Below are 72,089 nucleotides of genomic sequence, written 5' to 3' on the forward strand. Positions count from 1 at the left end.
GGTTATTACAAATATTACTTCCAGTAATCTATTCATGTTTAGGAAAAGAACACAAAAATAAACTTCACGTTAAATATAGTATACAAAATTATGTTGTTCATTATTTCAATTTTATCACATATAAATACCACAAAGCGCGTTGCAAATCGCATAATTTAAGTGACAGTAATTCGAAATCAGTGCAGTGGACTAGATTGATGGGCTGAATTCAGCGTTTGACATTATCATTGTACAACATGCCCGAATTATATCTTACATAATGCAGCTAACTTTAATCCAATTAATGAAAATGATTACCATTTGAATGACATTCATGGCAACTCTAAGACTTAACGCCGTTAGTCTTAAGTGAACATTGCTTTCACGTCAGTAAAATTAATATTTAAAGGTTAAATTAAACCAAGATTTAACAGTGGTAGATGCCAGCAATAATATCTGTAGCACGAATGGGTGGGCTCGCCCGATGAAATAACACGGCTCCACTGAAGACAGGCGTGAAGTGGAAGCAATTCCGTATTTCGGCTGATTAATGTGTGGACCTAGGGTTAATTTTAGTCCCCCTTTCCCTTCATATCATTTTCATATAAGGAATGTAAGGGAAGGGGAAGATGTGATGGAGGGTGTAGGACGCTTAGGAAGGGGAAAATATACTTATCTGTGTGTTCCTTCCTACGTCGATTAAAGGTAGGTAACGCATCTGGAATTCCGGATGTTTATGAGCAGCGGTCGATTCGCTATTTCGGCTTATTTAGGTTAAAGTTTAATAGAAGTTGATAAAAAATGACTTTGAACTAATATTACTAGTTATAATTTAATTAAGCTTTGAAAACATTAACCTATTATTGCATCAAGACTTAAACCAAATTTTTCAAAAAAAACTAGAAAAATCGCAATAACAAACTAATTATTGTAAAAAGGAATTACATAAGACGACATTAAAAAGCGCAGTTCATTAGATAAAATGATTAAGCTGAAGACAAAAACTACAATCAAAGCAGCCGACATCAAATCACCTTGTGCTCCGGACAATCGCCTCGGCTACACTATTTTTACGCTAATCTTGGACGGCTGCCACGAAGCTTGCCCTCGTGCCCGTACATTAGAATTAACTTCAGCCGGGAAACGGTTATTTTATCGCCAAATATCTTTTATATACCGATAACTAAACAACACGTTAGTTTTAATACAAAACCAATGGAGTACAAATATCTGAATGAGATATGTTCAGATCGTGTGACACAAATACATTTCTCAGCGCGTAGCTGAAAAACGTATCAGTCGAATCTATGATGGCGCCGTGAGCGTCTCGCGTCGGCCATGGTACGACTCAGATGGACGTTTACTCTAATTATAATACCTATTATACTATTCGCGACAGTGATAACCGCATTTCGCATCCGTGATCTCCAAAAAAGTTCCCACGAAAGTGTTTCGGAGTTCAAAAAGAAACCAAAATGTGAAGAATGTGAAGTGAATAAACTTGACCTTGATCGAAAACTACATATTTACAAAACTGAAAGTGTAAAACGTCATAATGACGATATTAATAAGCCTATTCAAGAAAAGAAAAAAACTACCGAGGAAAAGACGTATGATAAAATTAAATCAGTGTTTGAAGAAATAGAAGATGAAAGTGATGAAGATGAAGATGATGAAAATTTAGTTTATCTACGAAATTTGGCTTCTAAATGGGAAGAGAAACAGAAATCTTCAAACGTAATAAGTGAAAAAGAAACTATAAAAATAATCAACACGAAGAAAGAAACTGTTGTTAAAAATAATAAAATTAAAAATAATATTAAGTTAGATAGCAAAAAAGATAGTGACAACGAATACGAAAATGATGACGATGATGATGATGATGTCGACGATGACGACGATGGTTTTAGTGATAAAGCTTCCGTACAAAAGGCGACTGCGGAAGTTGTAGAGAAAAGTACCAGTTTCAGTAAAGATTTTAATAATGATGATGACGATGACGACGATGACGACAATGATAGTGATGACGAAGATAATGATATTGACGACAGTGATTTTAACACTAAAGAGAAACTTACTAAAGTTGGTTTAAGCTCTCGAGAAGTTGAAAAGCCTTTAAATCACATGAAAATACGCAAGTCAGGTGTGAAAGACAACGCATTGCCAAAGAAAGTAAAGACTACAGATACATTTATGACATCCGAAATTAAAAAAGAAGACCGTAGTAATATTGGAGAAAAGAAAACAAAAGGAAAGGTGGTTCTAATAGACAACAATGAAGAGGATGATAAAACTGTAGGCGTAGAAAAGGTTCTTAAAGATGTTAAAATCAAGAAAACAAGCCCAGAAAAAGTTGTTGATAAAGAAAGTGTACGTAAAATACAGAGACAGGAACCTTCTCAAAGCGAAAAAATCAAGACTCATAAGGTAATTAAAGAAGTATCGAAAGACACGATACCAAAGATTGATGTCAAAAATAAACAAATTAAAGATCAAGTAAAAACTGAACCTATATCAAAACACTTGAACGATTGCAAAAATGAGAGTCAAGAAGATAGTCGACTAAGGCATGTCACAGATGCTCTATACAGACGAAATTTACTTAAAAGTGAATTTGAAGATTTCTATGCGTTTCTGCCGACTTTTGCGCCAAATTTTACACGCGTTCAAAATCCTGAGTGTAGGCGTCATGGACAGATACTTCTTAGACAGTTACGTGGAGCAAAGTTGTGGGCATTGAGCAGTAAGTGAATTCTTACTTTTTCTGTATTAAAAAATGAAAGACTTTATCTGATTTACTTTCCTTTACCATCAATTATAAGTCTACCATCAGTAGTAGACGAAATAAATGAAAAAAATTGCTAGTACAATTATTTTGAGAAATTAATTTTTTCATTTATTTGTGATGGATAAGGGTAAATGTAAAACTATTAACAAAACATAACGAAGAACATTTTTACTAAAATCGTATTTTTTTACTTTGTGTTTTTAATTATGAGTGCCGACATTTTTTATAATATAAAAAAAAACGAAAATATGAATGTTATAATAAAATGTAATAGAAAAGTAAATAAGCTAACCAAGTCTCAATGAAGCATTCTAAAACAACATTACCTTTGTTAATAATTAATCAGAGAATACTTAATTAGTCTCGAAGGACCATTAGCTACATTCAAAGGTGTATATTTTCAGTGCTCGACGCCACTGCAAAGGTTCCCTCGGGAATACTCCACGGCAATGGTATTCAACTGGGTAGCTTCGACCAGTGCTTGGGGAGTCGTGCACGGGTTCAACTCGACACTGGGAGCATAGTAAAAGTTCATGGAAAGTACTGCTTGGCTCGTGTTGACCTGAAATCTGAACATCACGAAATGGAAATTCCAGTTCATTTGGCGCAATCTAAGAATTTGATCAAGAGTCGGATTGATGATGTGAGTATGATTTTTATACCAAATACCATTTTGAAAAAAATAGAAAAGTAAATCTTAATTCTTATAATGAATTGTTCAGCCAGGTCACTTCGTACCGCGATTCTCAACGTTGAGTTGGGGCGTGTGCGTTCCCGCGCCCTGTAGCTCAGAAGACGTCGAAAATATAATAAGGGATGCTATCAAACACTACCAATATACTAGTGGAATATCTATCAAAGTTAGAGTCGATGAACAGGATTGTCATGTACAAAAGAAACAAGCATGGTGGGAAGAATGGCTTGGGATACCAACCCTTGTCACATTGTAAGTTACGCTTTCATTCTGACCTTGAAATAAACGATTAATAAATTGTCATCACCTCATGTATTGAAGTGTTTTGTGCGATAGGGATATTTTGTAATGAAGTGAACATTCTGTTATCAGATTTTTGTACGGCGTAGTCATGTTACTGGTCCTAATTGCTACGGCACAAGACTTTGCTGCTAGAAAGGAAACCAATGACGAAGCGGAGGATGAAGGCGACCAAAAAGGGGTGAAAGATAAGCGGCCTGAAGGTAAGTCCTATCCTGGTTAAAAAAAAGGAAACATAAGAGTCTCAAAGTTTTTTTTAATATGGATATGATAATACTTAGATGTTATAATTTTCTTTTATTAAAATCCACACTGATTTCGTCATACATACTTTTAACCAAGTCTGTTGGATACATAATTTTTAAATAAAATACATGCACCGATGATGCTTAGTATTATGTAATAACTAGCTGTCGCCCTCGACTCCATCCGTGCGGAATTAAAAAAAAACTTAATAAGTAGCCTATGTGTTCTTTCAGACTATGTTCTACATCTTTGCCATATTTTATCAAGATCCGTTGTGCCGTTACGGAGATACCTTCAAACAAACATCTATCTATCCATCCATCCAAACTTTCGGTAGTTAACATAATATTAGTAAGAAGTAAGATACAATTTAGTCTATGGTTCTGGTTCAAGATGGATTGTGAGTCATCCTGAGCTAATGATAGAACTCACACATGGCGAAATTATGAATTCGTGTAAATAGTTTTGTTACATTGTATTTAAACTGATATACTTATGTCGTTGAGCTTAACTTTTTCACATAATCTAATAGCCTATATTTTATTCATTAACACGTCTAGACATAAAAAGGCAATCCATTCATGAAATATTTAGATAGGTCTTGGATGATTCTTGGTAAGTAGCTCATAGATTATTGTATGTTGTTCAAAGTCGAATTTAATGTGTCATTAATAGTAACTAATGCGTGAAACGTGATCGTTTCAATGAACCCAACATTGTTTATTGTTTCTTAATTACATCAATCCGTTCGGCTTCGGCCAGTAAATCAAATGATCACGGGTCACGAACGCCGTATCGAAAATTATGTCGCATGTCCATTGATTTTGAACGATTAGTGTACGTGACCGAGCCCGGTGCAATATTGCCTGGAGCAGACTTGTATACGTAATATATGTTAATTAACGTTTCATCGGTATTCGGAGTCGATTTGAATCGCAAACCGGGCCCGAGCACCGCGACTCGTTGCCGAAACAAAGTGGGTTAAGGTCGAACGGATGTTTGGGGTTCAGCGATAATTTATGAAAATAACTTGATTCATTAACAAAAATGACTCTTAGCAAACAATATACAAATTGAAATTAAATTAATATTAAATGCAATCAAATTGATGGATACGACTTATATCTATATTAATTGACGAAGCAATGCATGAGATATGACGCCCATTATGAGTCTATTTTTTTTTTATAAATATGCTAATTATGTAGGTTAAAAAATATGGAAAGTTTAATATTTGAAGTCTAATTGAAACTTAAGAGCGAATGAACTGATAAGGAAGCATATTATTTAACAAGATTTCTTTCGCTGATTTTTTAGAAGTTTATGAAGTCTTAAAAACTAAACTTGAAGCTGGAAAGCTAAGTTTAATTTATGTTGTCATTAATTTCAGCAGACATACTAAGGTGAACTGTGAATGAACTTTCAGTCACGTGGAAATGCACTAAATTTTTATCGATAAATATTTATAAAATAATACGCCTAATAACGTTCCCGCCTGTCAATCTTTGAATAACAAATAAAAACAAAAATATAATTCATTTCACACTCGTGTTTGTGTTAGGAAGTTTGTTTTCATAAACAAATTTGGTCGTTAGAAAACGACTAAGTTTCGAAGTCGATTTCTTTTCTAAATCAACGAGCGACGTAATTTGTTATGCAAATTGCCTCCGTCGACACTTCTGCCTCACGTCAAATTTAAGCATGACTTATTTCTTGATTTATTCTTGTTTATTTATGAGCTTTTTTCATCCGAAGCTTTTGAATCGAGTTCTTTTGAATTCTATATAATGGAATAACAAGAGCCGATTCTGCCCACAGTTTGCCTAAAGAAAAAGATAAATATTTAAATTCAACCATTATGTTGATGTGGTTTATCCGCCTTTTAATTCGTCGTTCGTTATTCTTTGTGGGTACTGAGAACAATTGACCAAATTTAAATTTTTTCATTAAAAAAAACACTAGCAAAAGCTGTAGTTATAACAAATGTTTAATTGTTATTATATAAATCAAAAGTTCAAAAGTAAAGGAACATTTCATTTGTTTTAGGTGAGAGCGTTATCAGTGTGTTTTCGTTGTACCGCACTGTACGCAAGCTGATGGCCCCGGCGACGTCAGATGAGATCTCCTGCATTCATGGCGTACGGGCCATAGCTACCATCGCTCTACTCATCGCTCACAAGTTCCTACCCGTCGCTTCTACGCCTTACACGAACAGGCTGATGATAACTGAGGTTTGTGAAAAAGAAGACGATGTGTTAATACTGAGTACTAGTCTGCAAAAAAGTGTCCGTGGCAATTAAACTATTTTTCGTAAATGTTATGTTGAAGTAGTAAATCATGTTCATCAATTCATTCATTTTAATATTGTTAAGACATTTTTTTTAAAATACGCAACAGTGAAAAAGTATTTCAAAAATTGTTAAACGGTAATTTGATATTTAAATATGACAGGGGCTGAAATTAAGACAAATACGACACGTATGTGATTTTTATTTTTTGCTCATTAAATTACAGCCATACCGGGATTTGAACGAAACTAGTTTGTAATTGTTTCGGAAAGGTTTAGAGGTCCTGGTAGTATACGTGCCGCTCATACTAAATTGACTAATTGCTGTTCAGCTTAAACAGTAGGTTCGTTTTAGAATAAATGTACACCTGAATTCATAAATGAATCATTCATTCATTTAAATTCACCGCACAAATGAGTAAAGTTATTTTTGAAAACTTCGCATTTTGACAAAATTAAAATGCTCTTTTTAAAGTACAAATGTGGGAGATTCTAAAAATTCAAATTTTTCCTGTTATAAATATTCTCAACTTAGTTGCGTACAAACCAAAAAATATAAGCATGTAGCGGCCAGCCTTACATTTTTAAGGTGTTATTTTGTACCATTCTGATAAAATATCGATTTCCATCATCTCATCCTGTACCTCAAGTTCTGGATCTATCGCCTCATCATATCGTCCTTATGGTCAGCGAACAACAACACATAACTTGAAGTATATCAAGAGACCAATGCCTCATAAATAAGATTAAACCGTTGGATTATAACGAAAGACATCGCGCTTAAGCTCTGAAACCTTGGATCGTCGCCAGATTGTTATTTGCCGTATCTGGCCCGTGCAACAAAATTGTGTTTGGCAATGCGAAAACTTTGTTTATCTGCGAAACTTCTAGTTTTTTGTTTATGTTAAACTGAACGGGCGAAAGCGAAAAAGTTTTGATTCTACTCTTTAATCTGACATCTGTAAGTATCGTAAAATACGTCGAGGGATCTCAGTCGTCTGCCATCAAATCCTGTCGTAACAATGAAGCTCGGCGATCATCGCTCGATACAGATAAAACATTTATACTTAATCTGGATTTAGACAACAGACAGTAAACTCTTTATTGGCATTTATACGACTACTTTTAGATCTTTACCTTGATTCATTCTCTCATCATATTCTTTATTCTAAAATAATAAGCTTTTCTGATATTATTTGACTGGAAGGGGAATAATAATGATTGATGTGGTTTATAAATATCCATTGAGTATAACTTGTGGATCGGATTAACAGATTTGTGGGGTCTGAGGACCTTAAAAGTTATGTATTAGACCAGACTTTATGGACAATCTTTATGAACTTTAGGTGTCATCAAGGTATGGAGGTTATAAACCCGCAGAAATATAGTTGATACACCCCTTGAATTATACGCATAAATCCCATACTAAAAACAATCGACTACAACATTTTCATGTTCAAAAACCAACCAGCCTTACTCATGCTAGTTTTATTCTATAATCAAAACACTAACCCGATTTACGGAATAATTTTATTAACTTAATGGCCTGTAATTCCGATGCGAGTATGGTTGGTAATTGCATGGCTTGTAATAACTTTCTTATTCCTTAGTAGTAGAGAATTAGCATGTGCAAATATACTGTAACACGATATGTTACAATTTTTAACATTTAAAAAGTAAAAATAAATGACTTTTATCATATAGTCGTAAATTGTCCACTTGCCAAGTTAATTTTTTTTATATACCTAACATTTATGTCTGAAGATTTGAAGTACAGATAATATTCTTCTCCCTTGTCATCAATTCTTACGTATTTCTTACAACTTTAGAAAACACGTACAACTTGTTATCGTTACAAACATCTAGTGGTCACTTAATAGGTCACTTGAATGTTCATGTTTCTTCTTTTTAAAATACCATATTCTTTTGAAGATAGTTGATCACTAGGAAGATCAGCGTCCTACCAGCTAAATTAAACTATAATTTTTTTCTGTGTTTTATTTTTATCTGGTTCTTTTTGTCTAGGTGGTAAGCTCTCCCCTGTGGTCGTGGTGCCGCGCTGGCTGGATGTACACTGACTGCTTCCTGTTGCTGAGTGGGACGCTCACAGCGCATCGTATAGCCAATGATAGCGAATCTGGAGCATTTAAAAGAATTCTTTTCAGATATTTGAGGTACTATATTAATAATTGTAATCACATTTTCATTGTTCTATTACCTGTTCTTAGCACTAGTGCAAATTTGATATTGAAACAAATTGCTATTAATTTCTCACAGGCGCTTAAAATAAACGCTCTGCTAAAACATATCATTCACGTAACTGATTAAAATTGACAAGTTGTTCACGATCGATTATGAAGTCGGTAATTGCTGGTTGGTCGCAGATGACGTTAACTGCGTACGATAAATTGCCGTTCTGGATGCGACGGAAGATTCTGTTGTAGTATAATGAGTTCTGATACAAATGTACGCAACATGAAATAAGCCGTTTCAAGAAATATTAAGATCAAATACAATTACAAAATCTTAAAACAATTACAACAACTTACTAAAATGATTTGACGGGTATTAATTAAAAACATGTGATTAAATAATTAAAATCATTACTGGCCCCTATTTTATATAAAATATTATCACTGAACCCTACTTCATATGAAATATTATATAATATAACTATATACTTTAGAAATTACGTTACGCATACAAGGTACCTTAAATTAGTTCCTACATAATACGCATTTGAGTTTTTTCCTGAACCGCTAGATGTTTTATTTATTTCATCAAAGATAAATGTGTGCGCTTGAAACAGTGTTCCACTGTTAGAACACGTTTATGAAAGATGTATTCCTTCTCATATTTAAAAAAAAAATGTTTTCATACAGATGTTTCGGCAGTGGAAATCCACACATTAAATAAATGTTGATAGTTGATACCATATTTATTAGTAATTAAAACACACATGTGAATTGATTGAATGAAAAACGAGTTGTGAGGCAAATTAAGTATATTTTATAAAAAAGTATTGTGTCTTTTGTTTTGTTTGATACTTATTAGTAATGGATGATATTAAGTGATGTGCTTCGTAATGTTTGACATTTTAGCACTTAATTTTAAAGGACTGACAGAACTATCAAATAACTAATCGATTAAGTTTAAAGGTCTGTTATTTAGGTACTAAATATTTGATAATGTAACCGTAAAATTCCATCGCTGTGATACTTGTTTTAACACATATTGTAGTTCTTTTTTTTGTCAAAGGGTATTAATATTTCAGTTTTTTTTTATAATAAATATTTGCGCCGAAACTTTTAGATATTAAGTTAAATATTTTGATATGTTATTCAGCATTTTACTTTTCTCTTATATCTTAAATGTCCACGATTTTCTAATGTCAATTAAAATAGATTTTTTAATATTTTATTTTTGTTGCAGACTGACTCCTGCGTTATTAGCCGTGATACTATTCTACGCGTACGTTTGGGACAACATCTCCATAGGGCCCATGTGGGGCTCACTCATCACCAAGAACGCGGAGGTCTGTCAACAAGGCTGGTGGTGGAATGTCTTATACCTGCAGAACTATTTTGGATTCGAGGATATGGTTAGTGTTTTTCAATATTAACTGACTGACGAGGTGAGATGTTAATTGTTTTTTTTAGTTAGTTGATTTTTTTTGTTGAAAACTTGTTAATTTAATAATATTAATATAATTTAGGACGTCAGAAATTATTGTTTTTTTATTCAGATAATTCTTTTTTTGTAAACTTTTGTCAATTCTATTTCTTCTTTGTTATCTTTTAAAATTGATAATTATTATTTTTCAACTAAGACCTTGAAATTATGTGTATAAATTTATAGAAAAGGATAACATTTTTAAATTTTTTATTTCACTTGCTACAATTGATTTTAATTTATTCTAATTTTAACTCGCGATAAGAATTTTAATCTCAATAATTTTATTTTTAAATTGTTTTTGTTGGCAGTTGATGGTCATACATTGTGTGTTGTGTTGGAATACATTAGGCAATTTCCTAAATAAACTACAGTAGAAAAAAATATGTATATCGTCTTGAGTAATGACGCCGTTTGCATTCTTGTAATGATCGCTACAGAACTGGCGCAAGCTAGTTGAACGGATTATTCCGATGACGCTCTCAGAATAATGAAATCATTACTCAATATAATTATAGTGCATAAGCTACTAGATTTATGAAAAACCTCAACTTAACACATTTATTTAAAACATGCGGTGGCCCACGACTTCGTCAGCGCAAAAAATTGTAGCCTATAATATGCCTGCGTGCATCAGCTACCTTCCCGTCAAAACGGACCTGCTGTTTTGGATAGTGTTTGGAACAAACGCGGAGTTGCGGACAGACAGATAAAAATTTAAAAAATTAGTTTTTCGTTATTAGCAAAGCATGTATGAAATATATCACCATCTCAAAGGCCGGCAACGCATCTGCGATTCCTCTGGTATTGCAGATGACCATGGGCGTCGATGAACACCTTGGTGTTCCCGCTGCTCGTTTGCCTTTAAATATGTTTTTTTTTCGATATTACATACAGACACTCGTTCATTATTTGTATAGATATTTACGGAATAATGTCGCAGAAAGACATTCAATTATTATACACAAGTGAAATATATAAGGCATAGTCTGCTGCACCTAAACTTAAGCCGTCTAAACCGAAGGAAAACAATCTAAATAATATTATTTAATTGTAACAACGTCCAGTACGAGTCCAGTACAAATTTGTCAGTGTATTCGACATTGACAAATTGCTACAATTCGACACATCAATTTCTAAATAAATTCGTTCAATATGCAATTTGGCGAGTCTTTACAATTGGCGGACATATTCATTAAATAAAAAATATAGAAGCTTCAGAAGTTTGTAAACCTATTAGGTTTTTAAATCCTTACGTGTAGAAACAATTTTATTTCTGTTCTATTTAAATTCATTTCGAATTTACCAATTTTGAGTTGTAATAAAATAAAACGTCCAGGTCTTCCAGTAACATAAGTAATCACAAAACGATCGGATATTCATTAGGAAAATGTCCGACTGTCAAACATGTAGGCGTTGATATATGAATGTATCAGGAACGTAAAAACCGGAAGTCCCTAGTTTTCTTCAACCTTTCTATATAATGAGCATGAATGTGATTTCGAAGCTTTTAAATATTAAATCTATTTTTAGAAGTAAAACGTTGATACAAATTTACAAATTACAATATTCACTAGACTTCGGTAAAACCATTACAAGACAAAAGGACTTGGAATGAAAAAGGAACATCTATATTTAAGTTTAATTAAGATTAATTAAGACCACCTTCTTTTTTTTAGGATCTTTTTAGGAAAGGACATTTATATCACTCTCGTATTAAAATGGTGCTTTCCCGGATAAGCAACTTGCTGCTTCCATCTATTCCTCTTATGCTCCTTTTAAATTAAACATGTTCTAAATGTGTAATAATAAGTACTGTTGTTTTAGTGCGCCCCACAAACTCACCAGCTGGCATTAGACATGCAGCTGTCGGTCCTGGGCGGCGTGGTAGTGTGGGCAATGCAGTCTGAATTGCCGGTACTGCGCGCTCTGTTACCCACGCTTCACGTGTGGACCGCCTTCTCCAGGTACCGGATAACGAAGGAACACCGCCTCACACTACTGGCTTATCACGGCGTCAGGTATGTTGACTGAAAATATAATAAGAATTTTGCTCTGCTAACTACTCTGTACCCCTTTGCTCTGATTCCATCAAATGTAGGGTCAGCAATAAATACAAATTTACTTATCAATTGGATCTATTAACCGTCACAACATCAGCGCAATCCATCTAGAATTTCTCTGAACTATACTTGTTTACTATCTTAATTTTTAGGATACATTAATTTGTTCTAAGTTTACTACGCATCTCTTTCATGTGCAAAATACCATACATGTCACGTGTCATTCTAACCTCTCTTGGTCGCTGCTATTCGGTAAAAATAATAAATATATCTAAAGGATAAATTATTAGCAATATATTATGTAAAAATATTGTTGAACTAGCATAGCACTTAGAACATAAATTGGTAAGTGTTAAAAAAGTCTGTGACAAATTAAAGCAAAAAAAAAACCTCTTAACTTCAAATGAAAATAAACTTAAATACGCAGTTCTTTTTTAACATCATATCACGTAATTTATAATAATAAAAATCAATAAAGAAATCATCCATCCGTCTATCCATCCATCTAAACTTTTGCATTTATAATATTAGTAAGATTATTATTAAATCCTACTGAGCTATGTGATTCTAAGATTTATTATTGTAAAGTTTATTAGCTATTCTTTTAATATTAGGTCCTAACATATGAAATTGGCGTTTTTCGTACTGGCCACTTTAATCACGAATTTCTCCTCTTTGGTAAGGAATTCCAAATTCAAATTTGTACAGCTATAGACTCATGTATTTGTGGTTCGATGACCGTCATTCATTTGTTTTTTTTCTTCTGTTTTTTTCTGTTTGCGTCACTCATTTTACAAAATGGAAAACTTAAAATATCGCATTATTTACGAGTACGAGTTCCGCCGTGGCACTAGTGCTGCGGAAACGACTCGAAGGGTGAATGATGTGTATGGCGGTCGTGTTGCAAAAGAAAACACAGTTCGTTTTTGGTTCCAACGTTTTCGTTCTGGAAATTTCGATCTGCAGAACAAGCCCCGTGGACGGCCTGAGACTCAAGTTGATAATGAAGAGTTGAAGGCTATTGTGGAAGCGGATCCATCGCAAACCACGTCCGAGTTAGCTGCAGGCTGCGATGTTAGTGATAAAACTGTTTTAATTCACTTGAAGCAAATTGGGAAGATTAAAAAGCTTGAAAGGTGAGTACCTCACGAATTGACTGAAGCAAACCGGCAAACGCGCGTCGACTGTTGCGTTACATTACTAAACCGGCACAATAATGAAGGTATTTTAAACCGAATCATTACCTGTGATGAAAAATGGGTTCTTTACGATAATCGGAAGCGCTCAGCGTAATGGTTGGATCCTGGCCAGCCAGCCAAATCCTGCCCCAAGCGAAAATTAACCCCAAAAAAGTTACTTGTAAGCGTTTGGTGGACTAGTGCCGGTATTGTTCATTACAGTTTTCTCAAATCTGGCCAGACTATTACGGCTGATGTCTATTGTCAGCAATTGCAAACCATGATGGAAAAGCTAGCGGCTAAACAACCTAGGCTGGTCAATCGCTCCACGCCACTGCTGCTTCACGACAACGCTAGACCACACACTGCGCAACAGACGGCTACTAAATTAGAAGAGCTTCAATTGGAAAGTCTAAGACATCCTCCGTACTCCACGGACCTTGCTCCAACAGATTACCATTTTTTTCGAAATTTGGATAACTTCTTGCAAGGGAAAAAATTCAACTCCGATGGGGCAGTCCAAATCGCCTTCAAAGATTTTATTGATTCCCGTCCGACTGGTTTTTTTAGTAAAGGGATCAATGAACTACCTATGAGATGGCAAAAGTGCATAGAAAATAATGGTTCATACTTTGATTAATTAAATATATTATATTAAAAAATATTCGACTTTTTGTTCCTCCCATACAAAACGCCAATTTCATATGTAAGGACCTAATATATTCACGGCAGTACTCTAAAATTATTTATTTTATGCTAAATCATTTGTTCAGCACTAGTAGTGTAAAATTATTGGTCGGTCAGTTGTTTTGACATGAAATTTTCATGTATTTTATTTTGAGTATTTGTATATAAGGTAACATGTTACCATAAGTTTGATCAAAGCGAATGTTATAGATTGATTTATATTCAAAGTGTATGGCGAACGCGAACCTTGCCGGTGGCTACCGGAAGCTGTTGGATCGAAAAACAAAAACGCATTTAGACTTACACTTTTATTAATCAACATACAAAAATGTGTTCGACAATTACAGCGTGGGAAGACATGACAGTTAGTGAGCAAAGATTAATTAAGAATTCACTGGCATTGGGTACTTGCTATTTGAGCCTACAAATCTCCCCCTCACAATGCTAGTGTTAATATATTCCCATAGCTCTTCGAAGTTCTTGATGTCTGTTACCAGTCAGACCTTTAGTAAGAATATCGGCCAGCATCTTTTGTGTTTCCATGTACTGGACTTCTATTTCTCCTTTACTAATATGTTCTTTTAAGAAGTGGACTCTGAGGTCTATATGTTTGGTTCTGCTGCTGATAATTGCATTCTGGCAAAGTTTCAATGCAGCTTGGTTGTCATTGTAAATCTTTATTTTTCTTTGTTTCTGAGAAGTAATGTCTTTCAATAGCAATTTTAGATGTAAGGCTTCTTTCACTGCATCTGATAACGCCATATATTCTGCCTCTGCTGTAGACATGGCAGTGGATCTCTGTTTCCTAGACTCCCAGCTTACTATACCTTTTTCCATTTTGAAGCAATATCCTGTGTAGGATTTTCTGTCTATGTTACAGGAAGCCCAGTCAGCATCAGCATATCCATACAGTTCCTTTTCTTTGTCTTTTTCATATGTTATACCCATCTCCTTTGTTCCTTTTAAATATCTCAATACTCTCTTTGTTGCTTTGTAATGTTCTGGTCCAAAACAATTGTTGAATTGGGATAAATAGCTTACTGCATAAGCAATATCTGGTCTGGTTGCTACTGCCAGAAACATTAAAGATCCTATTAGCATTTGATAAGGTAAGTTCTCATCACATGTATCTTTCTTCTCTAGTTTTAAGTAAGCTTCTATAGGGGTGTTCACCGGTTTGCAGTCTTCCATTCTGAACTTTGTAAGTAATTTTTCAATATATTTCTTCTGTTTTATTTTTATTTTTCCTTCATTCTCTTCTATCTCTATTCCAATAAATTCTTTTGCATTTCCAATATCTTTCATATCAAATATTGTTTTTAATTTTTCCTTTATTAATTCAAATTTTCTTTTGCAGGAATAGGCCATCAGGATGTCATCAACATATAGACCAAGAATTATTTTTGCTCCTTCCTCTTCTAATATGTAAATACAAGGGTCTGCAACTGATGGAACAAAACCAAGATGTTGAAGTTCTAAATCCAATTTCTTGTACCATTGGCGACCTGACTGTTTCAGTCCATATAAAGCTTTTTGTAGTTCACATACTTGTTCCCCTTTTATTGTTGTAATGTCTTGTAACATTTCCCGTGCTTTAAGATAGATTGTCAAGTCTTCATTTGAACTTTCCTCGAGTAAAATTTCTGTTATATAATCTTCAAGTCTATCTGGTTTTTTTAAAAATAATTTTTCCTCCAAATCTCCATTTAGGTATGCGGTTGTCACATCAAGTTGATGTAACTTCAAGTCTTCTTTAACTGCAGTTGCTAACAGCAATCTGACGGAGCTTAACTTTGCTACGGGGGCCCAAGTCTCTTTATAGTCTAAACCAGGTGTTTGAGTGTAACCTCGGGCTACTAATCTTGCTTTCTTTGTTTCATTTTCTGGACCTACTTTCTTCTTTAGTATCATTTTATAGTCTACAACTTTCATATAATTTTTCTTCTCTACAATCTTCCAAGTATCATTTTTGATATGTGCTCTTATTTCTGTTTTGATTGCATCCTTCCAGTCCTCATGTATCATCTCATCTTCACATTTGAATGTTGCTTCTTCTGTATCTAATTCATGATATTCATCTGATGATTCTAGATCAAGTTCATAATCTTTATGCCATGCAGGGGCTTGCCTTCTTCTATGAGATCTTGTAGCTACATGTTCACTACTGTTTTGATTTGAGTTTTGTTCAACTTCATCTTCTATTTCAGGTTCATTTCTTTCTATTTCAGATTCATTTCTTTCTATTTCCGGTTCATTTCCTTCTATTTCAGGTTCATTTCTTACTCTTTCAGAAATATCTTTGTTGGCTGCTTCAATTGTAACATCTACAACAGGTACTATTTTTATATTTCTGTTGCTCACATTTTCATGTTTTTTATTTGTTTTAATAACAGTTTTTTCTTTTTCAGCTTGCAGCTCATTCAGGTCATAGAAGATTCCATCATAGTTTGTATTTGGATTTTTGTTGTAATACTTCTTGTCAATTACTTTCACATCTCTGCTGATTATAACACCACTTCTTTCTGGGATATAAATCCTGTATCCTTTTGCATTTTGGGCGTAGCCCACAAATACACCCTCAATAGCTTTAGGTTTAAATTTTCCTTTTCTGTTTTTGTCAAGGACAAAAGCTTTACTTCCAAACACTTTGAGATGCCTTCCTGACGGTGCACGACCGGTCCATTTTTGATAAGGAGTTGTATTCAGTGCTTTTGTGGGGCTTCTGTTCAATAGGTAGTTTGCTGTGTACAAAGCTTCTGCCCACAATTGTTCAGGTATTGCACTCTCAATCATTAAACATCTCGCTTTATCTAACAATGATCGGTTTTTGCGTTCGGCTTGTCCGTTTTGTTGAGGTGTGTAAGGTGATGTTAGTCTCCTGTTGATTCCGTTTTCCTTTAGATATTCATCAAACTCATGGTTACAATATTCAGTTCCATTGTCTGTTTGTAAGTTTTTTATGTGTTTATTGTGAAATTTTTCAACTTTGTTCTTATATTCTTTAAATTTTTCAAAGACTTCATTTTTGTATGTAATGAAGTAAATGCAACAATATTTTGTATAATCATCAATAAAAGTCACAAAATATTTGGCTCCTGCCAATGTTTCAGGCTGTATTGGTCCACATACATCGCTGTGAATTAATTCCAATGGTTGGTGCGACTGTGGGCCTTCTACTGATTGAAATGGTAATCGGGTCATTTTTCCTTTTATACATGTTTCACAAACCGGTAAGGTTTCATTTTTTATTTCAAGACCTTTTATCATGTTGTTGTTTGCTGCTAGCTTCAGATCATTTTCATTTAGATGACCCATTTTTCTATGCCAATTTTCAATATTTGTGTTATTATTTGCAGCATAACTTATGTATTCCTCTCCAGTTATGTAATATAGTCCATTTATCTTAGTAGCTGTTAATGTAGTTTGCCCATTTTCATCCTTGATATAAGCCTTTTCTTTTGTAAAGATTACTTCATTTCCTTTTTCTGTGATTTTTGCCACAGATAGCAGATTTGTTGATAAAGAAGGCACGTACAAGGTGTCATGCAGGTTATATGTTTCTCCATGTATCTTTAGTTGTATAACACCCTTTCCTTCAACCTTTGCTTGAGTATTATTTGATGCCAACTTTAGCGACCCATTTTCAGGATTTATCGATTTAAACAAATCTTCATTTGCACTCATGTGAGAAGTACAGCCACTATCTAAGCACCATGTATTCGGTTTTACTGCAAAACAGGTAGGTGTGATGTAAAAATTTTTCTCTTGTTTCCGTTCTTTATTAATTTTATTTTTATGGAAGCAATAATCTACACTATGCCCCTTCTTTTTGCAGTATACACAAAACTTGGTTTTCTTTTTGGAAAAGAATGCACCTTCAACAGTCTTTGTATTTTTTCTTGCTTCATTTTCCTCCAATATTTTTATTTTTAAATCTTCTGGGTTTGGCAATGAATCTCTCGACTCAATTGCAATTCTGAAATTGTCAAAACTAGATGGAAGGCTGTAAAGCATCATAATACTTAGAAGCTCTGGATGGATTTTAACGTCCATGTCTGCCAGCTTATCAACAATATCAAGGAAGTTGTTTAAGTGGTCTCTCACTTCTTCATTTGGCAATATTTTCTTTAACACTAGTTGTTTGAGTAATGTCGCTTTTCTTGCTGGTCCAGTACTTTGATAAATTGATTTTAGCTTGTCCCATACTTGTTTAGATGTAGTACACCCTTTTATTTGTTTTAGTTCGGATGGTGATATCAGCAGGAACAGCTCTGACCTGGCCATCAAGTCCTGTTTTGCGAACTCCACTTTCTCCTCAGGGGACGCTCTGCTTGAGAGGATTTTGGCTCCATTTACGTATTCCCACAAATCATTTTTTATTAATACGGCTTGGGCTTGCAGACACCACGTATCATAGTTATTTTTGTTCAAGGCATCTACACGGTATGATGACGTTGACGAAGTCATTTTTCTTTGCGTTTTGTAGCAAACCACGCTCTGCTACCATTTGTTGGATCGAAAAACAAAAACGCATTTAGACTTACACTTTTATTAATCAACATACAAAAATGTGTTCGACAATTACAGCGTGGGAAGACATGACAGTTAGTGAGCAAAGATTAATTAAGAATTCACTGGCATTGGGTACTTGCTATTTGAGCCTACAGAAGCTGCGGCGAACGACTCGAAATCACTCTGAGAGCCTTAGTCATATCACGGACATACGCATTACTCCTTTGAAAAACATAATACATAAGAAAAAACAATAACATTAACACGTATAAAATAACGTAAACTCCAATATCTGATTGTTATAATACGGAATTACATGTATAAACTGCTCCAGGGGAAGATGCAAGGAAATAAACCAACTGAAAATCGCACATCTTGAAAATATTAAATCATGTTAAAACTTAATTATATAATCACGTCTTCGCTTATAATGTTAGAATCGCAAATAACAAAAAAATAAAAATGGCAACGCTGTTTTTACGTAGCAGTTATACAAAATTGAATGTTGTTCCCATCTATTTATAATTTGTGCAATAACATTTAAACAAACGATGTTGTGTGCAATGTGAAATGAAATGTGAACTAAATCTCAACTATATAAAAACTTATACGATTGCAATCCTTTTGCTGTATCATTGGAAATAATTTCCGGTTGAAATACTATTTGAAATACAATACAATAGCTTTATTATTTTTCTTTTCGTTTTCAGCGTAAGCCAACTGTACAGGACGGCACGGCTGAGCTACACCTCTGTGATCCACCGCGCCTCTCCCTACTTGCTCGGGCTTAGCCTCGGGCTCGCTCTCAAGAACAATACACGTCATAGCAAAGTACGTTCGGCTTCACTCGAACTATTATAGAATCAACGATATTTACAGTTCGCTAAACAAACACTTCGATGAACCTCGATAGTTTCTTTGAAATGTTGAAGCGAAGTATACTTTGAACTTTATTATATTTATAACGGAGATTACTTCATAACTTATTAAAGTATTTCATCTCTGCTCTTATAGAACAAGAGTTAAGTATCTTTTATGTTATACTAGCTTTTACCCGCGACTCCGTCCGCGCGGAATAAAAAATAGAAAACGGGGTAAAAATTATGTCCGTTTCCTGGTTCTAAGCTACCTGCCCACCAATTTTCAGTCAAATCGATTCAGCCGTTCTTTAGTTATAAATTATGTAACTAACACGACTTTCTATTATATATATAAAGATTTACCAGTTTTTAATATAACATTGAACGATCTAATAGTCTACGGGTTAAAGGTGAGGTTACGAAAAATCTGAATTTTGTTAAATTCAGACATTAGACATTAGAGGTTTCAATTTGTAAATCTTTGTTGATTATTTTAAGTTTACTGCTAATGAATGCAGGAAGTATAAAACAAAATATAATTTCTGACATATCTCGGTATCACTGACCACTAAGCTGTGGGTCGTTAGAGACAGACATTAGGTGGCATGCGGCTTCAGTATCTTAATCTCTTACGTGTTGAGTTAAATGACGTATGCACTAATGTATTTCTCCGAAAACCACAAGCTTCGAGATTGTAGGCAAGCCGCCAGCGGTGAAATATTGTTGTGATACTGGCTTGGGGGCGGCTCCCCTGAGTTGAGATTGCAAAAGCAAGACATTGCATTTGTACATAAGTGGTTTTATTTGATTTTGATCTATCACCGTACTAAGTGCCAAGTAATACTTTGCAAGATATTACACGTTAATGAGAAAAATGATGATTTTGCAGATATCGATAGATTTTCTATTATTTAGGGATAAGTACAGAACAATACCTACTCCTTTGTAAAAACATGAAAACGACAATCGATATAACACATTTGAGGTCGAGATTTAAAATTGAAATACCACTTCTATATTAATATACAAAACTGTTTTTTTTTTCAGATATTACTGGCATTTGGATGGTTAATCAGCGGTATACTATGGTGCTCTGTATGGTGGGCGGGTTTCGATTCTGGCTCGACTCAGTACCGATACAGCGCAACATTCGCGGCACAGTACGCCGCGTTGGCACCCATCGCCTCCGCTTTGGCAATCGCCTGGCTCATATACGCAGTCCACGGCGGTCATTGTGGTCAGTGTTACAACAGAATGAAACTAAATCTGGTTAGAAAACGAGGAAACCATTTGCAACGAAAATAAACATCGGTTTCCATTAAATCGTGTTCCCAATATTTAGCTAATTTAATTACTTGGCATGATCTTGTTAGAAAATAAATTAGAATTTAATGTTTTTTTAAAGGTTTTACATTAATATGTGAATTATCAAGATTCAATTCAGTAACATTAATAAAAGAAAGTCACCATGGCTATGTAGGCACTGTGACGTATGTAAGCTAAAATAATATTTTTTGAGTATTTGAATATTTTTTATAAGATAATGTAAATGTTAGTATTTATTTGACTATTATCGTATACAAAAACAGAGAACGTGATAGTCAAAATACCTTTTCGTGAAACATACACGTGCTTACTTCTACGTATTATTCACTAAATATCTATTTTACAAAATACATTCATAAACTAGATATTTGATCCATATTTATTTGATTATATTTCCACTATGAGAAATTCCATAACATTGAAATATGACATGAAATACGAAATCAAAGAAAGATGGCTTTTGAAAACAAGTGTATTCAATCGTAAATGTAACAAATGAAGGAATATTAGTAATATATATCGAAAAATTTGGCTAAGAATAGTTTTAATAAAAGTTGTTTAATTCCGTCTAACTGGGATAATTAGACGACTTAGGAATTTTATAGATTGGTTAGTTTTTAATTCTGAATTCTTAAAGAATAAGAAATAAAATTACTATAATTAATATTTCGTATATTACTAACTTGCAATGTAAATTCCGAGATTGTGATTGCATTTTCTTATTTACAGATTTCCTGCACAACTTACTCTGCAGTCGTCCATTAACCCTTATCAGTCGTCTTTCGTATGCTCTCTATCTCTGTCAGTTCGTTGTGTTTCTGACTAATGCGGCTACAGTGAGGACTGCTACCGAATTTTCCTTAATGTCTCTGGTGAGTGCGAGCGAAATAATGTATTGCAATTTATTTCTTCAACATTGCTATTTCAACAGAAATATCATCTAAAATAATATCATTAACATTTTTATTGAGCTAAAGGAATATAAGAATAATAATAAATCCTTTTTTTTCAGATTGATGTCCAAGAAATATCTTTAATATTTTTATCATCAATTTTGTTGACGTTAACATTTGTAATTCCAATGCAGTCATTGCCAAAGATTCTTTTCTTAGTGTCGAAAACAAATGAAACTAAAAAGGAAAAGTTAGATCCCACAGAATCAGAAAAGATCCAATCACAAACAGGAAGTCCAAGAAAGAATGAAAAGGTTATAGAACCGCCTTTGATTAGAAATAGGCAAACTCTTATCGCTCATCGAGAAGTGTTAGAAGAAATCCCAGAAGTTGAAATGGAACATGAACATCAGAGAATAACGAATGATGGTTTAGAGGAAATTTTAGAAGAGGAAGAAAATGAGGAAGGTTTAGATGAAGAAAATGAACGTATAAACGAAGAAGAGCTAGAAGTAATAGAAGAAGAACAAGGTGACGATGAGGACTTCTGGACAAATAGAGATGAGAACAATCAAAGGAGACCATTGTCTAGAAATAGTGATGATAGGGATCTCGACGACTGGGAAGTAACAGGCAATGGCAATGGACATAGTGGAGCTCAACATTATCGATACTCGAGATAATGATGAAAATGTAATTAAATTTTATGCGAACTGAATGTTAAATTCATTTTATTCATAGTTTGTACACACAATTGAAAGGACAGCGGTGTCAATTTTTGCTGTTCGTCCTCCTATTTAGTTGCTGAGGTTGATTTTTTGAAATGCTAACATAACGGAATGTTGTCTTATCAAGTCTTTCATAACTTGACGACATGCTTGTGTAACATGAATTATGACTTACTAATAGTATGGTTTAAGTTAGTTACTTGATAACATTACAGCAACGTCCTCTACCCGTATCATTATAGGTGTAATTTAAATATTAATAGTTAAACGTGAAACACGATATCATTTATAGTAAAACGTGATAAATAAAACAAATCTATAAAATAATTCTGAGTAATCTAGAAATATTCAAGCAATTTAAAAATAAATAAATAACGTATAAAAAATTATGACGTAAAAAATTGCCATCCTGAGAATGAAGTTCCCTCCTACATTTCCATACTTTTAACTTTTACAGGTACAAAATTGATTGTTATCACCTTATTTACTGGGACCATGATAATTCAAAACATAAAACAGTTTTTTCTCGTCATTTTCAAATGTAAGCCTTAAATAACTAAATATATAAGAACATGACAGCGCAGCGTTTATATTTAACATAATTCTTAAAAGCTCAGAACATATCTATATTATTTGTATCTAAACTGTAGCATTGTAATAACGAAAGTGATTGTTTAAAGCAAGTTATGTATTTAGTCATACATTACTCGACGGAGCTCAACCAAGAACAGACAATGAAGCAATTTTAATAGCGAAATGGCCCGTGTTATGCAGACAACGTATCGAGGCTCTGTTTCATTGATCGTTCCTCGAAGGCTTACGCTCGCCTCAGTCGTAGTTAGGTACCGGCGCCGGCGCACGCGCACGTCACGCACCGCGATGCTCTCCGCAGCAATACTGCTCACGATCGTGTGCGCGATCTCAGGACAAAATGTGAACGAAACTAGACTTACGGAGAAAATACTAAAACGAATCACCCCTTTAGCTGACACAGCTACAAAGGCTCTAGAACTAATTAGTCCGTTGGGTGTAGATAAAGAACTAGTCGAAAAGATTACGACTACCGCGAAAACTGCAGCAAAGCTTGCTGATGACTTTTCGTATATAGCCAATGTGGATGGTGCAGGAGGTGGAGAGAATCCTGTATTGAAATCGATCGAAGAGTCTCCGGATTACGCGTCGTCTGTTGTACTTGCAAGTGATTTGCTGTCACTAACTACAGCTGTTGCAAATGTTAAGGAAAGAGCGTGCAGGGAACAGGGATACAAATTTCTGGATGGTTTGCTTCAGAACAAAAGATGGGCGCTCAAAAGTAAGTATTTAAAATTTCGAATCAACTTCTAATATAACAAACAACCTATAATATTATTTTAATTTAACTTAAATCAAATTATTCGAAGCGATTAAGTTTTTGCACTTAATTACGCTGATCAAGTATAATGTTGATGAAAAAAAAAGTCATACAAATTTTGAATATAACCGTATATCGTTTTCTAAGTAGAAATGGTAAAATCTATTATTAAAATTAAATTATTCAATGACACCAAGACATAATTCTTTAACAATCAACATCTGTAAGTTGTAAATGAAGGAAGTTATTAATTCATTATGTTATTAAACTTATTCGTTACAAGTTATTTAAGTTTTCAATGACCTAGTTTCATTGAATGGTTCAATTTTACTTATATAAAACTAAATGATTATATAAAATAATAACATAAATGTTACTGTTAGTTTCTACTCCCGTAAACTTTTATTTGAATAAATACAGATATCAGTACGTATGTTTATAGCCTAACCAAGAATATAAAAATTCTGTCTTGAAGGCGCTAAAATCAGCTTTTTTATTACATCAAGTTCTTCTTCATTATATTTTTCCGCATTATAGCGTTGTGACAGTGATGATTGTCAAATGGAATGTTGAATATATAAAAAAAAAACAAACTTTGCACTCCGCTAACGCAGCTTGTTGTCAACACATAAAGCTTTTTGGTAGCGCCAACCGGTAACACTCGTCGTCGTCACTCCGACATAGGATACCACAGGAATATAAGATGTTTCGAAGAATTACTTTTTTTTTATATTACAAGGTGGCAAACGAGCAAGCGGCCACATGAATTCGCCGAATACGAAGCGACCGCTGCCCATAGACATTCGCAATTGCAGATGCGTTGCCTACCCTCAATCGACGAAGGAGGAGACGCACAAAAAGAGAATATTTAATCTTCCTATGCATCTCCTCCTCCATCAAATCCACCTCCCCTTCCCATCCTTTCCTTATAAGAAAAGGGGGTGGGAAGGGAAAGAGGACTAAAATAAGGCCTCCGGCACCACACTCATCAGACGAAATGCGGATTTACTTCCACTTCACGTCTGTCTTCTGTGTGTTCGTGGTATTTCACCGGGCGAGGCCAAATCGGGCAACTGATGTTGTTGTTGCTGACGTCTACCACTTCTTATAGTGCAAACGAACAAGTGGCTACCTGATCTGGCTGAAATATCTGTGTGACTGCTGCCTATAAGACACAAAGAGGACATTACTCCTTCCATTACATCCCCACCCCCGTCAAATCCACTTGCCATTCCCAACGTTTCCTTTGTAGAAAAGGGTGGGAAGGAGACGTGGACAATAATTTGGCTCCGTTACAAACAAACTTACAATAAACTACACAATACAAAAAATACTTACAATATCTACGATCTATTAAAAAAAACAGAAGACGATGATATCAGTGTCCTTTACGTAACCTTAAGAAGATATTTAGAAATGTTTAGTTAAAAATGTGCAATTGATTTGAAACATTATAATTACTTGCATAACTAACTCGAATTTAAATAACACATCGGAAAACGTTGTATGTTAAAAATATGTATAAAATGAATAATAAAACAGTTTTTTTCGATAGTCATTAATTTCAATCTCAGCAAAATAAGAAAAATGAAAAGATAACATTAGTGGTGTTTATCAATTTTACATATTTTTACTGTTTTTTTTTACCTAATGGATTTTGCCGTGACAGTGTGTCGATTATTTAAAATAATTTATTAAATTTATCATCATAATAACTTTACATTAACTTAAAAAAGAATATTAACGTTATTTACGTCTAACGTATGAGAGTAGAGTCATTTGTCATAGCACTACTAAATTGTTCATACATTATTTTCTATAAGTTTTTATTGTTTCATATTTATATTAAAGTTTTAATTTTAAATCATAATCTTCTATCTGAGGTTCAAGGAACTTTTAAAGGCCAGAGGTATTGAAAAAATTGGAGACTTTATCTTTTGGTCGTCGACAAAGAACTGAGAGCAAACAATTTTGTCGTACACGGTTGTCCAGGTACTGCAACTTGAGGGGTCGCGAATTAATTGTACATCCAAAAAATTCTGAAAAACTCATTTAAACTAAGCACTTCAACAAATTATATATACATACTAGTTGTCGCCCGCGACTCCGTCCACGCGCAGTTAAAAAATGGGGGGGGGGGTATGAAAAATAGATGTTGGCCGATTCTCAGACCTACTGAATATGCTCACAAAATTTCATGAGAATCGGTCAAGCCGTTTCGGAGGAGTACGGGAACGAAAACTGTGACACGAGAATTTTATATATTAGATTAAATGAGAAAGTTATAACTACACTAGTATTAATACAGTAAAGACCAATTGTCGTAAAAAATACAAAAAGCAACCACATATTATTTTTTAAACACACTTTTGCATAACTGGCTGGTTTTGAAAATTGGTTCGTCGTTATATTTAAAAGCAGTTTTATTTCAGTCATTCATTTGTTTGATCCATGCTTTTATAAATACATTGTATTTTAAATTATAATTAATTATACGTGACTATAATACAAACATCTGATTCGCAAGAGGAAGCGTGTGTGGGATTTTGCTATGGTCATATATTTACTTCGTCGCCATGCTGACATTGACGTAATGTTATACATTTAAACCAACAAAGAAATGCTGTTCTGCTAAAACATATCTGTATATATCTTAGTTTTCTTTTATAAAGGTAAGCAACTGTATTCTTAGGTTTTAAGAGCATACTTAATATTGTTTTAAAGAGTTTCATTATCAGCTCACTGTACGCCCCACTGAGGGGCTCTGAGCCTGCCCCAAGTTATGGGTGACTACGCCATAGTCAACCACGCTGGCCCAATTTGGGTTGATTGACTTCACACATATTTTTGAATTCCTTCTCAGATATGTGCAGGTAGCATCACGATGTTTTCCTTCACCGTAAGAATGTTGGATAAATGTACATATTTAAATCGAAAACACATTGGTACATGGCGAGATTCGAACCCAGAACCTGCAGATTGCAAAGAGTTTAGTCGTGACTAAACTTACAATATTATGGAAAAATTCTGATATAAAAATGTATTACGCAACTCCATTCAGATTGACAACGCAGACAAAACACATTAAATAAATTCTATTTAATAGTTGAATTAATGCTCAAAATTATTTTCATTTCTAACATTAAAATTGAAATATCGTACCCAAATATCAGTACAATCGTACTTGGATAGACGAGAACTGGATAATCGAAAAAACAATCACGGTCTCTTGGATTCTCGTTTACCCAAGTTCAATTGTATTTCGTCTTCTCATTCTAGTCTCCTCCCAAGTAGGGTTGGCGAAAGGCAGGAGGCCGGCCGTAAAAACTTAAACCAAAACTTTAAGGTTAAAACCTTGTGTGCCGACCCCACGTGATTGGGAAAAGGCCAGGGAGATGATGATGATGATGATTCTAGTTTCTAAAAGTTACAATGGAATGGACATCTTCATACTTATAAACCTATAAACATCCTTCAATACACTAACGTCTGTAGAGGAACAATGAGCTAAAGTAGGTGTTTTAATTGTTTAAAAGCTTTAAATTCAATTATTAACATGCGCTGCGTGTGAAATTAAACGTATGTAAAGATAGTTTGATCGGTAGTTTATCACTAAAGTTAGTGGATTTATTAAATAATTGCGAAAACAAGCGTGAAACGTTTAATTATGTATCAATACTATAATTGTTATTCGTGGAAATTTATATATATTGTTCTTCTCTCACCTTATGCAGGTGAGAGAAGTTAATGTGTACTCATATTAAATACATTTCGAAAGAAAAAACTTTCTAATTAGTTCTATGTTTGATTTACAGTCAATAATTTATGATTAGCAAATAGCTTATAGTAGGGGAGCCCACGAGGCTAAATGGGGATTTACTCGAGCATCGTAGAGACCTATTGGGATGCAAAGCTTAGATGATAAGAAGAAAAAAATGTTATATGATATATACCTTTACATCAGTGGGGGAAGCGGCTATAGAATTTTAAAAATGTAAAAAAAAAATGTTATCGAGCGCGTCAGATTTTCTAAGGGAGTGTTAAATGAACCAAAAAAAGCTCTCATTCACTAATCTGACGATTTCGATGGGACGCAAACTCGCGGTCATTTTTATAATGTGCAAAAAAATTCGCCATTTTGAAATACTCAAGCGCGTCAGATTAAGATATATATGGTTTATCTTTATGTTCTAAACGTACTGTCTCATAATCTGACGATTATGTAGAGGGATTCGCCTGATTTGACAAAAAAAAATTAGAAAAACGGTTCGGCCTTATACATGGGCCCCATGTTTTGTGGAGGTACTTAACCGGGTACAAGGTATCCCCCTGTATATTAATCTGCCGTGCTTTAGGAAATCCCGAAATCCCCGCTTGGGCTCCCCTACTATTATTGGTTAAGGGTATGGATTATCGATCTAGCGGTCGTGGGTCGTCGGAATCCCACTATTCGGCTAGTATCGTGAATCATATCCTAGTAAAAGCTTCGATATCATTTGTAATGATTACAAGGAATGTAAGGTAATAAATTTTCAAACATTTATAAAACTAAAAAAAAAAAAATTAAGTGACTCTTAGAATAACTTTTTAACCAAACAATAATTTTCAAATGGTACTGTATCGTATAGTATCTTCTTGTTACATTGATTGATCTTGAATAAATTTGAATAAAGTTAAAAGATACACAAGTTTATTATCTTTGACGTCTTGATGAAAGAACAAAATTTTAAATATAGATAGCTCCACAATATACGAGTAAATACGTAGTATTAAGTTAAACAGAAATGTTTGAAAAGGAAATTTACATTGGATTAGAGAGTAAAGTTGTTTGCGTTCGCGAACGTTTCGCTTAATCTGTTTTAACGTCGAATGCTTTTAGCACAATATACTTAATGTTATACTTTATTATCACTAACTTTGACAGAGTTAATTAAATTTGTTTATTCCTAATTTTTTTAACTATTCCTAGAAAAAAATTTGAATATCTACAAACTAATTAAAAAAAGTAGTTTATAATTTTAAATTTAGTAAAGTTGTTGGTGTGGATAGATGCTTGCTTAGAACTTTGGTTAGTAAGGACAAATTTGACATACAGTACAAATTTGGATATTTAAGCTAGAATTTTTATTATTTAATCTAATAATTCTAGTATTCTTATCGTAAATTTAATTTCTATCATAAATGTGTTTATTGTAAAACATATACGGATTCATCATTTGTCTTCGAATCAAAGATAAGTTTAAAAGCTTAACGGAATTTTTGGTGATATTAATACCATTGCTCGCAAAGTATAAAAAGTATATATAATCACATCGATTAAGACAAACACAGGGGCCTATGGAAGTGAAACGACCGGTTTTGTCCAGCTGCAAATTGCACACGTCACCCAGTATTGAGTGCATTGACCTAAAATTTCTGTATGAATCCAGTGCAGTTTTATTATTTAAATATTAACTAACGTACAAAATAAGTCAATAAATGTTAAACCAAATATTCATTTTAAGAAATACTGGTGATAAAAACCCATTTGTTTTTTATTCGCCAAACAAAAATTCTCAAATCTATATTCATTGTCATTGAGTCATTGTGCTGGTCGCACTCTTAAGGCATCCATGGGTCAAAATCGTGGCTCTTATGGGTCTCAACATAAATGCAAAATATATGTTAAACGAAAACATTACAAAGGTTAGGTGTAGGTCCGATCATGGGGAGTATTAGTATATTTTATGTAAATAAATTTGATATATTTTATGATGGAATACCGTTACCAATATCATATTACGCTTTATTCATATTGACGGTACCATTGTTTTTGGCATGTTTGAAATTTAATCTTCGGTGTTTATTAATTTAGAAGGTTTTTACCTTTAAGTAGATAATTTAACTTCAACTTAAAATACGATGTCCATTACGCTATATAGTAATCCAACATTAAATGATGATCATGAGGATGAAAGTAAATATTCTCTTAGTTACCATTAAAGACTGAATATTTGGAGTTGGATTCAGTCATCTTAAGTATTTTTTAAATTCTACCCTTTGTTATATATGGAACTTGTAATTTAATTGCATTAAACTATGCACAAATTATAAACGTTTTGTTGAACTTGACGTATAACTTACATATATTTGCTTGGTTATATTTACGTTTGTTTTAACGACGTATCCAAGGCATCATATAATTCGATATTAGTCGTGACTTTGATGTAATGGGGTAAGTGATTAAGGCACATTCACAGTGAAACCACTTGTGTGGCTCATCTTGAGTTTTCGAGAGTTTAACACGTTTACTGCCAACCGAGTTTAGTACCTAAATCGTATTGGCATTGAAAGTGTTTAGGTCGAAAATATTTTTATTGTTAACTCAAAGCGTCGGCTTTATTGTAGAGAATTATTTATTTTAAAATCACGCAGCTTATGACGTTTCCATTGTAAACGTCTGAATTACGTAGTGTCAAAGCTAAACACGTTTATATTTTACTAGCTGTCGCCCGCGACTCCGTCCGTATGGATATAAAAAAACTTAATTAATAGCCTATGTGTTCTTCCAAACTATGTTCTACATCTATGCCAAATATCGGCAAATTCCGTTGAGCCGTTCTCGAGATACGTTTAAACATCCATCCATCCATTCATGTAAACATTCGCATCTATAATATTAGTAATATATAGCTTATACATTATTTTTAAATGAATTTATTCTATAAAGAAAGAAACTATTTCGTAAATAATAAATTAATGTTGGTTTTACATTTTATTTTCGTTATAAGCCAATCGTCCCCAGTGTGAATGCAATCTAAAGACAATAAATATAAACAGAGTATTTATGTATGTTGTTGTTAGCGCAAAGTTGTTATCTTCATATAAAACCTCATTTGTTTAACGAGATTAATGAATGATCAATATTTTTTCCTTGTTTTATTTTAATCTGTTTTCGATCTTATTTGTTATGCAAATAAATAAAGTTTCCTAAATAATGCGTTAGAAGCAAAAAAATATTTAAAGCAATAAAAAAATAAGTGAGGCAAGTTTCCTGAGAAAGGGCCTTCGACAGATTTGAAATTAGTACTTACACTGAATACAAAACATAGTTTAGCCATCATGAAACATTACGAAAATAATTTTTAAGCAATATGAACAAAAATGAAGTTGTCTTCGTTGAAATAGCTATTGCATATCTATGATATTGTTCCTGTACAAAATACGGAACATTTTGAATGTACTTACAAAATCTAAGCGACCCTTGTTATATCTTGACATGTTTTATAAATATTGCTCGGGCGGCACTATAATAAGGGTTGAGGCGTCGCCGCTGTGAGCATGATTTAGACCCACGATAACGTTATAACTGACGCATGTTTATACGGAAGTTGCTGAAGTGACGTTTTATCTTTGCTTGTGAAACTTCAAAACGCCTCTGAAGACCTCAAGTTACTGTCCCAATTGAGATATGAATCTCGGTAGCGCGCCATTGTACGGTAAACTTTAATAATGGTAGCATCGGCTATTGAACATTTGTATGAAAATGGTTGAAAAATTCAGTTCGAATCAATTTAGGTACCTAGGATTAAATGCCCGATTCTAAAAAAATTTATTCTGCACGGGCAAAGTCGCGGGAAGAAGCCAGTCGCACATAAAATGTATACTTGTTACAATGTTTTATTGCAAAACATTTTGCTTTTGTAGCGGAACATGTTTCCACATCACTAAACAAGGCGTAGCGTAATATGTTTGTAAAGGCTAAGAACTTATATGAAAAGGGCTCAAACCACTCATCTTTTTAAAATATTTCGTAAATTCAGAGCAAAGAGGTTTAACAACATTGCAATACTTTGTTGTTAAAAAAATATTAATTTTAATACATAATTAGGGATTGGGAACCTTATGGGTAATTTCTATCTTAATATATATAAATCTCGTGTCACAATGTTTGTCCTCAATGGACTCCTAAACCACTTAACCGATTATAATAAAATTCGCACACCATGTGCAGTTCGATCCAACTTGAGAGATAGGATAGTTTAAATCTCAAATTATAGTCGCAATTTTAACTGCGCGCGGACGGAGTCGCGGGCGACAGCTAGTACATTAATAAAATATCTTTAAGGTAAACTGGTACAAGTTAAAAATAACATTATTTTATATTATTTATGTTATATGGTGGCAAACGAGCATGTGGTCACCTGAATTCGTTGAATAGAGAAGCGAACACTGCGCCTCGATATCTACCGATGTTTTGCCTGACTAATCAATGGAGGAAGGGAACAGAAAGAGAACATTTCCCCTTCATATGCATCCCCTTCTATGCCAAATCCACTTCCCCTTATCATCTTTTCCTTATAAGAAAAGGATTGGTAGGGAAAGAGGATTAAAATTAGGCTTCAGTACGCGCAATCATCAGACGAAACGCGGAATTGCCTCCACTTCACGCCTGTCTTCTGATACGAAGAAACTTAAAATTTCTTTTAGCAATTAAATTATATTAAAGTTTGGTCCCAATCTACAAGGAAACCGTTACTAATATATGCATCTAGTCAAAAAGAAAAGTAAAACTTGATATCGTAATAATTTCAACATGGCAACCTCGCATTCGAATTACGTAGACTGGCAGTTGGCACATTAAATCTATATTTATAGAATTCCTATTACTGTTTTAGGTGCGGAGAAATGTAACAGGTTTTATTCTTGCAATGTATAAAGCAATCGGTTAATTGGATCACGTAATAATTGAGTCTAAGAAGTCGTCAAGCATTACTTCATTTAAAAAAAGAATTATCTCATTAAAGTTGAAATGTCTTTTGTTTCACATTGCATTTCAACGTAAGCTCTTAAGAGTGCTACCGTGATGTTAAATAGACATCTACTACAAGTTTTTAGAACATAACTACAGTTCTTAAACTTGGTGTCAAAAATATGAGTAATTACAAATTTTAGCGAAACCCATCCCGCAGTTCTAGAGTTCTAACAAACATCCATCCATACATTCAAACATTCTTATTTATAATATTAGTAAGATTATTTCAGTAAAAATTAACTACATTACGAATTACATAAGCAGGAAAGCAACTCTTGTTAATTAAATAAAATGCTTTGTAGTATATCAACTTACCAAGACTATTTTATCCAAGTGATTGTTAACGATTTCTGTCTTGCGAGGGTTGGCAACGGTTATCATTAAAAATGTTCATAAGTATCAATTGCGTATTTCTTCGTATTTCGTGTTAGACAACTTGATTTTTTTACAACCATATACGGTAATGCGTATAAGTCAAATAAAACCTTAATCTCAGAATCCGCCTTCAAAAATAATTCCCGTAAAATTTTACCTTTTTCTTGTTCATTAAAGCATGATTTTATTCGATTGCTTAAATTATTCCATATCTTGTCATTTCTCTCATGCTCATGGATAAAAAGAGATAACAATATGTTGTATGTGTAACCCATGGTACAACTATAAAAGTCATATTACCAATGCATCAATTTATTTTTTTACATCTGAGAAGTGTTCGCCTTCCTCAAACTCGTTCAAGTAACAAAGGCGCACTAAAAACAAGTATACAAATACGGCTACTAACTCGTTCTGCGTACTAGTGAATGCGCCATTGACTTAGTAGCGAGTTACAGTTCAGTTAGCTTTTTTATCTATGTCATAAGGTGGCCTATGAATATGTCTAGAGAAGACCCGTAAACATCCTCAATTGAAGATGCGTTGCCTACCTTTAATCGACAGAGGAGGGGACGCACAGAAAGAGGATATATTCCCTTCCTATGCGTCCCCTCGAACGTCATAACTATCCAATTCCCTTTCCCATCCCTTCCTTATAAAAAAAGGGTGAAACATGACTAAAAACAGAAAATGAAAAAATCCCAAGTTGAGTGAACTAAGTTTTTTAATCTGTCATCTATGTGAGACGTCTCGCATATTTATATAATTTCGTATATATACATTTATGTATGCAAAAGCATTAAAAGCGAGTGACTGCAAAACAACATTCTGAATCTATTGCTTCTATTATGTCAGATATTTATAGCAACATGTTATTCATATTTAATATTATAGTATAATTATTTCAATTATAAAAATATATTATGTAGCGGTTGTAAAATGATACTAACATGATTTACTTTGATTACTTGGCAATAACTTAGTACAACTTATAGTTCAGATATTTGTCATAAATAAACTTTGTCTGCCATAACTACGAGCGGGCCGATTATTTAATAATGCAATTTTTGTTTTAAATTTAACTATTACTTAGTTTTTTTACACATTTCCTGACAAAATATGTACAGTCTTTTCTCCGCATCGGAGCAATATTCTTTTCCCCCAGGTGAATCTTGCAAACAGAGTGCAAATTAACATTGAATCCATTAACCATCTCTCAGCGCTGCACTTCGCTAGATGGATTACACCAAGAAAACAGACTGCTTTTAACGGATTGTTAATAATTGCTTTTCTATTTAAGATAAAAAGTAAAGGAATCGTGCTGTAAAAGGCGTATCTCTAGTGAAGTTATACACTATATTTCAAATGACAATAAGACAATGGCCCTTTGTAATTGAAACAGTGGTCTGACAGTTTTTTCTTTGCTTTAGTTTTTCTTTTATATTGAAACTTTAGAGCGAGAAAAGAAAATTCACAGAGTTTTCTTATTTTAAGACTAAAATGACAAAGAATTCTTAACTGTGATACATTTGTCTATACCACATTCAGTTGCTAGACTCTAAGGTGCAGTGAGGCACGTGTCGCCGACATTTTGTTCTTTCATCGTTAAAGCCATTCCCTCCCTACATTTTTGTCAAGATCATCGTGAGAAAAGTTTCTGCTTTTTTCAATATGGCGCAGCAAATCTATAAAGTTGATATTTTGGCCATTTTAGTTATCATTTTAGCCGTGAAGTTGCTTTGTACTGTCAGTACATGAGCCAGTGCTCATGTACTGATTGAATAGACGACTCGCGTCGACGATTCAACGTCGTGATTACGAAGTGCGTTGCGCGATACTTACAACAAGAGTACAGATTATTGGTTTCATTGTGTACGATCAGTATCTTGATCTTTTTTATATTGAACTTTGAATCCCTATCTAATATATATAATAAAAAATACGTGTTAAAATATTATTACAATAATAGTTTTTGCGCGCGACTTCGTCCGCGCGGGATTAAATAAAAACTTAATAAGTAGCTTATGTATTCTTCCAGACTATGTTCTACATCTATGCCAAATGCGAGATCCGTACAGCCGTTCCGGAGATATCTTCTAACAAACATCCATCTATTTGTTAATTTATCAATGTAAACATAGAAATTTGCATAAGTAAGATGACGTCATTGATTTATAATTATATTTATTACTTTATTTTTTGGCCTTGACCATGTTGTTTCTTAATTTTTTTTTAACACAAATAATAACTATGTAAATTACGTTAGGAAGTATCTTTAAATCACGGAAACATAATTATAATAGGTAACGATGAGAAAATCTCAACAGCTATTCATCACTACTAAACAATATTAAGGACATTGTTATTTTGACTTATACTCGTATTTGTAACTCAGATGAGTGGGCAGAGGTTACGGATTCCCATTTGGCTTCTTTCACCTTCGTATGCGTAACGAATGCTAATTTTAATCTCCCTTTAAACTACCTCTAAACCACTAAACTTTATATCACAAGAAACTAGACACACATTTATGTGTGAAATATACACAAGATTACAGTATATCTGATACTACCGTTCGCCCGCGCTATGTGCATCAGCTACCTTCTCGTTAAAGTCCCGTCAAAAACGGTCCAGCCGTTTTGGAGATTACACGGACTTGCGGACATAAGAAAGACAGACAAAAATTAAAAAAATATGTTTTACTTTTTTATTCATTTAGCGAGTAAAACTTTTCATAATACAACTTTTATAAATGGATTAGTTCATTTTGAGAATAAATATGAGTAAATGATTTACGCCTCAACGGACGTCATGTTCCAGAACAATCCACGGTGCACAATGACTATACCGTACGCGCTTAGCATATCAACTTAAATGCACATACCAAAAACATTCCCAGCTAAAGACCATACGTGCATATCGGCAGCATTAACTAACTAACATGGTCCCTATGACGGTATACACTGCCTTGAATATGCAAACGTACCAAAAGTAATCTCCACTATACCGATTAAGGAGCTAAGCAAATACGGCTTGTCTAATCTAATGGTAATCAGTTCCTAAGGAACAATTATTCGGTATCATTAACAAGGTCTCACCTTCAGAGGAAAAAGATCGACAATACAATGATAAAAGATCATAGATAAACCACAAAGTCTTCCAAAATTTAAATAGTCTATGGTTAATTGAAGAATTATTCGTTTCAACAAATGACGATCTCCCTAATTATTGTGGGTTGTGGCATTTAAGCATAGATAAAAAAAATTGCAACAAGTCTTTGATACATTTTAAAGGTCGGTAGTAATAGTATTTTATACTATAAGAGAATATTTTCCTACATGATCCTGTTTCATTCTTGCTTCAAAGCTTTCGAAATTGCATCGGTTCAAGCTTCTCTTTGCTACACAAAGAATTTCATTATACGTATCGAGACTTTCATGTAGTTACGAAACTGCTTTAAGGAAAATAAAGATTAGCAAATTGGTCCGTAATTTAAAATATTTCTACTATTATTGAACAATGCATCACCAAGAATGTCAAAAGGAAATCATGTTTGGGGAAACAGGTGTCAAAAGTAAAATTGTCACATTGAATGTCACGGACGTTATAATTTTTATTTTTATTGCAAACATTATTTGTTATTTAATATTGAAGACAAAAATCTTCATTTAAAAATATTAAAATCTCGTATCGTTAATTTACTCTGTTATATAATAAGTATTTGTTAACAGCAATAAACGCCATATAAATTGAAATAGTGTTTGTTTCAAGTATTCTATCAAACTGCTAAACGTAAAATTCAATTACAAATCTCATGGTGATTTCGAATTGAGCAAAATACGAGTATATCGCTTCCAAACCGTCCGTAGGCGTCGTAAAACATGTATGAATAATGTTTGGGCTATTTATTTTGGTATGTATTAGCATAACCATTCCTTTTAACCCTTGTTACATGTAATACAGTCTTCGGCGTTTGCATTTCCATAACATTTGACAGAGTAACTCCATCTTATATATAAAACTAGCTTTTACCCGCGACTCCGTCCGCGCGGAATAAAAGATAGAAAACGGGGTAAAAATTGTCCTATGTCCGTTTCCTGGTTCTAAGCTACCTGCCCACCAATTTTCAGTCAAATCGATTCAGTCGTTCTTGAGTATAATAGGAAGAATAGTGTAACTAACACGACTTTCTTTTATATATATAGATTCTCGTGTCACAATAATAGTTACCATACTTCTCCAAAACGGCTTGACCAATTTCTATGAAATTTTATATGCATATTCAGAAGGTCTGAGAATCGGCTACTATCTATTTTTCATACCCCATTAAGTTTTTTTAATTGCGCGCGGACGGAGTCGCGGGCGACAGCTAGATTTATATAGAAATAAATACTTTGTTTTTTACTGTATCATATTTAACAGAGTTAAAATTTGCATTAAAAAATGTTTCCACTATAAGTATGAATTAAGAAGCCTTTTGCTTGTTGGATGGATGGCTATAGAAGGCAAAGGGGTCTGGGGTGGAGCGTCGCACAAGACGACGGAGGTATATATCTCATACAAAACTGGTAAATAATCTGGTCAATATTGCGTTAGGCCACTTAATAAAAGCGGTAGGGTAAGATTTTTGTGGCCCTTGTTGGGAAATACCTACAGCGAGACGGAGACGTTTTTTGGTACACAATAAAACAATACCTTCTTTAAGTTAACAATTTTAGTGATATAGGTTGAATATGTCACCTTCTGAAAGGCCAGCAACGCATCTGCGATTCCTCTGGTACTGCAGATGTCTATGAGCGTCGATGAACATCTCGGTATTCCCGTTGCTCGTTTATCCCGTTATCTTAAGAAAATAAAAGGTTTAATGTAAAAATAGCATATACCAATTAAAGATGCTTTTAAATATTGCATTAAGATATTTTTAAATATTTAAAGACCTTAAAAGGAAACTGATTTGCATAATGAACAAAATTAATTAACAAAGTGAATAGAACTATCCGCTTCCTTGAAGAATTGAGCATCTTTCAAATAATTAAAGACGTGTGTTACACAATTTGGGTCAATATCACCGCCGACAACGAACTTCGCGGCTCGCACACCGCTGTCCGAAGCGATACAATAATGACTCACGATTTAGTGTTACCAGATGTATTTATTTATACCTAATTTATGCTAAAATTATTAATAATATAGTAACTAATAATTAATTTTTTTAATCGTTTAGTCACGATTATAAATATTTCTATTACTCGTATAATCTAATGCCGGTACTAGTGCAATACTTTGACTTTAAACTATTCTGTACTCAGTACACTGGACTATAATTAATATAATAACGCAACCGTAACCATCTCCATGAGAGGTAACGTCATTATATTTGTCAGGAATCCAAGTGTGCGACATCATTCCAATATCTGTTTGTATATAGTCAATAAAGCAACCGTATCCATTGGTTATTCTGCAATACCCAAGCATTTTGGATACATCGGAAGTGAGGTCGACAACACTATCTATAGTATTTTGGTAAAAAAATAAATTTAATTCTTTGATATCATGCAATTATAATGGTCACGAAGAAACATATATAAATTCAATGTTTTTTTAAAGACCTTAACAAAAACCTTTACTTGTAATTTACTTAATTGTTTAAATTCAATAGTGATGTTTTAATATGGAAATAAAAACCGGTTTTATTCCAACATATTTTGTCTTCAACTTGTATCAACAATATCATATTTGTTTCATCCAGTTGTTTATCAAATATTATTGGATCGTAGTAACTGATGTCCGAGTTATAAAAATAAGCAATAACTGTTCGCAAGAAACTGGATTCATACCACCATTAAGCTGTTTGAGATCCCGATATTTCGGCACAGTGGCCAAAATTCCAAGGTGGTCTTTACGTGTTAGCATGGCAAGCCTTTCATATGGCATAGCTCCCAAATGTCTACTTAGGCATTCGCGTTGAAACTGAAGGCCGATCAAGTCGGGACTACTAATGCGCTTGCAATACCCAGGCGTTGGGAAACAATGCAAACGCGAATCGCTCCGTTTATTAATTGAAAAGGCTTAAGCAAGCGCCTGTGTTGAAAAAATGTGTCTAATTGCATTTAATATTAAGCATGAAAAAATAATGGCGATAACTTTTATAAATTTTTAGAGTGTTGTCTTGTTTTTAATAAAGTGACTTAATAAACAAATAAAAAATTATTTATTACACACATTGTAAATATAAATTATTAGCTGATGTCCGCGACTCCGTCCGCGCGGAATTGAAAAATAAAACTTAATTAGTATATGTGTTCTTCCAGACTATGTTCTACATCTGTGCCAAATATCATTAAGATCCGTTGAGCCGTTTCGGAGATACCTTCAAACATCCATCCATCTAAACAGTCGCATTTATAATATTAGTAAGATAGTAAGATAACTAATGCTTATAGTTTTATCGAGTGAGTCTGAGAGTCGAGAGAAATGAAATACGTATTTTTGGTTCATTTTAATTTCGTAATATTCAAAAAACCGTACGAAATAAAAATTCACTCATATTGCATATGAAAAAAGACATAAAAAATCTCTTCCGCTCACATTGTCTCCGCTCATTGACTTACTTAACGCGTTTCATAATACTACTCCGACTGCTCACAAAATAAACACGCTCGCACGGTCAAGGTTACAGTGAAATTTTTACATCAGCAATCCGGACACGTTACGTGAAGTAATTCCAGTAGCTGGCCTGAATGAGGTTACTAAGAAATATTCGAATTACGGAAAGAGACAAGAACACATTTGCGAACTTACAACTGTTGGGCGATCAGAATTTCGTTTATAACTGCGTTGTTTTGTTACTTTTACACTCAGAGTCTTTTAAATTTATTAAAGAAATCTACATTAAGGGATTGTAAACATTAAAGAACCCCGTTCGTGACGTCAGTGATGAACAGAAATTACTAAATTGTAACTCCTGAAGTCTAATTTAACTGGTATACTTGATAAGTAAATTTTGTGTCGCCTAAATAAATATCTCAATTTACAATTTCGCCGGTGCTAGTAAAATATTTATTGGACCTCTCATAAAATAATATTACAAAGTTATCACACTGGAAGTAATTATTCAATGTGACTTTCAGAGCCGTAACTTAATAAGGAACATTTTAGAATAGGTTGTTCTACATTTCTGTCACTTCATTTTGCTACAAATATCTTTTATTTGTATTCAAAAAGTATAAACTTCAGTCTATATCCTTGAATCATTGGTCAACAATCATTGTAATTGGAAACAATTTGTAAAATAATAAAAATAAAGTTTAATTCTTGGAAATAAATAATCCTACCGTGTGAAAAGGTTTTGTGTGTTTATAATTGTGGTATTAATTGGTAAAACACATGGATAACAAAATATTGTTGATGTTGTTTCTTTTTTTTTTTCAAAAAGAATGAGCGAAATAACAATATGTTTCTTATGTGAGTGTTTCGGTCAAAAAACCAAGTTACGTGTGAGTAATAATCAGACCAGAATTGTATTTTAGTATTTTCCTTATTGGAAATATCAACAATTTTGTAAAACTAAATTGACTACGAAAGCGGATAAAGTAAAAATACGACGGGTTTATTAGCAATGCACTTTGTAAACGTGACGTTGACATTTCGAGCTTTACCTTTGTGTAATAGTAAAATTGCCATTGGATTTTTTTAACACAAAATAAAAAACAGATTCCATTTTTTTATTAAATGTAATATTACTTAGTAGCTAAGTAACCACTCCAACTAAAAACTAAGCTCATGCCAGGGTATGGTACACAACAATAATCGAATGGCGGGATTTAAACCCAATACTATGTGACTGGGTGTCGTCTATTGGCGCTTTAAATTGTATTGATCATTAAATAAAATGTTAACAGAAGTTAATGGTCTTCTTGTTTTCTTTTTTCCTTTTATCATTTATCCTTTATCATGAATTCAAATCTGCTTATACGACATCGTATGTTTAAGTTACGTCTAAAGTTCAAATTTATAAGTCGCACTCGGCAAGTTTCTATGAGAGTAGTGCTATATAAATTAAGTTTAATGCGAGATAAAGTCGAGATTAAAATGAAAAATAGTTCGTTGAATTTACTACTAACCAACACTTTCACGAAAGTTTTGGATTTTTCTTAAAGTAATAAGTCGTTTATTTTTATTTAGCCTTATTCCTGGAGATGAATGTTATAAAAACAATCTAGAAAATTAGTTAGCATATATAACCCTTTTACTATCTAGAATATTTGATACATCATTGTGGGATTAACATATCTAAAACGGTTCAGTTGTGAAAATTTAAACGAAACGCCCTATATGTTTAAAATACTGTTAAATCGTACGTAATTTTGGCTATCGTATTTTATGTAGAAATTATAACAACAAGAATGTATCTGTTCCAGTTTAATTTAAATCTGGATGAAATTAATCTGAATTTTAAATTAAATTTACATATCAAATTATTCAAGCAAAAATTAAGCGCAACTAGCTCTTTGAATGTTTAATACTTCAATTCTATAGAGACTATTTAACATATAATAAAGCTTCTTTATTTTTATTAAGTAGGTTTTACATAATGTTTAAATTTTTTATATCATAAGGTAGCTAACGCGCAAGCGGCTACCTGGTTTCGCCCAAATAGCGAAGCTACCGCTGCCCATAGACAACCGCAATTGCAGATTCGTTGTCTATTTTTAGTAAACAGGAGAGAGGAATCAGTCCCCTCCTCTGTCATATCCACTTCCAGTGCAATTCACAATCAACATAATACAATTTTAATTCCAAGCGTGAGTTTTGTTCTTCATACATTCATCTCAATTTGTACTTATGGAAAGTGTGTATAGAGCCTTATTGATTCTGCTTCGATTCATTACTTATTTTCATATACATGAAAGTATAGGTATTGTTTATGTATCCATTAGAATGGGTCTTTAAATATTTTATTTTACTTTGTGAATTTAATTTTTCTTCTCGTATTATATGAAATCGCTTTATTATCCTTCTCTCATATATTTAGTCTGTAGGTTACTTATAAACTTTTATTTCAAGACCAAATTGATTTTTTCTCAGCCATAATTGTAAAGCGGAAGGGTATTTCGAGTAAATGAAGACTAAAGTGTGTCACGGCACCTTATCAGGGAGTCTATTCAGTCAATAGATCCCCTTAAGCCCGTCGGTAAATCTTATAAAAGCTAATTTAGGACAAGAAAAGAAATTATCGTTCTCATCTGCTACGTCAATGTCAGAAGGAAGCCATTACGAGCGAGGACGGTCGCAAGGACTGAATCGTTTTCCGTAACTACGGACGCCGAGAGGTTCTTTGTACATTGTCTAACAAAGAGATTTGCAAGATTGATCGACAACTTTGTGGTTACAAACGAAATTATGTATCGATTTTTTGTATATTTCTTGAAATATTATAGAATTAGAACAATTAATATGTATATTTTTTGGGTCGTAACTTATTACTATTATAATAGATACTATATATTTTTTTAAATCTCCAGGATGATGATCAGAATTCAAACTTGAAACTTAACATATTAAAGACAAGATAGTGGCTGCCCTTTGTTGGCAATATTTTTTTAATGTTTTTTTTATTTTCCATTAATTTATTAGCTTTTTTCATTTCTTCTTTTCAATATTTAACTTTAATTGTGTCTTTCAAGTTCATTCGTTTGCGCAATTTCATTAAAAATGTGGTGCAAAGTTTTTCCTTTAACATAATAAAATGAATGACAAGTGCCGGGTGCCTTGTAAATGAAAGAAAGAGTCATCTAAAAGACAATTAGCTTATTTAGTTTTCATTTGCTCTTGTTATATTTTTCTTGTCATTTTTTTCAGTGTTCGACGCTTCAGCGAAATCACCGCAAGGTCTTCTGTTCGGCTCCTCTTACCACCTCGGTAATTTCGATGAGTGCGTCGGTATTGACGACCGCGGTGAAAAAGGTGGTATAGTTGAAGGCGAGTACTGCCTCGCAACGATAAAATGGCGTCGCGGCGAGGAAGCCAAGAAGGTAATAAAAACGTTAATATGGCTTCAATTGGACAATGAATTCCAAATTGCTTATTAGTTTCTCATTCGTTTTTTTTTCAAAAGATTCTGTTTGTTACTTTGAAGGATGCGTTAGTTTCGATACCACCTTGGATTGTTTTCACTGATGATGTTTTACCTTGTCATCAATTTGGACAATTTTCAATTATTTGAGCACTATTAATCGACGTATACTTAGTTATCTTTGTTTTCAATCTTTTCTTAGGGAAGACTATTATATATTGCTTCAAAACGATTTTTATTTTTTATTCTAGGTCTTTATCAGTATATTTCTGCTTTTGATAGGAACGCTTCGGTCGCGGCGAGACTCTCCGCTGGGCGGTGTGCGTGCCTAGTTCGTGCAGCGCGCGCGCGGTGTCTAGGTTCGTGGGCGACGTGTTGACCCACACCGTAGGCAACGGCACTGCTGTCATCGTCACCGAGCGTGATTGCTACGCGCGACGACCCATCTCTGTTGATACCATGGATATTAGTTACTTGTAAGTTTTATAGTATTAAATTGGTGAGATCAATACATGAACAAGAAGGAGGTACATTAACTTAATATTTGTTGATGCATGAAAACACGATGTAATTTGAAAAATTGGTAGAGCTATTTATGTGTCGCAAATGAAAAAATATGTATAAGGTTTAGGTTTTTTTTGAGATACGCTTGCGAAATTTTTATGTCACTTATAAATAAACTCTCAAATCGTTTTAAGGAATCCAGAATTGATGTAAACTAATATTATTACGTTTACCACTTTCTTTAGTTAATAATTAACCGAAGAAGACGTTAGTGTAAGAGTTTTTGCCTATTTCACTTTTTTATATTTTTTGTTACAGATCATTTATGATGGGTTTTATTGCTTTACTTATTCTGTGCTCTGTCTATGAAATTTACACAATAGCACTCGGCAAAGAGAAGAGGACAGTGACGCATGAACTGATCGTATCATTTTCACTCATCAATAATATAAAGAAGATTATTTCGACAAAACAAAACAATGACCTAGGTCTGGAATGTATTTCTGGGATCAAGTCGTTGGCGATGATTTTTATAGTCGCCGGTCACGCTTGCATGTTTATCGGCAGCGGACCTGTTATGGACGCAGAAGCGTGGGATAGGGTAAGTTTTAATCTTAAATGTCATTTTATTACTCGCCTGAATCTCTGAACTATGCCTTAAATGTTATGCCTATTATGTTGAACGAATTAACGGTAAATGTAGTTGGTTATTTGTTTTTAAACTTCTTTAAAACATTATTGAAATTAAAAGTATGTTAATTTGTTCAATGTCTGGTCGAGGTGAAGATATAAGAAATTTATTTATAATTTTGTGTATTACATAACTTTTGAATGTGTAAATCTGTGACCTTACTTAATATAAAGGACGATGTTCCAATGTGCGAATCCTTAATAGGAAATTCGTAAAAAGATTATCTGTTTTTACTTTTAAAAATCTTTCCTTGAATATGAGTCTGAAATTAAATTCTTGTATATGTAATAAATATACGAAAGTTATTACAGTCTCTCACAATTTGGGAAGGTTGGAATACTCATAATTTTTGGTAAAGGCCTTGGCCAGTTTCATTAAAAAAGGATTAATAATAAATAGTCTGCGAACACAAAATATTCCAATTCAATTCAATTGGTGTTGTCTCTAGAATTAATTAAAGTTCGATTTACAGCCGTTTGTGTATTTTAATTAGAAAGAATCAACACAAATCTTAGAGCAAATAGTATTAAATAAGATACAAGTTTATTGACAGCTATTGAAATTTTATACCGTCCAAAATATTAAAACCATGTAATATCAAAAAGATATCAAATATAAACATTTTTAATCGTCGGTTTGCACTATTTAAAAAAAAAACATTTTCAATTGATTTATCATTAATAAAATTGAACATTATGTTTTTGCTCAGGTGTTTCGCCAGTGTGAACCAGCATTAAGCATTAATTTATGTTTCTCATACTATTTTTCAGTTGATCAGACACCCGGCGAACTCATTCATGTTGAGCAACACTTTGCTCGTTGATACATTCCTGATGTTGAGCGCCTTCCTCTTCTGCCGACTATTGCTCATCGAATTCGACAAACGCCGCGGCAAGCTCAACGTTATACCGATACTCATTTTTCGGTATATAAGGTAAAAAATGGGTTTAATAACAAATGCAATATGTTTAAATACAATATACCAAACAATAGTATTACTATGAATCAGGCGAATTAAAACGGATTGTATTTAGACTTTGTAAGCTGATCTGTCAGCTAAGATGAATTTTGTATTCCATTTAGTTTGACAGAGTCCGATTTGAATTTTGGGGTCTTAATAAATGGTCGGGATTTCAATTAACAATCGGAATTATTTCGAAAGGGAAGAACAGTGAATTCTCTACCAATGTATAGGATTTAACTACACTGACTTGGAAACATTGGCGGGTTGATTAATTCAGATTTAGTGAGGAATTAATTCGATTAGTTACGCCTTAGGGGCCGCTGATTGGGGCTTTCTGTTCAAAGGATCGTGCTAATTGCATTTAACAATAATTAGGTTATTTATTTCGGATACGAAATTGGCTTTGGCTATTTTAGTTGTTCCTTTATAGTCTTCGATTTGTTCTCCATCAATTACCAGTGCCCTAAATTGTATATATACTTAGTTTGTTGAATTATTTAGAAGAGTAATATAGTTTATACACTTTAAATAGTACAACTACTTTAATGTTCCATAAACTATTTCAAACCACACATAAACAGGAGTTTTGAGTAAATTATAACAGAGATAAACCTGGCTTATCGAGAGTGCAAGGGATCGCCATATTTTTATCGCTTATGAAGTTCGTCCGTCTAAACAGGACAATGACTCTCGCTTATAGAGTTTTTCCACTAATCCAAGTCGGACTGTATTATTTTAATATGTTTAACAATAAACCACTTATCTTAGGAATTAAAAAAACTTAAAAGTTTTATAGATTTTTACAATCGAATCTACTTTCCATTGCAGGGTAACACCGGCGTACGCGGTTGTTATTTTGTTCTACATGACTTGGCTGCCCAAAATAGGAGAAGGTCCTCTGTGGAAAAATAGAATGGTTCTAGAACAGGAACGTTGTTTATCTTCTTGGTGGGCTAATATATTGTACATAAACAACTACATTAAAACTGATGAAATAGTAAGTTTAGCGTTCATATTTTAATACCGTATCAGACTGCCAATATGTGATATAATTAATGTGTTTGTTTTGTAGAAAGAAGGGTATTTCCCGTTGATCCTATCGGAACAATCGGATTTTTTTTACCATTGGACTGATTGATTCTATAATGTCGATAGACCTAATGGGAAAAAATTCCATTCCCAGAAATTCACCCAGTTTTAGTAACATAATAATTGACGTTCTATTTAGAGGACCACTGACCCTACTAATACTAAGAAAACTGGTGTCTTAATTGCAAGTCTCAAATTTTCACCTTAAAAATCTTAATTTGTTTCAGTGTATGTTCCAATCTTGGTACCTATCTGTGGACACGCAATTGTTCTTCGTAGCTCCAATATTTATTTACAGTATGTGGAGGTGGCGACGTATAGGCAGTGTTTTCTTAACGTTAGCTACATTTATTTCTCTTGCAATACCTTCATATATAACTTATAGAGATCAACTGGACCCGACATTATTGTTTTACGCCAAGTAAGTTTATTACAAATCTAGTCATATACACAATAAACGTATGTATTGTTATATGTTGTGGTAGACTAGTTGATAATCTTATTGTTTTTAATATTTTTTTTCAGAGAGTTCACGGATTTCGCCACCAACTTCTATTTTAAAGAGGCTTACATTAAAACTCATATGAAAATGACACCGTACTTCATGGGCTTGATCACAGGCTACATTTTACATCGGATCCAATCAGAGAAGTATGTCGTTCTTGATAATTATTTGATAAGTAAACGCTGCACGCAAAAACGAAGATTAAAATAGTTTCGTTCTTTTTTCAGTTACAAAATGTCTCGACTTATGAAAATCTTTGGTTGGCTAACGAGTATAGTGTTGGGTACCGTTGCTGTGTTTTCAGTAAGCGTGTTCTACCAAGAGTGGTACAAGTATAACAAGATAGAGGCCGCCGCTTACGTATCTCTACACAAGCTCGCCTGGAGCATAGCAAATGGCTGGCTGATTATTGCCTGCTGTACTGGAAATGGAGGTGCTAATAATATTTTTGTTTATTAAAGTAATAAAGTTTTATATTAAGGTAAAACATTGAAAATTGTTCATTTGCTCATTTCTAAATAAATACTTGACTATAGAGCGGCAACGACGCTATATGAACCGGTGGGGATAAGTCAAACTAAATTACGATGGCTCAGTATCGCCCTTCTGTCAACGTCGAAAATGTCACATGATCTTTGAATTGTGACTGTTTTGTCTTTTATTATTTTATTTTTAATGTCTATATAGTTTTTATATATTCTGACAGAATGAACCGCGACAGCAGCGCCTCTTTCACCGGTTTAGATATTCTTGTTTGACTACATAGAACAGTAGTAGTACGCAAAACAAATTAGCATAAGTATAATTTAGTATTAGTTCTTGAGGCTTACAATACACAAATATTGCGCACATTTATTTGAAAATATTTCGTTATTGTTACCTTGAACGTTATGTAATGTGTAACTATGGATCCCTTTCCTTCCAGGTATACTGAATAAATTATTAACGTGGAAAGTGTTCGTGCCGATATCTCGGCTGACGTTCTGCGCTTATCTCGTCAACGGTATTGTTGAGTTATATTATGTCAGTCAGTTGAGGCATCCTTTACACGTTACATTTTTCACAATGGTAAGTTCGTGTATAATAAAAGCCTGCTTTATTTGCATATGTAATAATGAATTAGCTGAAAATCAACCATTTTAGAATATAATAATGACTATATAAATTACTAGTTGTCAACCGCAACTCCGTCCGCGCTGACTTAAACAAAACTTAATAAGTAGCCTATGTGTTCTTCCAGACTATACTTTATATCGGTGCTAAATTTCATCAAGATCCGTTGAGCCGTTCCGGAGATACTTTCAAACAAACATCAATCTAAATATTCTCATTTGTAATATCAGTAAGATAGATGCGAATGATAACTTCACTTAAAAACAAAACAAAAGACATTCATTTCGTTTATTTATTTAAGGAAAATAATACCTTTTACGTCTATTTTGATATTTCAGGTTGCGAACAGTATTGCACACTTAGTACTAACATTTAATTTAGCGGTGATATTGTGTGTTATATTCGAATCTCCTATTCACGGCATCGAGAGGATCTTACTTAGGATATTTGGTAAATATATATGTTTTACGTTACAAGGCACGTCTGCTGCTAAATTAAGTTTCCTTCGAAGACCGAGAACTAAAAAGACCTGAATAGTGGTAGACCCTGCAACAATAGTATTTGTTGGGTGCACGAATTGGCAGGATCAACCGGTGCAATATCACGTCCACACAGAAGACAGACAGCAATTTTGCGTTTCGTTCGGTCAGTGTGCGTGCCGGAGGCCTAGTTTTAGTCCTCGTTCCCTTCCCACCCTTTTCTTACAAGGAAAGGATGGGAAGGTAAGTGGTTTTGAGGAGGAGGGGATGCATAGGAAGAGGATATATCTTCTTTCTGTGTGTGCGGATGTTTATGGGCAGCGGTCGTTTAGGCGTATTCAGGTGACCGCTTGCTCGTTTGCCAACTTATGATATAAAAAAAGAAGGAACTTTAATTTCTAAAAAATTTGTTTATACAACTTTATTACGTTTACTGCTTTCAATACACGCAAAATACATTAATTATTTTCCTTGTTAAATGTTGTATATTTTTCTTGATGTTTTCATCGCGTTCATTTTTAATATTTCAGCCAGACCAGCCCTGAGTGACAATACAAGAAGGGACATATCCGCAGAGTCATCCCGAAACACTAGTCAATCTAAGTTAGAGACGTAACGTTAGATATTTAAGATGATATAATAGAGTATAAAGCTGCTGAAAAAAGGACGTACAGAAAAAGGATTATTTCTCTTTCATCTGCGTCCCTCCCGCGCCAAATTAATTTTCCTTTGCCATCCTTTCCTTATTATAAAAGCAAAGGGGGGTAAAAGTAGGTATCATTGTTGTGTATATACGCAAATTAATTCCGTAATTACCTTTATGATTGAGTTAGTAATGTGCACTAAGAAAACGATAAAGTACAATAAAAATATTATATTCAACGGATATACTTTTGTTTTAAACAAATAGAAATTATTTCACCAGAACAAAAAAAGGATTTTTTCGACTTGTTTATTTTTCTATATTTAAATTGCTGTTATTCAATATATACGACATAATCATTTATCATTTGTAAATACTCATTAACATTATGGGAGGTGTCTTCATTATTTTATTATGTTTAAATTGTAAATTTTCAAGTGATTGTTACCAACGAAAAGTTGTAAGGATTGATTTCCAAAGAATAAGTTAGCAGATCATTTTTTTATTCATAAGAAGTCACATTGTTATCAATAAATAAAAACATATTTAAACACACCGCTCTGGGTTAGGCGTGATTTTTGTTATTGTATATTTAAACATGTTCGGTAATCGCAAATTATAGGTTTTAGATCTGGTGTCGCTAACTGAGCGATGACATAGGATCATATATTCTGTTTCACGCCTCTTTGCATTCTATGTCGATATTATTTTATGCTAACTTATGGGTATATTAGTATTAAGGTTTCTAGGTGTATTTTCTTTAGTATTTGTTCAGTATGTGACTGTTGTATTCTAAGTTTTAATGATATCACAAAGCATATCAAAGAGTGTAAAATAAGAATAGATTTTTTTTTAATTTTGTATTTTAACAATAAAAATGTATATTACCTTATTTGATTTTAATGCCTTATTTTATTGTCCTGATATTTTTTTGGAACGAAGTTCCTTATCGCGCGTTGTGAAAGGGGGCTAGACGGAAAAAATTCTTACGAAAAGTTGTCACGACACTTTTTGCTATAGTAAGCATTTTAACGACGAATGAGCGCTACTTCACCATGGCAACGACGTGACAATATATAACGAAAATTCATAGAAATAAAATGTACTTCTTGTGAAGACTTAAGTTTTTTATTCATAGAATAAATATTGGTTCCTTCACTAATTAATTGAAAGGAACTTCGTTCCATCCGGGTGTCCCTTGACACCTCTCAAGTTTTATTTTTTGTAGAATTGTGCAATCAAATATAATTCTATCTTAACTTCAAAATAATAACTCACTTCCTTAAGCGTGTAATTTACCCTTCCGAGTAATGTAGCATAATTTAAGAATAGTGGAAAAATATAGCTGTAAGGTACAAGCTCGGAGCTCACACTTTTTAAAATACCGAGAGAGAAGACCGAGATTTATTACCTCAATCCGGTGCTCGTTTGGGATACACAAAGAAAGTCTGGGAAGCATCTTCATTCTTTAGTATTTTTTAAAAGTTAGTCTGGTTACTTTAAAAGATCTTAGAAGAATTTTATTAATTTTGAAGTTGAATTTGAATTTGTATAGTTATCTTGCCAATTAATTTAAGACATCATGATTTCCTCGTCAAGTAAATCAAAGAATAATTTTGATAGTTGAAGTTATCGTGTACGGTTTGATTCAAAATTTGCTTGTTATTTTTCTTCACTAGCGGTGTTCTGTACGTCTTACTTGCCTAAGCTTGCTAATCATATATTTTTGGCTAACGAAAATGGCGTCCCTTGAAAGGTATACCATTCCTGTGAATCTATTCTCATATGAGTTCTTAATACCTTTCACTGAGCGGTATAGAAAAACCTTATTTTTAAACGTATAAATCAAGCCTTCTATTTTTAACAAAAGGCAAGGCTTCAGAGTTGCTTGCCTAAAATTTATTATCCATGGTCGCCACGCGCCTGCAATGTACATAAAATAAAAAAGCTCTACCATTTTTGAGCATTCTTTTAACTTAACAAAGCCTTTGTTTTGAATTTAAAAATATCAAAAATAGTACAGCAGTAAAAGAAAATACAAAAAGGTTTTAACCACATTGTCACTTTGAATTTCCACGTATTATATGAAAAACCGATGGCTTACATTCAAAGCTTTGAAATATTAACAGAGGTAAATAAGACTTTTGTTGAATGGGATCAAAATATTCTTGTAAATTAAAAAAAATACAGAAATGTATGTTGTTATAAAATCAACCTATATTATAAACAATGTTTCATGTTATAGAGTAGTTAATTTACAAGTAACTAAATTAAACAGTATAAAGTTATAAGTTATAATTTTATTTTTGGAACAATATAATATCGCAAACTTGAGCTAAACTTTACGACGTCTAAAGTTGGACTTATCTCTTTTTCTGCCTCTGTAGCATTTAAGAAGTAAGTAGTCGGTGACAAATTTCGAGCGAAACTAAAAAAAATTACCGTCTCTTCAACGGAGTTCTCATTCAATTCAAATGGGAGGGATCTTCGTCTCGCGGAGGAATGAAGATGTTCTTGAAGATAAATTTCAGAGTTGCAATGTTTCACTTGCATCTCTATTATTCTTGGTCTGAATGCACAATTGTGACGTCACTTAGATCCTCCAGCTTTTTCAGTGTGTAGTACGCTAAACTAATGTTATTGCGGGTTTCTACTTACACACTTGTATGCAAACATGTCGTCACTCCTTTCATTATCTTGGACAAAAAGGAATCTTACTAATATTATATAAGCAAATATTTCGATGGATAGATGGAGATTTGTTAGAAGGTCTCTCCAGAACGTCTACATGGATCTGGATGAAATTTGGTAAAGATATAGAACACAGTCAGGAAAAACACAGAGTCTACCAAAGATGCCTGAAATGTGTACGGTTCTCAAAAGCTAGTCTTACTAATATTATAAATGTGAATGTTTGGATAGATGGATGTTTGTTTGAAGGTATCTCCAGAACGGCTCAATAGATTTCGATGAAATTTGGCAAGGTTGTAGAATATAGTCTGGAAGAACACATAGGATTTTATATAAGGCCCAAGTTCGGCCCCACATGGAATACTGCTCGCATCTCTGGGCTGGAGCACCCCAGTACCAGCTTCTTCCATTTGACCGCATACAACGCAGAGCGATTCGAATCGTCAACGATCGAGTTCTTCGGTTCGACTGATCGGCTCGACATTATGGCGTTGCGGAGGGGCGTTAGTTCCCTCTGCATTTTCTACCGCATCTACTACGGGGAGTGCTCAGAAGAATTGTTTGGAACAATTCCTGCCGCCGAGTTCCGTCATCGGACGACATGACAGACCGCCAAGTTCCATCCACACCATCTCGACGGCAGGCAATCCACAACCATGCCGTTTTCGCGTAGCTTTCTACCGCGTTGTGGAATGGTCTGTCCTCGGCGGTATTTTCAAATCGGTACCGACTTAGGGTCCTTCAAGAAGCGAGCGTATCACCATCTCAAAGGCCGGCAACGCATCTGCGATTCCTCTGGTATTGCAGATGTTCATAGGCGTCGATGAACACCTTGGTGTTCCCGCTGCTTGTTTGCCCCCTTCTCTTATATAAAAAGGCTAGTAATGATTTTTTTTAACTTCGTGCGGACGGAGTCTCGGTCGACAGCTAGTTTAACATAATTTATAAATGTAAATGTCAATTATGTAGGGTATTATACAGTTAATATTTGAACGTCTTTTGTTTTCGTCTGTATTAATGTCAATGTTTCAAAGTTTCAAAAAGTGAACACATTAAAATACATCGATAGTATTGTTAGTTGTATAGCTTTATAAATTCAAAGTGAAAGTTCTTGAAAAGGTATAAAGAACTTTTATATGTTATTCGAGAATATCTTGTGTCCCGAATTCATAAATATGTAAAAACGTGTTCGACCTCCTTCATATTATCGATCAAAACTGTCAATAGATATCACTCAAACTAAGACAGCATAAACTTCCAGCGTATATCATAAAGTGAAATATTAATGTAATAACTATATTTCATTTATATAAATGCGAATGTTTAGCGATGTATGGATGTATGGTTGTTTGTTTGAAGGTATCTCCGGAACGGCTCGACGGGTCTTGATGTAATTTGACACAGATGTAGAACATAGTCTGAAAGTACACAAAGGCTACTTATTAGGTATTTTTTTAATTCCGCACGGACGGAGTCTCGGGCGACAGCTAGTATTATATAACTATTTAAAAATGTAACTACGAGTACAAAAAAAATATTTATAATAAATAATTAACTAAAACAAAAAACTTATATGAACTAAATTAAGCTGATTTAAATATTAAATGATTTAAATATTAAATAGTTCATCAAAAGAATAACATTATTTATAAGCATTAATATAGACTACTAGTTACAAAATAAACATACACCTTCTATGTTCATTCTACTAATTGAACTGTGGATAAATAATAGATTTTAAAATAATATACTCTAACAAATGTGAATGAATTTAACTATGAGTAAGTTAGAAAACTAACTTTAACGCATGATCCAGTTCAGAAAGAACAATGTTGGCTTTTGAATTCTTCTGACATTCCTGTCTCTAACAATCGCGGTGTTGATAAATTGTGTTACTTCCGCCTCAAAAACTGATTGCTGCGACAAAAACGTGAAAATTTTTTGTTAGTTTGAATAAGTTTTGATGGAACCATCACCGACATCTGTGCATTGTTATTTGTATAACTTCGCATAGTAAGGATTGCGAAAATATTATTGTTATAAATTATGGGCTTTGATAATGTTTTCGATGTTATATTTTAATAAAACTCGGTGGAGAAAAATAATTAAGTTTACTCTTCATAAAGTTAAATGCGCAACAACAAATCATAGATAATTTTATACATAGACATATTGTGCCACAGATTACAACAAAAAACTTTTTTACTTTTATTGAAGTCTATATTTCACACGCCCCCTCAATAAAAATAAAAATTACAATCCTGAACAAAACAAAAAAATCTCTCTCATTAACCAAAATATGAACTCTTTAACAAACAAAAAAACATGCGCCCCCTTAATAGTAGACTGCTAATACTAGTACAAAATGGTTTTCTTTAAAACTTTTTCTATGTTTATTCTTAACCTATAACTATTATATAAAACACATTTAACTTTAACTCACATTAAACCTAAAAGATATCTAAAATCATTAAATTTACTCACAGGTAATGCTTTTGTAAAGAAATCAGCTAATTGACAATCTGTTTTAACAAATTTCAGAACAACAATATTACTATCAATTTTCTCTTTAATAAAATTAAACTTAATATCAACATGTTTTATTCTTTTATTATTTTCAGGATTATTCCCAATACTTATAGCTGCCTGATTATCTACAAAGATAGTGATAGGACAAACAAAAATCTCAAAATCTTTTAAAACATTTTTAAGCCAACAAGCCTCAACCACTGCAGAACTCAGAGCTATAAGTTCTGCCTCAGACGATGACAAACTAACAGTAGGTTGCTTTCTAGATGACCACATAATAGGACAATTAAATAATTTAAACACATATCCTGATGTTGACTTTCTGTCATTAATATCACTTCCCCAGTCGGAGTCAACATATCCAATCAAATCAGTATTTTCATTACTATTGAAAGTCAACTTCAGGTCAAGTGTAGCATTTACATACCTAAGTACTCTTTTTAGAGCTTTTAACAATGCTTCATTTGCACAATTTTGAAAACGACTTAAATATGCTACACTAGGACATAAATCAGGTCTAGTACACAAAACAGCATACATTAAAGATCCAAGAATTTGTCTACATTTATTTTCTAACTTAGGGTCTGAGTTATTTGACTGTAACATCTTAAATTTAAATTCCATTGGAGTAGACATAGGTTTTGACTCACACATATTAAACTTCTCTAAAATTCTTTTTAAATAATGTTTTTGTGACATTTCAATAGTACCATTTTGCAAATCTTGCTCAACATGAATACCTAAATAGTTAGTTACATAGCCTAAGTCTTTCATAGAGAAAATATTACTCAAATAAAGTTTTAATTTATGTACCTCCTTATCATTAGTCCCCATAATCAAAATGTCATCGACAAACAATAACAAATAAATTTTATATTCAGAATTTACTTTACAATAAAGACAGAAATCATTTTCAGATCTACTAAAACCTATCTTAGCAATAACTTTATCAAACTTTAAATTCCAGTACTTAGGTGATTTCTTTAGTCCATAAATACTTTTATTTAATTTAACAACACTTACATTGTCATTACATCCAGGTGGTAGTCTCATATAAACATCTTCCTGTATATCTCCATACAGGAAAGCACTCCGCACATCCATGTGATGGACTGCTAATTTCATTTTACTCGCCAAAGCCATTAAAATCCTGAATGTAGAAATTTTAGCTACTGGTGCATACACATCATAGGCTTCAAATATGTCTTCCTGTTGAAAACCTCTGGCAACCAAACGTGCCTTGTACTGGATTATGTTACCTTCACTGTCCTGTTTTATTTTATAGACCCATTTGCTATCTATTACTCTCTTGTCTTTAGGTACCTTTATTTCACTGTTCCAGGTATCATTTTCTTTTAGAACTTCCAATTCTTTTTCCATGGCTTCTTTCCACTTCTCACTACTCTCACTGTTAATAGCTTCGTTATAAGTTTTAGGTTCATTTAATATACACATAAAGCTTGTTTCTGTGTCATAATCTTGTAACCATATAGGTTTTCTTCTTACTCTCTTTTGTGGTAACTCATTCTTTTCTTCTTTTTCATATTCTTCTGTATCACTACATTTATCTATATAATTTTCTTCCTCTTCATCATTTACATTTTCTTTTAGTTCTTCTTCAAAGGTGTCATTAAGTATTTCACTGAACATTTCTTCTCTTTTAAGTAACTCAAAAATAACATCTCTCTTTATCTCTATTGTGGCGGAATCAGGGAAATAAATTCTAAAACCTTTTACATTTTCATTATAGCCAACAAAACAACCCTTTTTGCTTTTAGAGTCCCACTTTCTTCTTAGATTTTTCGGTATATGCACATACACATTTTGACCAAACACTTTTAAATTATCCAAATTAGTATAAGGCTTTTTAAACCATAGTTCAAAAGGTGACTTGCCTTTCTCATGACTGTGTCCTGTTCTATTAAGAATATAAACAGCAGTGTTGACCGCTTCAGCCCACAACTCTTTGGGTAAGTTAGCACTTCTTAACATAGCTCGAGCTGCCTCCACCACTGTCCTATTGTCTCTTTCTATTTTACCATTTTGTTCCGGTGTGTATGCTGTAGATGTCTGGTGTCTTATGCCTTTTTCCTTAAAAAACTCTTTAACTGTTGAATTAATAAATTCATTTCCATTATCAGTTCTTACAACTTTTACCTTCTTATCTGTATCTTGTTCAGCCAAATTTATAAACTCTTTAATCTTGTCAGGGACTTCACTCTTTTGTTTTAAGAAATATACAAATCTATAAGTGGAATAATCATCTCTCATTAATAAAAAATATTTGGAACCTCCTAAGGACTCAACCTCCATAGGGCCACAAACATCCATGTGTATTAACTGACATGGGCTCTTAGAAATAGTATCACTTCTCTGAAATGGTAGTCTGTGCATCTTACCTTCCATACAAGCATTGCATATTATCATATCATCTTTATATTTAATTCCATTTTTGTTTAAGAAATGCTTGACATACTGAAAGTTTTGGTGCCCTAGGCGCTCATGCCAAATTTGTAAGCTTTCAACTGCTATGGCTACATTAGCAATAGGATTAGAATCATAACTGAAATACATGACATACAATTTCTTCTCTCTGTACCCTGTTGCCACAACTTTTCCTTCCTTATTTTTTATCTCACAATTGTCTTTTTCAAATTCCATTTTATAACCTCTGTCTGTGACACTTCTGACAGCAAACAAATTAACTGTCAGTTTTGGAACATACAACACATTATGCAGAGTGGTATCAATCCATTCCTCTCCGTCAAAAGCTTTAAGGATAACTTTTCCTTTGCCAATAACCTGTAGTTCTCTGCCATCACCAACTATTACTGACTGGTGTGATTCATACTCTTCAAAATCAATAAATAAGCTTCTCTGATAACACATATGTTCGCTTGCACCGGTGTCGACCAACCAGCCTTGGGTAGTTTCTTTGTTCTTCATAATTGTTGTAAATGCATTACTCTTTTTGTTTGACTCAGTACCTTTACTAACATCTCTGCTTTTCTCTTTATTTAGTCGTAGTCTGCAAATCTTAATAGAATGACCATATTTTTTACAGTAAAAACATTGCAACTTAGCCCGACAATCCCTTTTATAATGGCCCATCTTGCCACAACCAAAACACTTTATCTCGTTAAATTTCTTAGTAGTTGTTGTTAGTGCTACACACTCTGTATCTGTTTTAGTTTCATTAGTTGTTGAAATAGATATATTGCGTTCTTCCTCAATTAATAATCTTGCCATTAGTTCTCCTACAGTTTGATTTTCTGTAGGGACCGATTCCCAAGCTGCTATAAAATGGCGATACTTTTCTGGTAGCGACATAAGTACCTTTGTGATAACCATCTTGTCAGATATATCATCGCCTAACTGGCGAATATTAGCTCTTACCTCTTCTATCTTAGAGAAAAATAGGGAAATATCTGTTTCGCATTTCAGCGAATAAAACTTTTGTTGCTCAAGGTGCAAAGATGTTGACGATTTTTTTTCGTAAATATTATTTAATTTGGCCCACATCTCGGCAGACGTAGTGGCAGTAAGGAGGTGTGTCATTATATTCTGCTCAATATGGAAAACAATCCAACCTTGCGCCTTACTGTCTTTTGTGATCCAGTCTTCGTACTCCGCCGGTTTATCCTTACCGGGTTTTGGTATAGAACCATCTACTATATCAAATAAGCCTTTGGCTTTTAGTATAACTTTCATCTGGAATTTCCATGTGCACCATGTTGCACTTCCGTTTAGCTTTGTTCCATAAATTGATTGCGGTTGCGACATATCCATTTTCTTCCACTCTTTCGACGACCGGCGAATGCAATAAAACAATGGCGTCCGATGGCGTCTTAAATCTTAACACGACCAACACAGCCAGCGAAAAAAAAAACTCTCAAGATATTTGCTTTCGCCGTTATTAAGGCAGTGATGTGATCTGGGCCCATAACCTGTTATAAATTATGGGCTTTGATAATGTTTTCGATGTTATATTTTAATAAAACTCGGTGGAGAAAAATAATTAAGTTTACTCTTCATAAAGTTAAATGCGCAACAACAAATCATAGATAATTTTATACATAGACATATTGTGCCACAGATTACAACAAAAAACTTTTTTACTTTTATTGAAGTCTATATTTCACAATTATCGTTACCAATAATCGATCTTCAATCGGATATGGGATTAAAGTTTTTAATATCTTGTAAGGGGAAAGGATATTTTTTTTTTACATCATAATGTGGCAAACGAGCTAACGGCCTCCTGGATTCTCCGCAATAGCGAGGCGACCGTTGCCCATAGACATCCGCAAATGCAGATGCGTTGCCTACCTTTAATCAACGGAGAAAGGGACGCACAGAAGGGGGATATTTCTCTTTCCTATGCGTCCCCTCTTCCGCCAAATCCAATTTATCCTTTTCTAATAAGAAAAGGGTGGGAAGGGAAAGGACTAAAAAAGAACTAAAAGACTAACTGGAAGAGGACTAAAATTAGGCCTCCGGTACCACACTCAACAGACGAAACGCGGAATTGCTTTCACTTCACGCCTATCTTCTGTGTGGTCGTGGTATTGTACCGGTCGACCCGGCCAATTCGTGCACCTAACAAATATTGTTGTTGCGGGATCTACCACTGTTAAAACGTTCAAAATATAAATGTTTTCAGAGTTTTTGATTGCTATCGTGACCTTTCGATAGATTAAGTAAAAAATGTCGATTAAAATACTTTAGGAAGATGAAAAAATGGTTTAAAAGTGGTTCGACGTCGATTATTGAGCTCGAGTGTTAGTAATTTTTTTAGAAGGTAAAAATTCTATTTATTCTTATTTTTACTTATCAAATATATAACTGCAATTACAGAACTAAAAAAGATATTTCCATTGCGCTGGCATATTCAATTTCGCAGAAATGCTACCTGTACCGAAAAACAACACATTTATATTCAAGCTTTGTACTTTCGCCTAAAATTCCGTTTGCATAACTATACCTTAGACGGCATCTTGGTTAGCGGTGATGGCGTTCAGAAAACTACGTAACATACTGCTCGAAAAATGTACCCTTAGAGTCTATCAAATTTGTTATAAGACGGAAAACAAATTAGTTATCTTATCTTCTATATATATAAAAGAAAGTCGTGTTAGTTACACTATTTATAACTCAAGAACGGCTGAATCGATTTGATTAAAATTGGTGGGCAGGTAGCTTAGAACCAGGAAACGGACATAGGATAATTTTTACCCCGTTTTCTATTTTTTTTATTCTGCGCGGACGGAGTCGCGTGTAAAAGCTAGTAATTGATAATATTCAAATCAAGTCGCATGACATTTCCATATACTTCGCCTTCTTAGAACCAACTAAGTTGTAAATAAGTAATTTAGAAACTAAACGTACCAATTAAACTTTACTACTATCTAATAACTAAAGTAATCGGTTCATTTTACTTCATTTTATAGATGGTGAGAAAACTTGAGATAAAAAATATTGATGTCAGATTTCTAAGGAATGTCCGAATACTATCATATTTTATGATTCAGATCAAACTTTCACAGCAAATTGCACGCTTCTCGATTCGACAGTGCACTTATATGGATTTGGATACAATTGGTTTATAAAAGATCTTTTGTATTTAGAAAGAAAAATAATTATACTAGTCTGTTGCAGGAAATATTTTAAACAGAATAATTATAAACCGATCACTTAAAATTCAGTCGAGACTTTTTATTATTATGATATACCGGCAGCTACATTCACGTGGAATTAAAAAAAAAATAACTGAGTTTAGCTACCTATATACTAATCCATACTGTGATCTGTTTCAAACATTATCCAGATCCGTTCAAACGTTCTAACAGTATACATCATCATCATCAACCTGACCTTGTCCCACCTACGTAGGGTCGGTGCACCAGGTTTCCGTCCTCCAAATGAATCTGTCTGCCGTCATCTCCATTGTCACCCCTTTTTTGATCATGTTATCTTTCACGCAATCCATCCATTTCTCCCTAGGCCTACCTCTACCGGTGTACCCCTCCACACTCATACTTAACGCTCTCTTTACCAAATGCGATTCTTTCCTCCTCATAACATGCCCATACCACGCTAATCTACGTACAGTATACGTCCATCAAAATTTTGACATTTAAAATATTAAGAAGATTAATATATTTCTACGGACTAGAGTTGAAGTTGTCATGACACGTTATTGTTCTGGCTGACATCAGATTGCATGCATCAACAAAAGAAGGGATTTGGCACGATGCCCAGTCCAGTTAATTGTATCAAGTTACGCGACATTTTCAGTTTCTGAATGGACACATTAATCTAGGAAATTTTACCTCCTCTCTGGGCATTTAGACTTAGTCATATATCATTAGACTCTTTATATTTTGTCAAAACATTGCAATCGAGTTATGAAATAAGTTGAACATTTTAGCATTATATAATGCTGTGAACGATGACTGTGTAATTTGAATGCTGTTACATTTGTATTATTACTAATTGTTATATCTGTATTTATCAATGAGAAAAGCAATGACGATGTGATTTAAGACTGGTTTTTCGGACAGAACAGGACAGTGGAGTCACAGTTAAGATGGTTTTATGTAATGCGATATTTAAGCTCATTTACCTAAATCTAACCCTGTTATTTAGTCGTTTAATTTTTAAATAGCTGCTTTATTTTATTACGATATTGATCAAAGAAAATAACATGTACTTGTATCGAATAGAAATAGATTTTAAAAATATCGTAAGCCTTTCCAGTGCAGGTCGTCTTCGTAAAATGTAATAAAACACCGGTCGAATGAACAGAATTTGGCTGAACGCCAGCTGTATAAAATTACTAAATCTTTTTTGTATTTCATAGAACTTTCTCGTTTCGCACGCGATTCAGTAGGCAATTTAATTAAAAATCTTTTTCTGTTGCAAACGTTCTGAAGTAATTAGGCGATTTAATTTATGGGACCGCGGATGAGCAGGGTGTGGAATCATTGTGAATTTATAGAACACAATGAATTGATAATAATATTCTTAATTAATAAATTTTAAATTCATATAGAATCTGATAAAATGAGGCTTTTGTTTTACATTGTTAGGAATAAAAATGTATAATATGCTTTATTTCTTTTTTGCACAAGAAGAAAACAAATGATTAAAAGGCGTTAAGAAGCTACCAAACACCACCATTTGTAGGAAGGTCGTATACGAAACTTTTAGACTCTCAGGAATAACCATAAAGAACTTAAATAATGTTTCAATTGTATTTTAGCTTAAACATATGGCAACCCTTTATCGCACGCTGATTTTACATATTATCAGAAATCATGATTATTGAAGTATGATTATTACTTCACATGTAGGCTTCCGAAATGCGATCTTGACAAAAAAAAAGTAACAAAGTACTTATACCGGAAGCAGTTTGGCATCAATCACCGACGGTCATATGGTTAAAACATGTGTATACAGTATCTAACCGTATTTTTTGGAGTGATACAGTCGGCTTTTAATTCAAAACACAAGGAAAAACATGTCATATAACGAGTACCGGGAACTCCCCCGTTTCCATCGTGTAAGTGCACTTGAAAATTGAAACACTCGCGGCGGCTGACGAGGCTTTGTGTAATATTTCAAATACGATACGTTGCTCGATTCTATGCGACTTCTAACTAATTTGAAGTGTTATTTCATTGTTGGTACATTGGAATAATTTGTGTAATGATTGCAGAGTTGTATTCCTGCATATGACTTTACTTTATCCAATTAGTCGAACAATTCAAAAAATGATTCTTAATTTAAATTCTAACACATTTAGTGACCTGAGTTTTGCAATCTTTGTTGTTGTCACCATGATTTTCACTGGTGAATACTGTTTACATAACTCTGTTTTACTCAATGACAAGTATATAGTTCGCAATATTTTTTAAAACAAATCATTCGATACGGTAAACTCACGGATAGACATCTAACAACGCATGTGAAGTATCGTCTTGGACTGAATGAAATTTTGGTCTATATCGACATGGATCGTTAAAGAGCAGTGTATGCCCCTTTAAGCCATGTAATTCGTAGACGAAGCCCTAAAACATGATATACGACTACACCGGATCCTAGTCTACAATAGGATTGAAACTATCATTCCATTCAAAAACATTTCCAATTCGGACGTTCCATTTTGACGTAGAAAATTAATATTATTCACTTTGTTACGAAATATGTAGAATAAACGTATCAAAAGGTATTGAATTGAACAGTTTTTTTTTTTGTAAAGAATAATCATTCATAGAATTCGTGACAGACTTGTAGTTGTTCAATGTAAGTATTTTTTTTAAATACATGAAATGAAATCACATACACTATAAGTTAGAGATGTAAACAGACTTTTCTAAAAATTTGCTTATAAAGTAAGTAAAATGCTGTGTAATCTATATATATAAAAGAAAGTCATGTTAGTTACACTATTTATAACTCAAGAACGGCTTAATCGATTTGACTGAAAATTGGTGGGCAGGTAGCTTAGAACCAGGAAACGGACATAGGATAATTTTTACCCCGTTATCTATTTTTTATTCCGCGCGGACGGAGTTTATTATAAAAAACACCTGGATTGAAATTTTAGATAAACGTCAAGAATCATGATTTCTTGTTTCATTTTAAATCCTAGAATACTTCAAAGGTTGTTGGAATGGAACGTCAATAAGCGGTTTCTACAAAGCATCGTTTCCATATTTTAAAGATTTAAAGTATGTCGAGAAAGGAACATATTCATGCGAAAATGAAAGACTGAAATGACAACTGAAAAATCCGCTCTTTTCCTTCTTATAGAATTCGAATCGGAAGGATGTTTGCATTTTATTGAAATGGCTGCAGCTGTTGCTGAAGATAAATTTTGATAGTGAAATGTAGAAAGACTTTAGAGAGTATTATTCTTATTTGAATAAATTAATATAGTTTTAAAACTACTAGAAATTTGTTTTTTCTGCGCACCGTTTAATTTTGAGTCAGATTTCTTTTATCATCTACTTTAAATCTATTGCATAACAATTATTCTATGTAACTATTAAAGTATATAAAAAGTATGTAAAAATCGAAATCTGAACATTAGCGTCTAAAGACTTTTACTCCCAGTTTAATTATCTGCTTGCTTATTGAATATGTATGCATATTCTGGATGTATTCCAAGAACCATAAATTGTACGAAGTGAACTTTGAGTTATATTAGCTTCATTTCCATTCAGACGTCAAAATGTGGGAAGCTCGACGGCGCGAATTAAATTTCACAATTGAATGCAGACGTAGTTGTGTTTTATGTGCACGGAGCTGCAATAGCAGCATTCTTCCAGTGGATTTCAAATGCGAACGTAATACAAAAGAATGTTATGTTATATAAAGACAAAAAAAGATTTAAAAATGATAAGAGCCTTGTCATTAAACTAAGCAGTCAACTATAACAAAACCGCACAACTAACGCTCGTATTCCAGAGGAAGGCAGACACCATGGACTTTCCTTTGGTTCACCCTTCCTGGCATAACTCTCATCTCAATCATGAGCCGCCTTATCCACATTCATACACATGATTTCAGGTGTAAATTTCTGATATTCCTGGATGTAAAATGCAACTTAATAAAACCGTCAAGCTTTAGGTAGCATAAGCTCCAAATTTAGTGAACAAAGGTTAAAATAGTTTATAAGTCACCAACTTTGCCGTGTCGATTATAGTGTAAAATTCTTCGAACACCTGAACGTTTGATACAACTATATTCAATAACTTAAATTCATACATTATTCAATGCACTAATATTGAAGAATGTTTGAAAGGAAATTATGAAGAAAAAAAATAGGTTTATTTTTATTTATTTAAGAAACGTAGTTATGCAAGTAAATAAAAACTTTTCATGAAAAAATAAATTCTTTAAAATGGCTATTGTAAAATCCAATGCACAGAGTTTACTTCCTTTGTCCAATATAATTCAAATCGAAAGGATGTTTGCATTTTATTGAAATAGTTGCAGCCGTTGCTGAACATAAATTTTTAAAGTGAAATGTCAGACTAATTTTTTTAAAACAAAAGAATTTTTCAAATCAGTATCGTAGTTTCGAAGCGTATTCAATACATATCAAGTTAGTACAGATTTTTTGTCTCTGTGTTTACAAATGTGTATATATTCCGCCGAGAGCGTCGGTGGCTCAGGGGTTAAGCATTTGACTTGCACTCTGCAGGTTCTGGGTTCGAATCCCGCCATGTATCAATGTGTTTTTCGATTTACGTATGTACATTTATCCGACGTTCTTACGGTGAAGGAAAACATTGTGATGCAACCTGCACATATCTGAGAAGAAATTCAATGATATGTGTGAAGTCAACCAACCCGCACCTGGCCAGCGTGGTTGACTATGGCCTAGTCACCCCTAACTTAGGGTAGGCTCCGAGCCCCTCAGTGGAGACGTATGAGCTGATGATTATGTATTCCGCTGTTTCTATATAGTGTTATATTTACCAATAAAGTTTATAATTATTAATCATTAAACTATATTAATTACTAGATATGTTAAGTAAACTAAAACTAAATTGTCGGATTCTATTGTGATTTGTTCTCGTACAATTCAAATTGGTAGGATATTTGCATTTCACGAAGGTAGCAGTTGCAGAAACAACTTTTAATATTGAACAATTTTTCAAATAACTTCTGTTCTTGATATAAAATGTATCTTGGTCTTTAAACTATGCGAACTTATTTTGATAACTCGTAAATAATTTAGTTATTATTTCAACCATCTTTAGCTCTATTATAAACGCCTACAAAAAGAATCTGATTTATGGAGAGTTTTACCGTATATTTTTTACAATTATACAACTACAATCTGCTTTATCTATGCAAGTAACCCTTTTTCCTTATACCTCTACCCTAGTTTTCTAAATCTATAGTTATGCAAGATCTTATCTATGGTATCTTATCATCTTATCTATGGTTAAAAGTAAATTGTATTATCTACTATCAAACAAAATCTAGTACTAAATATACCCGAGGATGGTGTAGCTACACGAGGAAGCTTCATAACAGGGAAAGAATATTTGCATTCGGTTCAGTAGTTTTGGAACCTATTCAATGCAGACAAACAAACAAAGAAATCTTTTCTCTTTATTTAGTATAGATATTTAAAAAAATGTGGTATGGTAAGTCTTGAATTAATTGTGAACGACTATTGTATAGGTAGAGAAGAATAGCTTTGTGGAAGAGCGAGTTGAAACTAAAGGCGTATAAGAAAATACGACTTAATTCGCCCGCACAACGCTCAAGGATCATTGTTATGTCACCGCTTTACTGACCTCATTAACCTGCTTTCTTTATTTCTTTTTATTGTTTGTCGATAACGAACAAAGAAACTACCACCTTTTATTTGTTAACATTATGATATGGAAATGACTATTAAAAACTCATTAATATAATTATTCATTTATTTGAACCGTAAAGAGGTCGAGGTGCAGGCTGATTATATTCTAGTATTCAAACAAGTCAACCAAAGTATTAAAAAAATGGTGTCTGTTAGTACAAAAACACATTAATTAAACTTCGAACGAAAACATATGTGCATTTGTTTTACTAAGGAGAAATGCGAACTTATGAACTCAACTGCATTGAACAGTTTAGGAATTGAGTCAGACGCTTAAGTAGTGTTGACAAAAGTTGGCCGACGTTCAATTATTCTAAACTTAGTTGTGTGATGCATTAGTGCTGGCGCGGCTGCTTGCTAGTTAGCGTACAACTAGCGACATCTTGTAGCTCGAATTAACTTGAAAGAACATTATTATCATACGTTAAAATTACAATGATATTTTTAATTTTTTTAGAATTTAAGAATATATTAAGAGTTATTTCTGGTTAAGCTACTCTGCTCGAATCCCCCAAACTCTAAATTGTAAAAAAAACTTTTTTATCCTCTAAACTATTAAACTTATCATCATCCCCCTGTCCTTATCTCACTCACTCTTTTAAATTTGTTTCAACTAATGTGACTTTTATCAAATTTTGTACTAACCAAAATATAAATGTTTAAAAGTCTCCTAAATAATGCTTTGTACAGTGATTCATGTAAGCAAATGATAATGTGGTGATAGCTTTTCATAACTGCGTTCCGGCAGCGGACAGATATTGAAATGTAACTAGAAATAGTGGACCGAACCAGGCAACTTATGTTTAGTGAAATACTATTTATGTTTGTTAGAAGCTGAAAGCATTTACGAATTTAGGCGGTTCCGTATTAAAGTTTTGCTCTACGAACTATTCCCAACTTACTCGCAATGAATTTATTGCCATAATCTATTTCTAAACTTATAATAACACTAGCCTAAGTTCGGCACGTACCGGCCTTTGTGGCAGTTTGCTGTACTCAATTATACATAAGTTTTCCCATGAGTTTCAATTATTTTATAAGCTAACTAATACGTTTATTTAGACTTTGTGTAACGAAGTTTGTATTGATTTAATTTTACTAAGAAATTTACGTCTAAAGTAGCATTTTTAGCTTAAGTGAAAGTCTAAAATTTGCAAGTATTTGTTGTAAAATTTAATATTAACCTTAAGAAGAACTTTGAAAGAAATTTAATAACTTTATGTCGTTCTTAGTATTATCAAAATTAAATGGAATTCAAAAGATTTCAAAAAGTAATTGAAAGTCGTTCAGAATGTTAGTGCAATTGAAAGCATAAAATAATTTCTCTATTATGCTCGCGTGCAGTCAAATAACTAAAGCGTGTTTTAAAATAAAAATGTCTACAGCAGACAGCACTTAAATTAAATCTCGGACTATATGTGAAATATCCAGTAAAATATTTCTATTATTTTTGTTAAAAGTAGAAAGTGACTAAGCCTTGGTCATCCACTCTGCAATGCAGATTGGTTGACTTCACACGCATCGTTTAATTTTTTAACAGATGCAGATTGTACCATCATGTTAATCATTAAATCATCAAACACATTGGTACATGATGGGAATCGAATCTCGACCGTAGATTAGAAGACGAGTGCTTAAACACTACGCTAATCGAAATTGCAGCAACACCAAATATGTAGGTACATAATATAAGAAAATTGGAATTATTTTTTGCCCTAGGAAAGAATAAAGTTGGTAACAAAGTTTTGAAAGTTATGTCAAGTAACGATGAAGTATATGCAAGATTAGGAATAGTTGGCGACGGCACTTAAGCTTCCTGTAACTTTGCAGTAATTGAAAACTGGCCGCCTTCGACTAAGACTTATGGAGTAAGTTCATGCACTGGGAACCAAGTTTATGCTGTATTTAATACGACTCTATCATTATCAGCGTCGTTAATTCAATTAGAATGACAACAAAGTCAACGTGATTATTGTAAATATATACTTCTTGGAACCACCAAGGATATCTTATGAAAGATGTGTTGTCATACTGAAGTGCCAGATATACAAAAAAATATTTTTCTATGTGTATTCGTTCATCACGTTTATATTAAAAAAATCTTGTATTTTAATTTACAAGATACAAGGTAGACTGGATATCAGAAGATACAAAATAATGTACTTCAAAGATGCGTTGTTGAGAAATTGAGATAATAAATCACAACCCACCTGTCCGCAAAGGGTCTTATCTTTTAAGAAACAAAAGTTGCTGAAAATACGCCATCGTATTTCATGCTCTATTTAAGAATGGGACACATAAATCTTTTCCTTGAACATGATGGCATGTACTTAATAAATGTAGTGTTTATTTTTATGTATTAGTAAATAATTTGCAAATTAGGTACATCGTTTACACTGGAATTGCATATCGTCGCTTAGCTAACACCACATAAGTCATTATTATCCGCTTCACAGGACACGAAAAATACTGTCTAATTAAAAAAATCGTTGGATTTTTTTTAGTAATTTCTTAATAGCGTATTTATTTAGCGGTTAAGAAATAATTATTTCTTTAGGTTTTGTCGATTTACTCTGTTTTAACTTTTTTACTATATTTGACATTACTTAACCTTTCAATTATCAAGTAACCATTGGTTTAGCTCCATCTAATGGCATTAAAATGTGAAAACCGCTAATATTCGACTTGAGCGGTGTTGTAAGCTAAGAGACGATATGTCTGCTTTCCTTGAATGCCATCAAATGTGCTAGTTTATCGTGCAAATATAATATGTTTTTTGTCGATCTTTTGATGTAGATATTTAAGGGTTGGAAAAAAATTCTCAAAATGATGTTAACTTGAAAAAATTAGTTAAATTATTAGCATTTGAAAGCGAAAAAAAAAAAATACTTGTATAAAATTTTAATATTTTTAATTATGTTATGCTGTCTTATTTAGCCTCGACATTTTTGCGGATTTTAATACAACTTAATGATAAAATTATTTTCTAGCGTTTAATATTTCGTAGCTTAGAATGTACTGTAGACTTTTCGGCTCTTTTCAATCCCTGAAAAATATATTAAAATGTTGAACACGAGGCAGGGATTTGGCATTTTGCCAAACACCATTAATATTACAAAAATGTTATATTGTGCCTTAATACAAATGTGTCCTGTAAAAGTGTCTCGCACAATTAAATTTAAAGATGTATGGTTCCATTATCATAAGTGTGTTTTGTATAATCTGTACTTATCCAGATAAAAATACGACAAAAATGAATGTTAAAAAAATGTTATTATTATGTGTTATATAAATAAAATAATTTGTATATATTAAAAAGAAGAAATTGAAGTAATTCCGCGATTCGTTTGATTAGTGTAGTGTCGGAGACCTAAATGAATTGAAGGGGGAAGTGGATTTGATGGAGGATGGAATGAATAGGAAGGAGAAATGTTCTCTTTCTGTACGTCGTCGGCAGCGGTCGCTTCGTTATTTCGGCGAATTCAGGTCTCGCTCATTTGCCACTTTAATTTACAAATATGTGCAGTATTTAGAAATAATGGTTTTAGTCGTTTGTAGTGTGTTTGTGATTTTAGATTTATCAAATAAACAAAAACTAAAATTGCTTCTATGCCGACTTACTTAAACTTGTTGGAATATTGTGTATTTTCGAATAAAATTTAATCAAACTTAATGAAGTCGGACACTTTCGGAATATTGATATCCGAAATTATTGATTATTGTACAACTTTGTATAAAAGTGTTTAAAATATGAAACAAAATAAATTTGAGCCACGCCGCTGGCGCGGAGCCGAGCTCTTATGAACGAGACTGCACTCGATTCCAAGCACGTATCATTGTGTTTGGAATTTATGAATTCAGGTGCACTTGTACACAGGTTTACGTAATAGCCGTAGAAACCACCTAAATTCATTTTTTCTTTAACCTTTTAATTGGATGTTTATTTGTGGATTTTCTGTCATCAATCAATCTTTTATCTTTCCGTTTTTTTGGTAGCTAATATTATAATATATAATGATTATTGTCATTTAGTATTTTTATTTAAGCAATGCAATAAAGTTTTGCCAATTACAAAACAATTTCACCAAACTGTACATTTGCCTCTTGTTTTATGGTTGACCTCTATGACCAAGCGTTTATAGCAGGAAAATAGTTTCGAAGCTTTTATATTAATCAGAGGAGCTTTTAATAAACGGTATTTTAATGAAAGCTTTTTAAGTACACGTTGTTTTAATGAAATTTTGCTGCCACTTTTTTCCACTTTGTAAAAATTTATGTTATATGACATAAACTTACGAACAGTGAAAAGAAAATAATTAAAAGTTACTCAGGATACTAAAAGGAAATTATAATTCGTATGTCGCCTATTACTCTATATGAATCACAAAAAGTTACTTATAAATTGAGTTACAAAGAAAAACACTATTTTACCGAATACAATTATTTAATCGAAAAAAACTGTGATTTACAACATAAAAAAAACATCCAGAACAAAAGTCATTTGGGTAGAAAATTCAAAGAGTAAGTAGTGTCAAAAAGCGGACATAGATTAAAACTACTTGTACCGAGCGGGCATACGGCCGCGAGAGCAACGGATAGGTCGGTTTGCTATAACATTTATTAAAATAGTGAACTCAATACTTTTACTTTTGTGGTTTCATCATCATCATCATCATCAGCTCACTATACGTCCCCACCGAGGGGCTCGGAGCCTACCCCAAGTTAGGGGTGACTAGGCCATAGTCAACCACGCTGACCAAGTGCGGGTTGGTTGACTTCACACATATCATTGAATTTCTTCTCAGATATGTGCAGGTTGCATCACGATGTTTTCCTTCACCGTAAGAACGTCGGATAAATGTACATATGTAAATCGAAAATCGAAAAAACGGTTTGTGGTTTACGATGATAAAATTATTATGTTAGAGTTAAAATTGTTTTTATAAAAGAACGTCTGTATTACTCCAAAAATACATTAAACACTGTTTAGTTTAACAATTGTCGTTTGACCGCCGCCAGTGATTGATATTATGGAGGTATGAAAGAGTACCACCAAAACTACTTACGGTATAACTACTTTCTGATTTTTTTTGTCAACATCACATTTCGGAACCCTAAGCATAATCGTAATTCAATAATCATGATTTCTGGTAATGTCTAATATAAGCGTGTGATAAAAAACATTTAACATATGTTTAAGCTAAAACATAACTTGAACACTGTTTAAGTTTTAATATGATCAGACTAGAAATGTTTAATACAGTATTACACATTCATGTTATTAAATCTGCACAACATCAAAAAATCCATTTCCTTGTTATTCTTGTCACGTCGAAAGCAAACAAATGAAGCTTAACAGGATCTCATATGAACTGTGCGCACGTTTTCCTTGGATTTACGTCACATTTACGAGATTCACGTCGTCGTATGTCGCGGTTTCCGCGGAAATGATGACTGCGAACAAGTTCCTTTGCTACCATGTTCCTATATCATATGAATTTAGATACTTTGTGTGGCATGGTCGAGTCATGAGTAACTTCCGTTACTTTATCTTAGGCCTTTACTTTTAAGTGTTTCTAAAATTTATACCTTAAAGATTATTTCTTTAAAGAAAATAGATGTCAAATGAAGAAAACTCTTGAAGATTTAAATCTTTAAGTGCCGTAATATCAAATATTTTATTTAATTAACTTATCAACAAATTCAACCCTATTATAGAATTTTTGTACATGAATTTAATTTTAATTTAATGAAATTTTAGTCTCTCTTAATCCATTTCAATTTACGCAGCTCTATTCATCATTTCGAGAACTTCATTATCAGTACAGCCATTCGAATTTCTTGTAATCGGATTCAATATAAAAGCCTATTCAACATAATTTTATATGACGTTTTGTCTGAACGAACATATTAACGTTTAAATTGGCATACCAATAAGGTTTAAAAGCTAACAGTTTAACGAAAAAAAAAACCAAACATCGTATAAATTAAACAAATTGATGTAAAGAACTCCATTTTGAAAAATCAATCAGGTCGATACATTACGTAGGAACAAAGACATGGTATGCAAGAATCTTACAACGCCATCTAGTTGCAAAGTTAATAAACAAATATGTATTGAAGCCATTAACGCGAACACATTATATCTATAATTTTCTTTAAATAACAGATATAACAATGAGTTTGTCAGTGTTACAACAGAGGAAAATTATGATGAGAAGCGATTTACACTTTTTCTTAGATTTTATTATTTTGACTAGATTTTATATTTCGTCGTTAATTGTATGTAAACATCCGTTAATAAGAAAATAACATGTATTACAAGAAAGATTATTAAAAATTGTTATTTATATTGAAAATTATTTATTGAGAATTAAGTAGTTTTTAACATACAGTAAATTTCATTTCTTTTAAGTTTCGCAGATACGACATTTAATAGTCTATCTCAATAACACTTAAAATCACTTCACGATTTTAAAAATAAAATAAACTCCATCTGCTTCACTGTTGTTGGGAATTTAAGAGCAAAAGTGTTATTGTCGATGGAACTTTGTTCTTTTTATGAAATAAAAATAAAATAAAAATCCTTATATGTCAGGTTTATCATATCTAGTTAGTAACATGTCTTATAATTATGTAAGTACTTAAAATTACATATTATAATTATATATGTTCAATGGATAGCGATGT

At 33.2% G+C, this 72,089-nt stretch overlaps 2 protein-coding genes across 2 annotated transcripts; both read left to right on the top strand.

Moving 5' to 3' along the window:
* Nucleotides 1–1,088: 1,088 nt before the first annotated feature.
* LOC106715699 lies at nt 1,089–22,203 on the top strand. Its single transcript, XM_014509035.2, has 12 exons — nt 1,089–2,722; nt 3,172–3,410; nt 3,490–3,713; nt 3,834–3,964; nt 6,054–6,238; nt 8,320–8,468; nt 9,727–9,895; nt 11,794–11,987; nt 19,117–19,237; nt 20,314–20,503; nt 21,322–21,464; nt 21,605–22,203. Exons 1-12 carry the CDS (start codon nt 1,318–1,320, stop codon nt 22,166–22,168), a joined length of 3,714 nt encoding a protein of 1,237 aa, XP_014364521.2. The 5' UTR covers nt 1,089–1,317; the 3' UTR covers nt 22,169–22,203.
* A 719-nt stretch (nt 22,204–22,922) lies between these two features.
* LOC106715671 (nose resistant to fluoxetine protein 6-like) lies at nt 22,923–49,063 on the top strand. The gene is made up of 12 exons (XM_045678098.1): nt 22,923–23,525; nt 42,592–42,764; nt 43,088–43,281; nt 43,628–43,910; nt 44,771–44,934; nt 45,793–45,961; nt 46,281–46,474; nt 46,579–46,704; nt 46,786–46,991; nt 47,484–47,626; nt 48,010–48,121; nt 48,681–49,063. The coding sequence occupies exons 1-12, from the start codon at nt 22,970–22,972 to the stop codon at nt 48,764–48,766; spliced, it is 2,406 nt and encodes an 801-aa protein (XP_045534054.1). The 5' UTR covers nt 22,923–22,969; the 3' UTR covers nt 48,767–49,063.
* The last annotated feature ends 23,026 nt before the right edge of the window (nt 49,064–72,089 follow it).

The sequence above is a fragment of the Papilio machaon genome, chromosome 5 (genome assembly GCF_912999745.1).
Source record: "Papilio machaon chromosome 5, ilPapMach1.1, whole genome shotgun sequence".
NCBI lineage: Eukaryota > Metazoa > Arthropoda > Insecta > Lepidoptera > Papilionidae > Papilio > Papilio machaon.

What these genes read in the sequence shown, in the direction of transcription:
- LOC106715699 (XM_014509035.2), top strand. Translation starts at nt 1,318, where the DNA reads ATGGTACGACTCAGATGGACGTTTACTCTAATTATAATACCTATTATA. An exon ending in ATTTTGGATTCGAGGATATG is followed by an intron (nt 9,896 to 11,793) that starts GTTAGTGTTTTT and finishes CTGTTGTTTTAG; the next exon opens with TGCGCCCCACAAACTCACCA. An exon ending in CTGGCTTATCACGGCGTCAG is followed by an intron (nt 11,988 to 19,116) that starts GTATGTTGACTG and finishes TTTCGTTTTCAG; the next exon opens with CGTAAGCCAACTGTACAGGA.
- LOC106715671 (XM_045678098.1), top strand. Translation starts at nt 22,970, where the DNA reads ATGGCCCGTGTTATGCAGACAACGTATCGAGGCTCTGTTTCATTGATC. An exon ending in ACATTAAAACTGATGAAATA is followed by an intron (nt 45,962 to 46,280) that starts GTAAGTTTAGCG and finishes AATTTGTTTCAG; the next exon opens with TGTATGTTCCAATCTTGGTA. An exon ending in ACGTTACATTTTTCACAATG is followed by an intron (nt 47,627 to 48,009) that starts GTAAGTTCGTGT and finishes TTGATATTTCAG; the next exon opens with GTTGCGAACAGTATTGCACA.